Below are 52902 nucleotides of genomic sequence, written 5' to 3'. Positions count from 1 at the left end.
TAAAATGCCTGATTCTTGTTAAATTTGGGATCAAAGAGATTATAAATATAATTTTTTATCGTAAATATTTCACTATATAATGTTAACAACAATTTTACTAATGGTTTTATGAATGCGTTTAAAGATTAATAAACCTAAAAAATCTTATTACATGGATATTCTGAAATTAGACTACATTATTATTCTAAAACATTATTAAAAAAAAAAGTTTAGAAGAATACTATTTTATGTAATAAAAATACTTTATGCAGTTATCAAATGTTTAAAATAAATATAAATGATAATAAGGCTTAAAAATTATATAAATAGATTATCTACAACGTTTAAGGAATGTCCAGGATTGTGCAGACCTTAATATGGCTGAGATTCTACCTACTTGGCTATTATAAAAAACCGTCACGGCTCTAAAAAGGTTGGGATCCAGTGACCTATGCAACAGTGAGTAATAATATACGGATGTTATATTATTTTCCGTGCTTATTTCCAAGAATAACAAGTATTGCAATTGTAGCAATCACAATTAATTATTTAGTAAAATAGAATAACTAATGTAGTATCTATCTTAGAGAAAACGACAGTATTAAATAATTAACCATTGTAAGCGGATGTTTTATTTGTAGTTTTACATGTATTTCATGTTTGTTGTTTGTGTTTTATTTCATATTTTTGGATTATATTATAATATAAAACAGTGAGTAATTAAACATTGTGATTTTATTACAATATATTTTTACAACATTTTTATTAACTCATATTCTTGTTTGTCCGGTGGTTGTTTGTCCAGGTCAAATCTTGCAATCGATTCTTAACTAACTTCCCGACTAGCTAGACATTTGAAAATTTTAAAATTTATCAGAACACGATGCCAATGCATTATTTTAATACTTTTGGCCATCTTTAAGCAGAATTGAATTCATTATCAGTTAATTCTGTTTTGTATGGAAAGTTATTTCAGAAAAATCCGTAAAAAGTAAAAGACTATTATTGGTTGCTAAGGTGGTGGTCTTAGAATTATTAGGTCCTAAATTATTAATATATACGTGCGTTACTATGGAAATCAAAATGACATTTCAGTATTCTATATTTGTTTGTTTTTTATTTACTTCATATCAAGTACAAGTTTGAGCATATCGAGCATAATAATTCAACAGAAAATTTAAAAACGTTAAAAACGTTAAAAATATTGAACACTTTTTTAGTCATACTTATTTGTTGAATTAAGAATAATCATTACAGTTGGTGTTGGTTAGTCTTTTAAAATTTATTAAGCTATAAGTATAAAAATATGTTAAATATATATTATAACTACCACAAAATAGTATAAAGTGAGTAAAGTTATTTGTAACAGCTCTGGAAACTAGCGACATCTATAAATACTATGAAATTATTTATCTAGTACATTTACATTATTATAATTGTTTATTCATCCAACAGGCAGTCTGCCACTAGATTAAAGTAATCAACCATGCGTCTGTCAAGTCCACTTCTTGTCGTGTCTGATGCTGAGAGGAATGAGATGTACGACACTCTTGGCATCACCAAAGACCGTCTCGAGAAAGCCATTGAAGATTTAGAAGTATGGTACCGTCTTCAACCACATTTACCCAAAGAAATGCCAGGTAGGTAGTCGATTCTTTAAATTGTGTTTCTAATAATGTAATGCTCGTATGAATAGTCTTGAATCATCGACTATATTCGGTGATATGCTATGTTTGGAAATCTTTGAGTTTGGCGGGTGAACCGAAAGTATCGTCTAAGCTATCCTAAACGCCAATTTTTCGAAATACGTTTTTTAACATCAATCGATTCTAATGAAATTTCCAACATTTCTGTATAAACCTAAATGCATAGGATTATATTGAATTTAAGAAACAATTATTTTCATGCCACTTCTTAAGTATCCTAAGTGACATTATTTGCCAATGTATTGAATTTTTCATAAATTTGAAATTGGATTTTTTTTTTTATTACAGAACTAAATCGAATTAAGTATAGGTTCATAATTTCTAAATTTTGCTTTCCTGCACATTTTATGATTTGGCGTTAAGGTAGTTTAGAATTGAATACACGGTATGTGGAAAGTAAATATAATAAATAATTATGTTCACTTTTATTATTTAAAATAAAATAAAATTATTAAGAATATTATCCATTAAACATTAAATTTAGTATTACGATTTTTTTTTCGAACAAATAATTTAGAATATTGGCGAATATAACATTATTTATTAATTGACTATACATAATAATTCGAAAATACCTCATAATAAATAATTATTAAACCTACTAGAAAAATACGACACGAACCCACATCCACTAGACTTGCACTAATGTAGTTTATCATTTGAGCCACGTGCATCCTATCTAATTATGACGAAATTAACTAGTGTACATACATCTTGCAACGCTTAGTAAAATATTGCGTTAATTTTGACAATCGGGGTACCAATTATAGTTGCATCTTAATTGCTAGCTGATGTTAGAATGTCTCCAAATTTTAGTTATAACGTACTTGCACTTGATAATAATTTTATAAACTATTTTTTTTATTCAACGAAAATTTCACAAGATTTTAGAATGACACATTCTGTATTTAACAAATATAATTAATTGAAAATACCCTTAGGTTTCTTTGGTACGTATATATGTGAGGTGTTTTCAAATTATGTACCTATAGCAAATTAAACATTTAAAAAAATATATAATATTTTATGAATAATATTAAAAACAGCAGTGCGTTAAAATCATTGTGTTTATAATTGTGTAATAAAAAAATAACGATTAACGTCTAGTAGGGAATTATAAAATTATCAATTAGGCACGATAAAATTCATTAAATCCTTGTAAACTCAATAATGAGTTTAAGTTTTCCTCGTTTTGCCAACTGTAGATTTTATCAGATCCAATATTTCGTCAATTTACTTCATAGTAAGGGTGTATCCTTTTGCCAAACAGAAAACTTACTGACTAGGTAATTTCCTCGTGCCCCAGTTACCGACGCTGTTTATTTGTTCGTCAAGACTGAGGGTTGGCGAACATAACTAATTATTATTCAAGACTATTCGTAAGTGCTCTATCATAACGTTGTTTATAATTATAGAGTAGGAAATTATTAAATATTTTTATAATTGTGTACATTACCAGGTTTAAAGAACATATTATAAGCATAGTAAATAAATAAAAAATATTCACTATTTGCCAGGTAGCAGATAGTCATACAGCAGATAGTCATACTGTTGATTCAAACCTTGGAAATATCTGTATAATCTCTGTGACAAAGGTAGTTTTTTTTTAGAATTATTGATAACAATGTCCTTGCTTTTTCGTACAAGGTGGTTGTTAGTAATTTTAAACAATCACAAACACCCAGTTTTTGAGAAAAACACATAAATATTGTGTCCTGACCAGGAATCGAACCTATAAGTCTCGGGTGGAAGGCAAGCGCCTTACGCACTGCAACACGAGAGCTGCCCAGTAGTTGACTTCACCTAACAAGTTGACACAGTGTCTTTAAAAAAATCCTAGAGGTGAATTTATTAATAAAGTTATGCTAATGTTTATACCAGTCATATTTTAAAGTGGTTTTGATAACTACTTGCTCAAAGATAATTAAAAATATACGCATAAACTCACCTTTTTGGCATCACAATATTTCCTTCACATATTTTATACTCTTTTAATTAAATGTCATAGTAAAAAAGAAGTAGTTTTTATTAATTTATTTTTATCCGATGTTGTTGGAGTTGAAAATGAGTTGTTTCATTGGACAAGGTCACACAGTGTCTTTTATGTAATTAGTGCAGCTGAACATGAAAAAAATCAAAAAATGTTACTATGATCATCTGATGTTTTAGCAATTTTTATTTAAAAAAAAAACATATTTAATAACACTCGTCACGTGTCATTTTTCCAAGAAAATAAATATTTGTTTTTCTTCATTTGTTTTTTTTTTTATCATTTTCTATTATTTTCTCTCCCAGATCGAACACGCTACGAAATCTTGCTGATAGCGAACCGAATGTCAATTGAAAAAGTAAAAATGAAAATCGATTATCAATTCACAATAAGGAATTTTATGCCCGAGTTTTTCGACTTCAGAAAATTGTTTCAAAATAATCTGGAATATGTATTCAATGCTGTGTAAGTATATTCAATATATATATATAATATTCAGAATGTATTATTTCCTTTATCTTAGGAATACTATAGTTTTGAAAACGAGACATAACACAAAAATAGGAACACAATTAAAATCTTCATTTAAGTATTCTTTTCATGGGAAATGGATGTTGGCCATTTGCTCAACATATTGGATCCAAAGGTCTGAGAGATTGGCTGGATAAATCTCATCATACAGTGGTAGGTTCTCAAGAGGTGAAAAATTTCTGAAAGGTGTAGGAGTAGGACCAAGAGAATGCATGGAAGCAATATGCTTTCTTCCTGCAGTGAATTGATGGGAATGAGTGATTCCAGGATGACGATGAAACGGAACAACACGAATCGACTTCTCCAAACTAATCATTTCTAAGCTCTGCCATTCTTGGTAGTACTGACTTGTGTGTCCCTGATAATTATTTAAAAAATCAGGAGCATCCGTCGTTTGTTCTCCCACGGTGCAGCACTAACCTGCTATAGGTAATACGAAGTAGTAGCTTTAGATATTTAAATATTCCACTTATTTAAGATAAGTTTTTCTTAGTTCACTTGGTGTGCTTCCATGTGCTTTTTATTATTCATATTACCATGTATTATGTATTGTTAACATTTATTTTTTTATATTAGGTATGTCGTGAACGTTTCAAATTTGTAATTTTTCATGTTTATGTAATGTTAAATAAATGAATTTGAATTCAATTATTATTACTAGCTGACCGATACTGCTATCCATGAGAGAAAATCTAGTATGGCGTAGGACTTATTTTATGTAGTTAAAATAAAACATGTGTATAGTGGATATTTTAATTTTCAAAAAGGTTTTAGTATAGAGTCAAAATTATGAAAGTAAGTTGATACAATTTGACTTGCCCACTCCACATTGCGATTGACAACAGATAACATATGTATTGTAATTTAGGAATATAATTTTGGTGTGATAAAAAAATGTTACGTGTATATTATATATAACTCAAAACAACACTTATGATTTTACCGTGGTTATTGGTTGGTTATGTGTATTTTACATTTTGTACAATTTGAACTGCATAATGCATGCATAGACATTTAAAATGATATGTGGACATACAACGAGTTTCTAGTAATGATCAATTTTTACAAATAATTATTGTTTGCGATTACACAAATATGTTAAAAGAATACCTTTTCTACAGAAATGCAACGTAAACATAATATGAAAAGAAGGCAAAAAAGGACATCAGTAACCACTGATTTTCATATAAATTCTGTAATAATGAAGAACTTATTTTCTTTTTAGCATACAAAATAGCACTTACATTAAATTGTATTTTTCTTTAGTGAGCTTTATATGGAAACCACAGAAAACTCTACAATTAAAAATCTTCGATTTATCTTGTTTTCTTTCTGAATCAGAATCAGAATTTGAATAAAATATTATTATATTATTTAAGATTATTATTCTGTAATTTAATTTTCAGTGAATGGATTTCGCTTCCCAAACTTTCATCTGATCTGTCTAGGGTTTCGGTTATGAGAATTGTCGGTGAGCCTGAAAACTTTTCGCTAGAAAGTCTCTCAAATTTTCAATATCTGGTAAGGCAATGTTACATTACTGAGTTAATATTGATTAATGACTAAAACAGACACTATCTCTCATAATAACTTTGAAAATCAGGGTAACTTTACGTCATTATAATTTTCTGTTATTTTATGTCATGATTTTACGTAAGCATATATTGTATTTATTTAGCTTAAAATATTTATATATTATTATTATATTATTTTATGATATCAAGAATATACCTAGACTACCACTCTACTTGGATTTTATTAATTATGAAAAAGCATTTGATTCTATTGAAAAAAACCCTGAATTATAGACGAGCATCCCGACAAAAACGCCAGTACATTGCAGCCAAAACAAATCCGTCTTGACAAAACCGCCAGCAAAAAAAAAAACAAAAATATATAAAACAAGTGCGATTTTGGTTTTTCGAATTGCGTATCGATAGAAATTTACATAGGTACTTATGATAATCAGTGTAATTTGAGATTTAATCCGTTGCAGCTGTTAGTAAAATAATATCTTAAAATCACTAGCTCTTTTAACACTACAACTACCTAACAGTACTAAAAACAAAAAAAATGCCGATAATACTTGTTTAAACCCTGCATGTCTTACACATGAGTTCCCAAATGGAATACCTGGAATGTCTACTATTTTTTATCTTTATTTTTACATTTCTTTATTCGTATGTTTTTTTTTATTTGTGTATCTAAATTATAATATTGTGTAAAAATAAGAAAATGTTTTATTTCTAAATTGTTTTGGTGGCAATGTCTGGGCGGCAATGTCCGAGCCGTTTTTGTTCGGGCGGTTTTGTCAGGACCCCTCATAGACGTATTGTACAAATAAGGAACATCCTGAGTGTCATATACAGTTGATCAACTGTCAGCATAAAATTTATTAAGCCATCTTACATATTATTTACTATTAGCAAGGGTGTCTAGCAAGGCGACACCATCTCACCCAAATTATTCACCGCCACTCAGATCTATTCAAGTGACTTGACTGGGAGAACAGAGGGATCACTATTAACGGCGGATCCCTCATTCACCTACGCTTTGCAGACGATATTCTTGGTTTCTTAGTTTTAAGGCCCTTTTGATCATTTTATAGATTATAAAATAGCAAATAATAATGATGAATCCTTATTGGAATTATTTATGTTGCCAACATATGCACTTTTCTTTTAACAATTATAATATTGTTAATCTTGTATGGTAACCCAAGGTAACATCACCGGAATGGGCGAAACTTATTAGCATCGTATAGTCAAGGTTAAATAAAGAAAACTAGTGAGAAATTTGACAATATTTTTGTAATAATAATATATAAGATGCCAATGAGTAACGAAAAATTTTATTGCAGTTGGTCCATATTATAATATTATATCATTAACAACAACGTTACATATCTACCTAAGTTTATCGTATCGTAACCATTTGCATAATAAATACAAAAAATAAAGTTTTTATTTTATGTTTGAATAAATACACAATTATTATATTGATTGCAATGGATTACAAAAATCTTTTTGCTTAATATTAAAATAAATAAATAAAAAAAAACAATCGTCTCATTCTTTGGCAGATTCGATATTTTTATATAATGTCAAAAAGCTCGCGAAATAATAAACTTATTAATCAATATTAATTGTACCTACTTATTTCTATACCACACACTGGCCGAGCGGTTTACGCGTTGCCTTATAATGTTGTGGATCTCAGATTCGAATACTGGGTCTAGCAAATAAATACTCGTCATATTGTTTTTCAATTTGTGTTTGGAGTCAAAGTGTGGACCTGATAGGCAGAAAAATGTGGTTAACGTCCTTTTATCGTACAAACAAATTTCTGTTAATACAAATATTCACTATATGGCGGCCCATATGATCATTTATTAGGATCGGATATGGTGAAAAGAAATTCATAATAACTGAGTCACGTTCGAAGACGCGGCGTGCTGTGCCGAAAGTAGTAATTACAAGAAATCTTTATTCAATACAATTTTACGCACTGTCAAAGTCAAATATGTGACATGACTTTATAATGCACACCACATCACAGATCGACAACTATATAAAAAGCAAAAAAGTTGTCAAATGTAACTAATTCTAAAGAGTTTTTTTTAAATACTGCTCAAAATTAAGGTTAGCAATGCTGTGCTTATAACCAGGCGCTTGGGTCCGAATCCCCCCCCCCCCCAAAAACGGAAAAAATACAAATTAATTACGTAAATTGCATATTATTCGTTGTTATACTTTGGGCAGCTTCGTATTAGATTTTGTTGAATACAACAATTTTGACTCTACGTGCTCCTCTTTTCCACGGGTACCCTTAACTTAAATTCATGTAAATTCACTCAATGCACATTTGAGTGCATGGCGTCCTCAGTCTTGGGAAACTGCTCCTGAATCATTCTCAGTCATAAAAAAGATGCTTCACACCAAATTTCGGACGATCACCTGATTAAGACCGGATGTGATTTGGTGAGGCAAATAACTACAATCTTCTTATTCTTCGTCAGGACACTATGGCTGTGAATTGTAACCCGGATGATTTAACTGTCTAATAGGCTATCACAACTCCTCTAGGCATTCTACGACATGCAACGTCTGTGTCCATTTAAAGAACCTTGGCACTCATGAATCGGTGCAATTATCTGGGGCATCCAATGTTTTCTTTAATATTCCGATACGGAGTGTCTAAAATACTATACAGCGCGGTCAACACAACCGGACACTAACAAATTGTAATAATTATTAACATTTGAGCGTGGCTTGCGCAATTATTGATGATTCCCGTGGATGCAACAGCTCACAATAAGTCGTAGGTGAATACTATTAAATATAATTGCATGTACCTACGCTGTTTATAACTAGACTTAAACTGCGGAGTGTCTGGGTAGGGGAAAGTACCCTTGTTTTTTTTCAAAATTGACCCCCACTAAAAATTTGTGTAATGGATGTTTTAGATAGAACTTACAAAAAAGGTTACTTTTTGACATTTTTTTAGTCTGGAAAATCCACTTGAATAGAGTAACACTTGAACAGGGGTACAAAATTTTCCAAATTTATTTTGAAAATAAGTCGTCGAATTCTTGCAATTTATTGACGTTGTTTAGCGATGAGGCCAATTTTTGACTTAATATGTTTGTTAATATGCAAAATTCCCAATTAATTATTCAAAGTAAAACGCCAGACAATGACGTCATGTAAATAAAGCTCATCAAAGAATTTTATTTTTCTATAATAAATAACTTGTAACAAATTAATACAATATAAATGCGAAGACTAGTTGTAATTATAAAACATATTACAGAGTATCCTTAAATATTATCAAATGTTTCGTTTACGTGATAAACTTAAATGAATGTTATAACACTGACGTAAGTAACTAAATTGTGAATAACATGTCCCTAGTTAATTACTAGTTTAACCATTTAAATCGATCTAGAATTAAATAATTATTATTGTTGTAGTATAAAATACTCATAATTATTTATATGCAGGTAAAGTCCAAAACTTTTATATGCAAAAAACTTTTCAAAAATGTATTTTTTTGTTTACATATTCTAAAATATGTAAACATCTTTTTTTACCCTATTAATTTATCATAAAAATGTCCGTTTGCATTAACATGTTTTCTTTTCTATGTCGTTGTGTAGATAGGGGAATTCCGGATAAATTGTGACTGCGCATTGAAAGACCGATTTATTTTGGATCTTAAACATTTCAAATTGTCCCATGTTGTTAAGTTCAACCCTTTGATCCTTAAGAAGAGTGACATGGGAAATAAGGTAAACTATAAGACTTTTATGCGTAAATGAGTCAATCATCAAAATATGTTTTTTTTAAATAATCTTATTAGACCAAGACCTGAACAAAAACGTACCAAAAGTGCGAGTGAGAAAGCATTGGGCACGCTTATATATCTGCAGTATGCGTTAGAGTATGATAGAACATCTACGGCTGAATTAAATATTTTTTGTATACGTCGCCGGAAAATATTGATTTGAGTGACGGTCATTTAAAAACTGCAAGCACGCGTTGCTTAAGTTTATTGTTTTTGTGATAAATATAAAGAAACTGGTAATTATTTAGTTATTTTGTAGTATATAGTATAATAGTATATATTACATAATCTTAGTTTAATTTTGGTTCAAAATTGATTACAAACACGCAAGTGAGTAAGACAAGCCAAAGTAGTATTCCTAAAACATTGGAGCTATTATCCCAACAAGTAATGTACTCAACTGCATATTTGCGTTATTTTAACATTTTTAAAAATATCCACCAAACATTTTATTTCTAGAAAGCCTACGGAATGCACATAGCTGGTATTCACATCCTTAACGCACCCCCTTACGTCGACAAACTGATGGCAATCTTCAAGCAGACCCTCAAACCTAAGCTGGCTGCAAGGATTATCATTCACAATTCTTATGAAGAGTTGCACGATCACATCAACCAGAACGTTCTCCCTAAGGACTATGGTGGGAACGAAAGAGATATGTCTACACTTGTTGGTAATTAAATATTTATATTATTTCAGTTAACTCTGGATATCCTTTCTATGCCGCAATTATTAGTTATTTGTGTAATTAACGTAAGAATTGGTGTAATTACGGCGCATGAACGCGCTTTCAACAGTTCAACGGTTAATTAAGAGCATACATAAGTGAAACGGCAAATAATTTTCAACAATAAGTGGGACGAAATTTTGCATTCGTGTCGCATGGCGTCATAAGAATAATATAGTCTTATATCGTGAAAAGATGACTAGAAAACGTTATGCATGTACTCGAAAAAGAAAACCTGTCAATGAATATATTATTATTATTATTACTGTCGGGACTAGCATGGAAACTCATCATTACATATAAATTATCATAATATATTTAAGTATATAATAATATTTGTTACTATGTAAACTAGTTGATAAGAAAAGCGTGTTGGCATGATTCATAATCTGACTGACGGCACACGCTGTCAGGTCAGTCAACTTTTGTAGCAATTTGCAAGACATCAAATTTCATCATAAACACATTTGCTTTCTTGATAAAATATAATTATTCATAAGAATTATTGAGCAACATTGTAACGAGTATGCGTTAGCAAGCATTTTCATGGCCGTATAAAGCAATCCGGAAATGTGCCATCTTATCAGATTTGCTCGTACTTAGTAAACTCACAGTAAACAAGTGACATGTGGTCATCGGGTCAACGTCCTGACCTCAGATAACCTTTCTTTGTTATAATTTCTATAAAAGCTCAAAGCGGGGCGAATCTGATAAGACACGTCGTCAAATCTTTAAAACATATAGTCGAATCTCTGCTCGTCGCATTCAGTTCAACTTTTCTCATAGCAACACGCCTTTATAATTTAACTTTATCAATTTAACCTTAATTCTAAATATATTGTCTGTAAGAATTGTTTCAAGTATTGTTGAGGAGAATAAACCTTTATTTACTCAAACACGCATCTACCTTCGATCCATCCATCCAAGTCCATCTACCTACCTCATCATCCTCACACCTCCTCGCAATATTACTAATATAACAATAAACATAACACTAAATAGACGCATGTTGAATTTTTATGACAAGTTATGTTTCGGTCGGCACGCGTCATTTGCACAATCCACGCGTCACATAGTTACGATCTTTTTAGACAAACTAATTAAATTAAAAAAAAAAAAACATCACAGTAAAGAATTATTTTTTAACCAAGAAGAGAACTGGGTGGAACTCGGAAGTCTTTCATTTAGCAGTGAATTGACCTCAAATGTTAGTGTAGATTTTTACTTACTGAATATCTATTTTCTGGGACTACTTCGATGAAAAAAGTTCTCCGCAAGGCTTCACCCATATTCGATTATAAGCAGATACTGCCAAAAATATTGTCGTATTTTTGCGTAAATCATTTTTTTAAATCATTCATTCATCGTCGGCACTATAACCCACTCTGGGATTTAGGTCCCTTTATGAAAAATAGTTTCACTCCCATCTATCTTCCGAAATCTTGTCTATTGCCCAAAACAGGATTTTAACCCTTTTTTGATGGCGGAATTCTTAGAACATGTTATAAAATCTAGGAAAACCTCTACCTGGATATAAATATTATTATTATACCAAGATACAGGTGAGTAATTTTAAAAAAAGCATTAAATGAGTGAGTAGTGTATACATGAGGCGTCTAATTCTAAAAAACGATAAGTTCACATTTGGTCAAAATTGAGAAAAAAATACGGACGTATTCTTTGTATAATTTTACACAATGTATGTTGATTTATAAATTCCAAAACGCGACATAACCCTACGAAAAAAATATTTTAAATCTCGATTTATTACAAAAAGCGCCAAGTTCATGTTTCATATTATTTAAAGCTTGTTTGTTTTCGTGCGTGTTTAAGTCAACCAATAAGGGAACGTTCAATATTGAAAAGGGCGTATCCCATGCTGTAGCATTTGGTAAACTCATGACAGTGCCATGGAAATATGTGCCTTATGCGGCATAAATTAAAAAGTGAGGTACAAGTAGCGCTATGTCCAATTTTATTTTGCCTATATTTATTACATTTAAGAGTTTATTGGCTGAAATAAATTGCAATTTGGTTTTAATTTCGACATAGAAAACAACGAAAAAAATAATTTCACGTTAAAACAAATAATTGAAGCTTGAAACATAAAAACGTTATTTTCCGAAAATATTGAATTGTGGACTTGTCGCTATTTGTAATTAGACGCCTCACATAAGCAGATTTAATTGGGACAGTACCAGTGCACCAACAATTTATATACATAATTCCATTCCCTTCTACTTCGTATTTTTTTTGCAATTCACATGTAAAAAAACAAATAATACAAATCCACAAATATTCATAGAATACATACGCTAGTTATATTTTGAACACTTATAAAATAATATCATATAATTTATGACCTGCGTTTTACATACGACATTGTTGTCTTTGCAAATAACCCAGAAGACCTTCAGAACAGGATGCAAGAGCTTGCAAATCCCCAAAGCAGGTTTAAAGATAATAATGTCTCAAAGACAAGAGTAATGATAAACTGCTTTGCTGTACCAAAATCAATCCTCATCAATGGCATTTGAATCGATGGAGTTAACAACTACGTTTATCTCGGACAACAAAAGTCAATTGACGGTGGTCGGTATGATGAGATTGCGCTCAGAACGAGTGTATTTGGGCGCCTGAATAATATCATCAAAAGTGACATCTCAAACGGCCCACGTGCTCGTCGTAGGTCCAAATTGAGTTTTTATTGTATTTTCAAACCATGATACTGGACACTCTTTAAACGTTGTAGATAATCTATTTATATAATTTTGAAGCTTTATTATCTTTTATAGTTATTTTAAACATTTTCTGACTGCATAAAGTATTTTTGTTACATAAAATAGTATTCTTTTAAACGTCTCGCTCTAATGTTTTAGAATATAGTCATATTTCGGTACATAACTGTACAGTGGTGTTAAGATTTTTTACGTTTATTAATTTTTAAACGCATTTATTATATCATTAGTATTTCAAAAAATTCAAACTTGACAATTCTATGTATTAATATATATAGAATACTGAAATGTCATTTTGACATTTTATATTGATTTCTATAGTAACGCACGTATATAATAATAATTTAATTGCTAGGACCCACTTAACAACCAATAATAGTGGGTAGTAAATATTACTTTTAACGAATTTTTTCCGAAACATACAAAACAGAATTAACTGAAAATGAATTCAATTCTGCCTAAAGATGGCCTAAAGATGGAAAAAATGCATTAGCAAAGTGTTCTGATATATTCTAAAAGTTTCAAATGTCTAGTTAGTCGGAAAGTTAGCTAAAAATCGATTGCAAGATTTGTACTGGACAAACAACCACCGGACAAATAAGAATACGAGCTAAGAAAAACGTTGTAAAAATACGAGTAACGTAACGTAGCATAGAGAGGTTATATTTATGAACAATATTTTAAACACCAATATAATCGATGAATCTGCCAACACTGGTTGTAAAATACGAGGTTTTAATTCCATGATTGAAACCACGAGACCTACGAGTTTATAAAATTTTCGACAGATGGATAGGTTTTTGATATGGATTTAAAATGATTTTTTGTTTAAATTTTGTCGAACAAACTACATTTTTTCATAATATCGGATTTACGAGGTCGGTGTCCATATTATATAACCTTATAACTATGCCAGTTTAAATATAAAAAGTATTTATATGAAGTTGATCTCACCATTTCATAACAAAGAAGCAATGCCTGATCTTAGATATAATTATTTTAACCTTTACTATTTTCAGATGACTGGAAAAAAGAGCTTCTGAGCGACTTCTGGAGAGAAAAGATTTTAAAGATATCGAGCATGATGAGTGACGAAAGTAAACGAATAGACAAGTCAATACACGATGAACTATTTGGAGTATCTGGGTCATTTAGAAAACTGGATTTAGACTAAATTAAAAATAAAATTGAGATGATCTTACCAAGTTTTTATAAGTAGGCTTTTAGGCTTTTTTTAATATTGATTACAACAGTTAGCTATGTATGTATTTAATTTTAGTTTTGGATTTTTTTTAAGATTTCGGGATACCTAGATTATAAAATATGAGGAACTTTATTACGTTAGAAGCCTGCATTAGCCCGGTTGTAAAATCGTTTCCACTGGTAAAGGGTCATAAATCAAAACCAGGCACTATGTTTCAATCCTCTTCCGTGCGAATAAGCAAGGCCATACCATGACAATGACGTTACGCGGTTAGACGAACCGAATGAAAAAAACAGCTTCTGCACTTGAGCCAATGGGATTATTTTGTTAGTTTACTTGCGTCTGATATCGAATAAAATTTGTTATAAGCTAGAATATGTTATAAGCTAACAGAGTTATTACCCTCCCAATTGGTACAACCAATAGCAGGTTTGTTATGTGCCTTGAGATAATAAACCAATGATGTTCCCGATTTATAAGATAGTTTTCAAAGTCTCCGGAAAATTGTAGGTATGCAGTTCGCCGTATCACACTTCACCGTGAAATATTGTATCGGAAATATATTATGGCCGTATATTAAAGGTCGTCTAACCTCTTTGGGTCGTATATGTAGTACTGAGATAATATTCATGTCTAAATAAAACACGGTTATTAATTGTTGGTTTACACTTTACAGGAAGCCAGCAGCAAAACATTGAAAATAGCCGATATACTTGATTATTAATTGTTAGGTTAAGTTAGGTTTTCATTCTTTAATTCATGAGTTTTGCCAAAATCAGCTAAGAAAATTAAATTAATGTTTATATTAAATCTAATAAAATTGGAGACCTATACTATACGATCGTCTCTTTCCGATAAGAAAGCTCACGGCGAACTGTGCCATGCTGAAATGTTTTACGTACAATTTACACCCCCTTAAAGTAAAAAAAATATGTAGCCAAATATTAATATAATCTAGCGTTTATAACACAATTTGTAAGTAGGTATAACTAATAAAAGTCAGTTGGATAAAACCAACGGATAGTCTTCATACAGCCTCAAGTTAACCAGTCTCAAAAACTTATTTTTGAACTCATTCTACCATAAGGTCGTACTTCAAAAAACGATGCGGGGTCCAAAAAAATGACCCAATGTCAATCGGGCTTTGAAATCTAAGGGCTAATCCAAAAAGATCCGGGATCTTTTTTATTTTTACCGATATCTGTGAGCAATAATAGTTTCAATTGCCCTTAATTTTTTACATACTATTATAATATAACTACCATTTCACATAATATTGTATAAATAGAATCAAAATTTTAATATTAATTAAAAAAATAAATAAAAACAGTTTTTTTTCTTCTTTGTTTCTTTTATTTTACTAATATACATCTTACTTTCCTTATAATATATTATTTTGATTCTCGAGTAGTAAATTAATTGAGTTTTTATTTATAAAAAAACAAAAACAACAAAAGTCTTTCACATTTTTGTATATATATTAATAAAATAGTGAGAAAGTAATGTATATTTAGCTCATAATTTATCATCAGTGGCTTAATATAATATAATAATACTAGCTGACCCGGCAAACGTTGTTCTGCCATATAAATTATTTCTAGTGAATATTTTGGTTGTTAAATAAAAAATAACGAATGTATTGTAAGTGTGTGGGGATGGAATCTATGACAGAAAGAGGAATGGAGCGCTGTAGACGATGACCGCCGATAAAAACAAAAAAAACACCAACCATTCATTTTCTCAATTCAAAATGAGTAATGATGTTCATAATGAATGAATTACCTGTGATAAGATCTCGTTATTTAATGTTTATGCAATAACCGTCTTGTCCCCTCCAGAAAATTAGCGGATATTGGAGAGCGTCGTATGAGCGGTGTGTGTCAGCGATAAACTCCAGATTATTGTTTCTTCTTCGAATCACGATTTCTCGCGTCGATGTGCGGTCGCCAACCATGATTCCAGTAATGTCGTCAATAACAGGCGCATTGAATCGACGCACGTGCTCTCCAGCTGGTGTTTTATCAGGGTTGATGACAATATCGTGATTGTCACTTTGCAATTCGTGCATGTGTGCTTTGAAGAATTTCAATAATTCATTGTGCTCATTCAATATGGCATCCAGTTCGCCGACGATGCGCCTGGCATTAGGCAAATTGGGGTTATTGTAGCCGCAACGTGCATCCACACGATTGTTGTCCTCACCGCCCATTAAGTAGATTTGTAAAAAATTATGTGGTTCGTTTGGCATTGGCAGCAATGTGACTACTTTGTAGTATACTTGGCCTTTGATTTTGAACGTAGAATGGAATTGTTGACCATTTGCCGCAGTATTGTGAACTATTTATGTTGATCTGAACGAAGTCATTTGGAAGCATGAATTGAATGTGCGAATGGACTTCAGGAACAGGTTTGAATCTGGAACCGTGCCGATGAGCAAGCCGTTCAATGGTTCTGGTGGTGTCTAAATTTCCGGTAGTTGCACTTTTCCTGATGCGCAACACATCCCGGCTGACTCATGTTTGAATTTGAGCGCATGACAATGGAGACATTATTTGTTCATAGCACCAATAAGCACTTTTGGATGAGCGGAATATTCAATATCTGGCTCGTACTCAAATGCGAGACGAAGGAACAAAGCGGATGTAAATGCTCGATGTACTTGTTGGCGTTGTCAGTCATTTGCTCTGCGTTTGTTAACTACGAACCGGCGCGCTTGGCTCCGTTCCAATTGTCGTTGTTGATTTCGTTCAGCTCGTGCCTCTTGTGATTGTGATGCACGCAATTGCGACATGCTCACACGCACGTTTTTGTTATCTTGTTGGATTTGTCCGTCTGTTCTTTCTAATCTACTATTTCGCATGTTTGTTGCTTTATTTGTTCGACGGCCCAAATGGCCCCCCTTGCGTCTTGCTGGCATTGTGCACTATAATACATGCACACAAAAATAGATAAATTAAAATAAATCGTACAAAATTTTGCACGCACTGCGTTGTGATATGCCGAATGAAATGTCAAAATGACGCGATGCCTCTCTTGAATTCTTCTCGGACGTAGCGCCATCTGTCATTCAACAACATAAATAATTTCGTTCTGTTTGAAATACGAACGACGGTTAAATTTGTTCATACAAAAATAATAAAATCGCGAATAAAAAATGGGAGGGTGGGGGTAGGAGAGTGAAAATTTGGAGTTATAGGTATTTTTTGATGCCAAATAATAAAAAAAATACAAAAAAAAATTGTCAAAAAATAAAAGAAATTTTTTTCTGGATAGAGATACCCTAATCACCTAGCGGTATGAAATATACTTGTTGACCTATTCTCATACCTAAAAAATATACATAAAAAATTTCATAAAAATCGGTCGAGCCATTTCGGAGGAGTGCGACCACAAACATCGTGACACGAGATTTTTATATATATAGAGATATGACTTTCAGGAATCACATAATCACACAAGATGGTCACACAATAATAATGGAATTCTACCTAACACTTCAGACTTATTCTTGTAAGTAAGTTTCGGCATCATCAGTGAGCCAACGACCCAAGGCTAATTATTCTGGCTTACTCTAAAAACTTCCTCTATCTTTAAATATCCTGGGCCAGTGTCAATTTGTACCAGCTGCTTTAGCATCCCTGTTGAGATTGTCAAACCACTGAAGATTAGGTCTGCCAGTTGACCTCTGACCATCTGGACTACAATCCAGTTTGCGCATCGATGCTAGACGCTTTCCATGCGTACGCAGGCATGACAATCAACACGCTGAAGACATCCTCTAGGACTGCCCGCTGATAGAATCTGATCAAGTGGAGCTGTTTGCCAAGGTTCGTCCACACACGGGTAAAGTTAGCTAAGCCGACTTGATATCAACGAAAGCCAACTTTGAGGCCTTCGAAAAAGAAGGACGGAATAATTCCAATCCCTCCTTAGATTCATGACTCTCGACTCCTAGAGTTTCAGTAAACGGGTACACAGATGATACAAAAGATAAATGATGGAAAAGCTAGTCAAGATTCTTTTTTATTTTCTAAACTCTTTCTATTAGCACCAAGGTTCATGGATGCTATATCAGTCATGTGCAGCTTAGTTTCGGGACAACGCTCTGTGGCACTAAAATCTTTTCAGTGTGCAACGTTGATAGCGTCATGAAAGGCGGCCGTGCATTTTATACGTAATGGGTGGAAATGGTATGACCCAAACCATGGTCCTTTGAATACATCGAGTATGCTCTCATCGGCTTTGGTGAGAGTCAAAGACTCCAACCCTTAAGTCAATATTTATCTACCTTCATATTATTTTATTACCTTCTGTGTTATTTTTGTCTTTAAATTAATTCATAACTTCATGAATTCAACGATTCTGATAGGCATTTTTGATTGTATGCATTTGCCGATAGTTTATATCGCAGCAGGTATGACATTATTTTGATCAGACATTACTTTCCTCGACAGTGGATTGCATTAGAATTCTTCTTCTTCTTCTTTGATGGCGCTACAGCTCAAGTTGAGCCCTGGCCTCCTCCACCGCTGTCCTCCAGCCGGAACGGTCCTCCGCACGTCTTTTCCAGTTCCTGATTTTTAGCAGCTGGTTGGCATCTTTTGTAACATTATCACCCCATCGTGTGCGTGGCGGATTGCATTAGAATACTTAGATCATTCAAAAATCGTTTTTTTCATCTATCAATCTGTTGAAAAAACTTGTCGTTAATAATAATGCCATTCAAAGTTTTTTGTGATAACAATTTCCAGTTTTTTATACTCCTTTATTTTTTTTTTTGCTGTTGGTGCTTAAAAAACACGTTTTCTATATGTACATTTTTTTACGTATTAGACTCAATCTATACGATATCCACTTATTGGTGCTACAGATCACATGCAATTTATACATCGCATAGATCAGTGGTCGGAAAACTGCGGCATGCGAGCCACATGTGGTTGTTTGGCCCCTTGAGTGTGGCTCTACCACAAATGACCACGTACGGACTAAAACAGTGAAAAATAGAACAGTCAAAATGTCTTCAAATATAACCAACTAGCAAGTCAAAGATCTTAAATTGGTTTCAGCTTTATCAATAGCAGTTGACGAGTCTTGTTACATAAATGATACGGCACAAATTTGTACGATTTATTTCATCTACTGGTCTTAAAGAAGAACTTTTAGGATTATTGGCACTCTAAGGTCAAGCACGTGGAGAGGATAATGCTGTAATTGAGTGCATGGAAAAACATCATATCGTCACTGTTCTGGCAGAAGACATTAATTCGAAAAAATGACATATTGAGTTAGTTATACCAAAATGTTCCTTATTTCAAACTTTACCGTCTGGAAACCTTCCTAATAAATAAACAGTCTTTATTTTAAAGTCATTATTTTTAAGATTACTTGATAAACTCACATAATAGACCATTTAAAAATTTTTAAAAGCTTTAAAGTCAAATTACTCAACACTAGTATTCTCCAGTTAGTGTGTTCTGCCAGAATAGAGACGATATTCCACTCGATAAAATTGTGTCAATTTCAACAGACATGGCGAAAAGTATGACTGGCGTAAGAAAAGGGTGTGGTACTATTTTGAAAGAAAAAGATAATCACGAGATACTTGCTTACCATTGCATCATTCGCCTAGAAGCGCTTTATGCGCAGACATTTCCAGAAGAAATTAGCAAAGTTATGGAATTTGTGATTAAAAATTTTTTTAGTAGAAATAGAGAGTGAGTACGCAGATCTTCTGCTGCACAATAAGGTACGTTGGTTATCAAGAGGAAACGTTTTAAAATGTTTCGCTTCCTTATTAATAGAAATCAATGCATTTCTCCTTGAGAAAGGTGTTCACTATCCAAAAATAACGGACAATCAGTTGATCCAAAAATTTTATTTCATGGTGGACGTTACGTCTCATCTAAATCAGCTTAATCGAAAACTGCGGGGGGAAGGAAACATGTTTTTTTCGATGTTAGAAGAAGTTATTTCATTCGAAAACAAATTATTCGTTTTTCCTCAAGATTTCGAAAGAGAATCTTTGCTAACAAGCCTGCTGAAACATCGCCAAGAAAATTATTATTGACATTTGCTATTTCAAAACAAAAATTTTAAATAAGAGGAAAGATTTTCTTAACAGATTTCAGGAATTCAAAAACAGCAAAGCGACTCAGTCTTTGTAAAAAAAACTCTTAATGCTGAGGTAACAGAATTTATTTTTTCCCCCTTAATTTTGACATTGGCATTTGAAATGCAATTGCTGGATTTAAAAATAAAGAATTATGAAGCTCCAAATTTGAACGTCTCTGTGCTGATTCGATATAATGGAGAAAAACAAATATGGACATGGTTCACAGCACAAGTAGTCTGCTTTAAAAGACCTGGAGAAGGAAGACATGATGCTTTTTAACACCTCGAATAGTATTCCTGACTGATATGATCAGTTGAAAAAACTAGCGTTTGTCGTACTTTCAATATCCGGTTCAACATATTCATGCGAACAATCTTTTTCAAGCTTGAACCTTAACAAGAGTAAATTGAGAAGTTGTCTTATTGACGAGAACCTGGAATCGTGCCTAAAATTAAAAACAACAACATACAAACCTGACTTCCCCAAAATTTTCAAGGGGATATTAAGTGTTTGTCATGATTTAATTGTATGGATACCTTACTTATAATTTAATTTTTATCAATAAATACGATCATTATTAAGTATGATATTATAGAGTTTTATTCAGTGTACCTATAGTTTAATTAAGATTTAAAACTTTAATTAAAGTTTATTAAGTTACCAGTATAGTATTTTTTTTCCATTGTTAATATAAAATTTTCATATTTACACAAAACATTGATAAAATCAGTCAAAAATAAATCTAGTATAATTTATACTATTTAAGACATTTATTGTTAATATTGGATAATTGGATATCTACGTTTAATCTTGGAAACACATAAGTTTAATGGAGTAAATAATATTAAATATATATATAAATATTAATGTGAATTTAATATGAGATTGCTATTTCTTATAGTAAAGACTTAATGAATGGATTAGCGAGATTGAAAATAGCAAAGCAATTAATCATGGCGTACTTATGGCCCTTCCGCTTCATAAATCTAATTAGTCAACCAAATATGAGATCATGGTAGAATTACTTTGTTAAAAGTGCGAAACATTGTTTTTTTCAATCTTTCTCATTTTAAATAATTTATGTGAAAAAATAAAATGAATCGGCAACTTACACATGGGTATAAATCTAACTTCATTCAAACTCAGTTTATTTCTTATGTAGCTATTTTTTATTAAAAGTATTTTTTCTGTTATATTTTCGCTTTAATTTTATGTTCCATAAAAATTGATAAAAAAAATCAATCCCGAAATCCCGGGATTATGTTTATCAATCCCGGGATTCATAGGTATCGAAAATAGCTCGGGATCCCGGGATTGGAATCCCTACTCATAAGTATTATAATAATGTGTACATTGATTAACACGTACTATCGATATATTATTACATGACATTGAAACCAATTATAATTTATTGTGCTATGAATAAACAATAGAGGAAGCTTTGTTATTGTTGGATTTTTATAGATTTAATGTAAGTATTGATAAATGTGTTCATGAATTTTTTGTCACAACACTTACAAAAAAAAAGTTTTTAAAAGTTATCATTAGGATATCTTATTATAATATGAGGCATCTAATTACAAAAATGAATAGGTTTACAATTCAATATTAGTAAAAAATTATGTTTCTGTGAGTAACTGGTATTAATGTTATTTAATTACTTATACTGCCCTTCTCAGGAAGAAGACAGTAATAGACTCTCACACACTTTCGAGATAAATGACATAATGTGTTTTTTCTCAAACTTTAGTACTGTGAATTTAAAAAAACGGTGGTAATTTTTATTAGTAGGATGTTAAAATACAAGCAAACTAATAATAAACAAGCTGTAACTGTAATGAATAGGTGCAATATATGCCTTTTTGCTAAAAAAAATATTTTAGAAGATGTCTATTTTTTCACTAAGAATTTTAACGGTATTTTAGTGATAATACTGATTTTAAAGTGAACAGAATATATAACTTTCAAAATAATTACCTAACGGATGGAATTCATAACTTAATTTTACAAATTGTGCGAGTTACTGCCTTGCACTTCCTTAGAAGGGGAGTATATTTTATATTATTTTTAAATAAGAAAAATCATATGACCATTTAAATCGGCTGATAAACTCTTTTTTTTATTTTTTATTTACTCATATTTGGATATATGATCAATATTTACTAATCTCCTAATCGGTTTCTACATAAATGGGTAACATAAGCGCTCGAAATGGAAAATTTTACGAACCGGAGCGCTTGATAATTTTACGAAAATATTAACACTGTTACTTATCTAATTCTATACATAATATATGTATTTAAAAAAATGATTGTGTTAATTTTTTTTATAATATGACATTATTATCTCGCTCAGACGGTCAAATTAATATTTACAGCGAGACGGAGCGATATTTTTGGGGATTGTATTAACCGAAACGGCGCTCCGGTGCGTTCCGGTCCATTACGAGCCCTGGTTAATATGCTAAGTATTTATTTTTTAGTAGTGAAATCTTCTGTTTGTGTATGAATATATATCGTATTTAACTGAACTTTCACCGGTAATACGTATTTTTAAGTAGTCAAGACTTATTCTGATATTTGAAAAAACATTGCATTGAATTGATTTTATGTGTCATACTCACATAAGGTGGCGCCCGTGGCTCAGTGTATAAGGCACTAATCTTTCATCCTGACGAATCATTTTATACACATAAATTGATCCTTTCGTACAGACTACAGATGAACGTAAGGGAAAATTAACTCTACTTCCATTAAAATAAGGATCATTATTCTTGTAAATAAAACTGTAACCACTTAACACTGAAGTTCATTGCAATAAACGTGATTTTTATATTATTTTTCCGAAATATATTATAAAGTTTTCAGTAAAAAGTACCAAATTTTCTTTTCATATTGTAGGTACTGTGAATATAAAATATATTATATTTTACCCATGAATTTACAATAACTAATATATACTACTAATAGGTAAATAACAGCGCTCGAAATGGAAAATTTTATGAATCGGAGCGTTCAATAATTTTCCGAAAATATTAACATAGCAATTTTATGTAGGTATGTTTTATAAAAATAAGTATAATAATAATGATATTTTTCCACGAGACCGATAATTTTATAGATTTCATGAAGCAAAACGGCGTCCGGTACACACCGGTCCATTTTGAGCCATGGTAGGTACATAACATATTATAACGCTGTTTGAAACTTTTAAATGTTTTTAAAATTATTAGTTGGCACGCTATTCGTCAATAGATTTTGTTCTTTTGGCCATCGCTGGTGGATACTATTTATTATTATTATAGCTCTGATATAAAAAAAATCACTTACATACCTACATGTGTACAGTTAAAAATTATAAATAGTAACTTAGTAAATATTTTTGATTGCAATAAGCTAATAAGATTTATCAACTCCATACGAACGCCGAATCAATATAATTGGAAGGTTATTTATAACAGTGCTCCGCAACTGGTGTGCCGTGAGACGATGCTAGGTGTGCCGCGGTGCATTGCTCCCAAAAAAAACACAAATAATTTTAAGACAAGGATCTCTACAAATGTACCAGATCACCATCGAAATAAAACAATTAATTTTGGATCCGTTTCAAAAACATTTAACTTTGCTGCAAAAGAAATGTCATCATTACTCTTATACAATCAATACGACTAGATTCGAAACCCTTTTGCAAACAATGACAAAAATTCTATAGAAGCGCTTTCCCTATAAATTCGAGAGGAATTGGTTGAATTGAGAAACGACGGGACGCTAAAACTGAACTTCGCCGATGTTCCATTAGCTATTTTCAGGATTTCGGTTAATAGAGAATATCCTCGGATTTCCGAGAAGGCTGTCTCAGTTCAGCTCCCATTTTATACGACATATCTAGGTGAGCAAAGTTTTTCAACTCAAGTTATAATTAAAAATAATAAGCAGTATTGCTTGAAGGGTCTTCACCGAGAGCTTCGGATTGCTCTTTCAAATATCAAGTCAAAATATATGAAACTTTTACGTTCATTGAAAAAAGTTCAGTTATCACAGTAATTAGCTCGTATTATATTGATAATACAAATACATGAAAATTTGTACATTTAGTTCTTCGTCGTTTGTTATGTTGTTTCGTTTTGTTTGGTTTTTATATTTAATTATTTATCAAATAAAAAAACACAAACTAATGTAATTATGGTGCATGTCCCCTACAAGGGGGTAGCTGACAGGGCTCTAGCCTGGGGGCCCAGGCTCAGGGGAGGCCGGCGTGGCAGGTCAACCAGATAAGTGAGATAAACTTAAATTACAATTTTGCTTGAAAAGCAAAAAAAAGTCGCCTGCGGCGCTACTACGCTGACATTAATATTTAAAACATGCGATTGTAGGATTTAATTAATTATTATGTCAATACTCGACAAATAATAAAATAGTTCTCAACGGACAACTAACCATAATTCAAGAGTGAGTGTATTAATAAATGCAAAAAATCGTAAAAATCGTAAAAATACAATAAATACCAATATTTTTCCTCGAACACCATTTGAAAAAATGGTATTTTAGGGTATCACACTGTCTTTAACCTTAGCGATAGGTAGGAGGGCCTTCCAAAGATCCCGGCCTAGGGTTCCCCTTCAGGATGTAGGGTCCATGTTTTGGTGTATACATTGTTTTACGTGTGGTGTGCCGTGGAATTCTCGGAAGACCTTTGGTGTGCCGTGGGTGAGAAAAGGTTGCGGAGCACTGATTTATATTATAATATTTTACACTTATCTGACTTCCTATGCGAAAGAGATAAAATATTCTTGTATTAAAACAGAACCGGTACATATTTAATGACCAAGTTTATTTGCTTCGACTTTTTCCTCGTATGCTCATTGGCAATTTTGAGCTTAGTATAAAAAAATCATTTGGCATAGAAGGATACCAAAATATATCGTGCATACAGTGAAACTATCATATTATTATTATAGTGTTGTACTATTGTGGACTCGGATATATCATAAAGAGGTGAGATACTTACTGATGCTTAGTTTTTTTTTGTAAAACTTTTCGTAAAGGGTGTTGAAAATGGCTCAGAACCAGTGATGGTTTTAGAGACACGTAGACTTGAGGTCAGGTTCGTTGTGGGTGCAAAAAACTGATATGTTCAAGAACGATTTTCAATGGGACTGATTGTGACAAAAATGTTATTTAAGTGTTTTTTTTTTAATTTTATCTACCTTATTGAAAACTAATTTTAGTGTGCACAGTGTTTATTTATTTGAGAATACTAAACATTGTGGACATAACAAATCTAAATTCAAGACGTACACAACATGAGATTTACATTATAGCAAATATTACCCTTATAAGAGAGAAGAAGAGAATATAGAATATAATAATAATAATAACAGAAAAACAAATTAAATCAAAACATACTTAAGTACAATTTAATACAAAAATAATTACAAGATAAAAAGAACTTTTTTATACAACGTTTTAAATTTTATGTTGAATCATATAAACTTGACTTGAGTAGCTTAAAACTAACATTATGAAAACGTGTTTTTAATTTTTATGGATACAGAATTTTTAATTTAAGCTGATGATACACGATGGTTATCGTTGTAAAGTGCGTAAGCATAAAGCATTGGTTTCTCATACCAATTGTTACGAGTTCGATTACCGTTGAGGTCACAAGTACCTTATGATTTTTTCAAGCTAAATTAGTTATATGATTGCTTCACTACTGCAATAAAATTGATAATGTCTGTTGTGATGTTCGTTGAAAATTGATAAGATAGTATTTTTTCCTAATTATTCAAATGTCATTATAGAAATACGTAACTACAATTAATAATGAAGTAAATTATTATGAATGATTTCATTTATAAACACGGCAAAGCCCGTTGACAGCATTCAAGATATACAGTTTAAAAAAAAGATAGCTGCTTATTATAACATCCGTAGCTAAGAGCCAGTATATCGTATGTCAAAAAATATCACATTAAAACAAACTCAATTTAAGATTGTTTACATGTAGATTTATAGATGATGAGTGGTGGAGTGATAAGTGAAACGGTAAATACTTTTCAACTGTATGTGGAACGAAATTACGGCCACGTTGTCATTTGGAGAGCGATAGCCGAGGTGTCTGCACGTTGATTCGATTTGTCATGGGGTCGGATGAAAATATTCATAAATCGTGTAAAGTTGACTAAAAAACTTTACGTATGTGTTTAAAAAAGAAAACATGTCAATGAATATACTATTATTATTACGAATATAATATTAAACATAAAATAAAAAGGACACATGTTGAATTTTTATGACAAATTATATTTCGTTCGCCTCGCGTCATTTGCACCCGCGACCCGCAATCCGCGCATCGCCTAGTCACGATATTTTTAGACCATGCCTCAGCTGAGGTGTAGCCTTTATCTGCCAATGAATAAGACACAGAGCAACTATACTGAGCCTTCTTATTAATTAAAATAAAAAAAGGTAATGGTTAAAAATTAGAATAATTTCCTACTCACAAGAAATACATTTCGAGATCTAGAATTAGTAAACAAGTTTGTTTATCTAGAATCAAACATTATTAAGAAAGAAATAAGATAGCGTCTAAAGATTGCAAAAATGCAATCACACGACTTACTTATATGGAGGGATCGCGGAATCTTAATTGGTATGAAAATATGTTTCCCTTTTTGAGAACGGATGTCTTGGAAATAGTATATTAGTGTCCAATGCTTTATACATCTTGGACAGAGCACATTGCAAATCAATAAATCAGCTAGAAACTTGAGGTGCGATAATTATTAATGATAAGCCGTCAGCAATATGTCTGATAGGAAATTTGGAGTTTTTTGAACATATTATTTGGCGTGGACCAGATAACCTGAAGAGACTGGCGGTTTTGTGTAGCCTTCGGGAAATGCTAAGCAGAGGAAGAGAATTGGTGTGGTTTTTTGAGGATAGCTTTCAACATATTCTGAGAGAATTAGAAGACAGTGGCGACTGGGGAGTCTTGGCCATAATGACGCTATCTGGATGGTCATGATTGAACGAATGTGAACCGACCGGTTTCTAAAATTTATGAGTTTCAGGTGTCTATTATAAATATACTCAAAAAGTGAATTGGTTTTAAAAATACAATATTTTTAATTTATATCTACTCGTTTTCTGCAAAATTGTACATACAGCATGTTGGTTTTGAGATATAGATATTAAACCAAGGCATTTTTTTTACAAAATATAATAATGATTGTGACCACTTATTTTATCCATGTCTGATTTAGAATTACCTACTTTAATCATTTTATCGGGTCTGCCATGAATATTAAATTTATTTAAAAAAAAAAAACAAATACTATTTAATTTTTTGGCAATGAATGTTTTAAAATTATTTCAATGGCAATATAATGATCGATCGAAGTTTATGTAGGTATGTAACTTAATTATCAACGAATTAAAAAAAATAATTATATCATATACCTACGTTAGTTTTTTATATTAATTTCCGGTATATACGAGTATCATTATATTCTCTATAGACACAATAATAAATATTTTCAAAAAAAGAAAACCAAAAAAGGTATATAATTTTTCTGAATGTCTAATAAATTAGTATTCCGCGATTTCTAAAACCTGTTTATTAATTAAGCATGACTAATACATAGATAACTGATCGTTATTCAATTATTTTATTATAGTTTTTTTTAAATTAATATTAGGTAGCTATATTTGTATAACTATGGAGTTCAAATGAGTGTTTCCACTTTAATGTTTCGCCAAGAAATAATTAAGTAATTTAATTCGATCATTATTTTTACTTCTTCTTTTGGTACCGTCTTTTATCGATGATTGGCGCAACTTGCAATACACCTACATATCCTGGTCTAAGCATATCAGATCTCAAGCGTCTGTGACATTGACCCACTTTCGGAGGTTGCATAGCCTAGAGTATCATACTTATATGGCCAAAGTATACCAATTTTCTACGTTTGCCAATAGCATTTTATCCTATTGACTCGTCTTAATCTGTGCAGGACATAATATTAAATACAAATACATCTAAAAAGCTTCTAGCTTTCATATCATCCGTTAATTTAATGCCCATGCTTTGAAGCTGTAAACCAGTATAGGTGCGATGTAGCATCTGATCGCTCTCCATAAAGTGTCCATTGCTAATGTCTTGATTGCAAAAGAGATGTTTAATTTCTTCAAAAGTGCTTTTTACCATCTATATAGTGATCTTAATCTATTGTAAATAGTTCCATTATATAGTTAAGCGCGTATAATTTTCATATTAAAATTTTAACAATTATTTAAAGTTTATTTTTGACTTAAAATAAAAAATATTTTTAACGTTTTCAGATACATATTTATTAATTAACACAGTTGAAATTGTAAATTATCAAAAAAAGGTCTCAAATTTCAAGCTTCGCATTTTTCCGCTAGATGTTTCTGGTAGGTAAAGACATCGCCTTAAGGGGAAGAGGCACGCCAGCAGAGAACCTAGCGGAAAAATACGAAGCTTGCAATTTGAGATTTTTTTTGATAATTTACAATTTCAACTGTACTAATTAATATATATATATATATATCTGAAAACATTAAAAAGATTTTTATTTATTTTTTAATTTAAATATAAACTGGCAATTTAAAAAAATGTAATAAAATGTGAATTCGTTGCATGGTCAAATCTTATTATTACATTTTATTTTATGGCCATATTTATTATTAAAATTTAGTTTATTAAGTGTTAGATTTTCTGTCGTTTAGAGTTTTGACTAATTCATCGTTTTAATATTTTTTATATATATTTTAAAAAACATCGATTTTTATAAAAATATAAATGTGTATAACTTGAAATCCTTATTATTTATATCAAATCGAGCTTCAATATTGGGACCATGCCTAAAATAATATTTGATATAAATAAAAAGGATTTTAGGAAGTTATACACATTTATATTTTTATAAAAATCGATGTTTTTTTTAAATATATATAAAAAATATTAAAACGATGAATTAGTCAAAAATCTAAACGACAGAAAATCTAACACTTAATAAACTAAATTTGAATAATAAATATGACCATAAAATATAATGTAATAATAAGATTTGACCCTGCAACGAATACACATTTTATTAAATTTTTTTACAATTACTTACCAGTTTATCTTTAAATTAAAAAATAAATAAAAAATATTTTTAGTGTTTTCAGATACATATTTATAAATTACTACAGTTTAAATTGTAAATTATCAAAAAAAAATCTCAAATTGCAAGCTTCGTATTTTTCCGTTAGGTGCCTCTTTTCGCCTCTGATAGTATAAGCATCCCCCTTAAGCGCTTGCCTATAATATCGTGGGTCCCAAGTTCGAATCCTGTGCCTGGCAAGTACACATATTGAATTCAATTTGTGTATGAGTTAGATTATGTACCTAATAGGCTGAGCAAGTGGCTGACATACATTTCTCGTAAAAATCAAATCTGTTAATGCAAACCTCTACTCTGTGGAGGCCTATAAATAATATGATCTTATTAGGATTGGACATTGTCGAATAATAATATATAAAAATAATTATCATTTAATACCTTTTGTAATTGTCAGGACCTCAATTAAAAATATGTACTTTAAAATAAACAATACAATATAATGCTCAATATAATAAAAATCAAAATACTAGTTTACATTGAGTTACTCTGTAATCAAAAATATATACGCCTAAATTTATTCGCTTTAGGCCAGTGGTTTCTAAATTTCATGCCTCTCTTTCAAAAAATCAACATTTGGCGCCTCCCCCCTATTTATTTCAATCAATAATATAGATACCCTTTTAAATAGTCGACAATGTACTAATACAAAAATTAAAAAAAAAAAACAAAAATAAACAAGGATTTACTACTTATATTATATTCATTTTTAATTTAATTTGTTTTTCATGCGACGAATGTGCTTGTTTATTGACACACTCAATTTCAATAGTACTTAAGGGGGGACATGCTCGTCGAAGGTCAAAATTGAGTTTTTATTGTATATTCAAACCATGATCCTGGACACTCCTTAAACGTTGTAGATGATCTATTTATATAATTTTGAAGCCTTATTATCCTTTATAGTTATTTTAAACATTTGATGACTGCATGAAGTATTTTTGTTACATAAAATAGTATTCTTTTAAACCTCTCGCTCTAATGTTTTAGAATATAGTCATATTTCGGTACATAACTGTGCAGTGGTGTTAAGATTTTTTACATTTATTAATTTTTAAACGCATTTATAAAACCATTAGCATAATTTATTACGAGATAATTTTTGTAAAATATTCACGATAAAAAATTATATTGATAATCTCTGTGATCCCAAATTTGACAAGAATTAGGCATTTTATTATTCAAAAAATTGGCAAGATAAACACATTTGAAGATGATTCTAAAGATATTTATTATAAGCTATGTCTTTGACCATTCAAGTGTGATAAACATTTTATGAACAATGATTGCTTTATAATAATTATTTACCTAAGAATAAGGTAGTGTTTTTTTGAAATACGCCATTTCTTTTGTCATTCCCTAGTGGTTAAGCTACAACATACGGCCGTAGTCATAAATTGAAAAACTATAATTAAAGTAGGGAGTAAAATGATATTAACGCGCGTGTTTGAACATGTACCGTTTAAAAAAAAATAAAAAAAAATTCGGTTAAGTACATGTTCAAACACGCGCGTTAACATAATTTTACTCCCTACTTTAATTATAGTTTGTCATTTTATGGCTACGGCCGTATGTTGTAGCTTAACCACTAGGGAATGACAAAAGAAATGGCGTATTTCAAAAAAACACTACCTTATTCTTAGGTCAATAATTATTATAAAGCAATCATTATTCATAAAATGTTTATCACACTTGTATGGTCAAAAACATAGCTTATAAAAAGTATCTTTAGATTTATCTTCAAATGTGTTAATCTTGCCGATTTTTTGAATATTAAAATGCCTAATTCTTGTCAAATTTGGGATCACAGAGATTATCAAAATAATTTTTTATCGTGAATATTTTACAAAAATTATCTCGTAATAAATTATACTAATGGTTTTATGAATGCGTTTAAAAATTAATAAATGTAAAAAATCTTAACACCACTGCACAGTTCTGTACCGAAATATTACTATATTCTAAAACATTAGAGCGAGAGGTTTAAAAGAATACTATTTTATGTAACAAAAATACTTTATGCAGTCATTAAATGTTTAAAATAACTATAAAAGATAATAAGGCTTCAAAATTATATAAATAGATTATCTACAACGTTTAAGGAGTGTCCAGGATCATGGTTTGAAAATACAATAAAAACTCAATTTTGACCTTCGACGAGCATGTCCCCCCTTAATCTAAATTCATCATCGTTCATTAACAAATGGATTCTATCATGGGCCCCACATCCTGAAGCGGGTCTCCAGGTCAGGATCTTTCATCCAAATATTTAATTTTTATTATTTTTACTATTAATAAAATAATATAAAAAGTGTATTAGCAAACTAACCAAGAACTCGGCAAATAGATTTTTGTTTGCTTCCATATATCTGTCGTAGAAATCATTTAAAAGTAGACATTTGAACATGAACATTTGATGACTGCATCAAGTATTTTTATTACATAAAATAGTATTCTTTTAAACCTCTCGCTATAATTTTTTAAATATAGTCATATTTCAGTACATGCATGTGTAGAGGTGTTAAGTTTTTTTACGTTTATTAATTTTTAAACACATTTATAAAACCATTAGTATAATTTATGTCGAAATTATTATTGCGAAATATTTAAGATAAAAAATTATATTGATAATCTCTGTGATCCCAAATTTGACAAGAATTAGGCATTTTATTATTCAAAAAATTGGCAAGATTAAATCATTTGAAGATAATTATAAAGATACTAATTATAAGCTATGTCTTTGACCATTCAACTATGATAAACATCCTACGAATAATGATTACTTTATAATAATTATTGACCTAAGAATAAGGTTGTGTTTTTTTGAAATACGCCATTTCTTTTGGCATTCCCCAGTGGTTAAGCTACAACATACGGCCGTAAAAATTATGTTAAAAATCGAAGAAAATACGCATGGCTATGTCGCCATTATTTTTTAAATTTATTTGTAAAACTCTTTTGTATTTTTTTAATAGGATTTTTTTTTCTCTTCAAAATAAAGCATTGGCGTGCCATGCAAAATCATTTCGCGTGCCATAGGTTCACCATCCCTGGTCTACGGTCTAGATTATTTAGCAGACATCTAATTATTTTGAGAAATAAATTTTCAAGTTTTGTCTTATTTTTTACGATTGGTTCCACTTGTTGAAAAATATGCATAATTGAGTCACGCGTTTAACATTTAGATTCTTGGATTATTTTTTGTTCAAATTGTTATTATACTACATACGTTAACAAAGAGAACTGGTGTTTAGGATTATAAAATACGTTTTTTTGTTTTTATTTGACAAACAAAATATTGTTTCAATATTTTTGTTTTCGTTTTATAACAATCACGCCATCCGACAAACTACTAACATACCTACATAATATTTCATACCATTTACATAATTAAGATATCTAAAACTATAATGTTTGAAACTTTGTCGGTTGTTTTTATCGTAGCAGATTTGTGGGTTTCCACCATGTGTCCATCTTTCTTCTTTACTCGACGTTTCGTGCTCGTTGCCTCTGGCCTCTGCAACGAGCCCGAAACGCCGAGTAAAGAAGGAAGAAGGAAACACGGTGGAAATCCAAAAATCTACTACGAGATCATTTGGAATTTATTACCAAAACACCTAAATTAGTGTCAATTAATCGTTATAATTTTTAAAAACCACCAATTTAATATTATTTATGAAAAATGATAATTATATATTAGCTAATTATATAAACATATGCTATAAACTAATAAATACAGGGAACACATAATTAAAGGAAACTGAAATACCTAAAATGTGTGGAGTAACAGGTAACCAATCTCGAGTGTGGACAAAATAATATGGGATAAACTTATACACGTTTCAAGAATACGTCATTCTAAGCTTGTCCTTCGTTCTGACAACTGTTCTAAGTTTATGTACTAACGATAATTTAATATTGGTGTATTTGAAGGTTGCAATACATACCATTGCACGGCTATAATATGTATTTCATTTTCGTAAGACACTCACATATTCAAAATCCTGCTTCAAAAGGAAGTGTACTGAATTCTGTTTATTTATCAGTTCTGTGGATAAGCCCCTTTTTGAAGTAACTAGGTATCTATATCATTTTGAATAATCTATTTCATTGTAAATTATGTTTTTAAACATTTTTTTTCTATGATTTTAGTGCGTTAAAAATATTATAGATTGTTTGCAATTATATACGGAATATTATGTACCTACGTATTTTTGTCAGATTATAATCATAATACTAATGTGTGTCATTAAATTTATCGTTTATTTAAAATAAATGCCTACTGTTATGAATGCATATATAATTAAATAAATATTTGTTATATTATGTAATAAAACACATTTAATGACACACGTGCGAGTTCAAGGTTTCAGTTAAAATTAACATAACATTATTTTTCTTTTGAGTGTGTATAAACATTAGTTAATCTATCATTAGGCACTAATTCATAGTACGCTGGCCTAAATCTAAGCTAACTGACATTGAATAACCAGCCGATATTCAATGCCATCTCGTTTAGGTTAGGAACATCTTTAAAAGATATTATTACACGTCACTTGTCTTAAAATATTGTCGACGAAAGTAGAAGTACTAGTCGTAGTATATCGAATCTTTTGGATATGTCTAGTAAGTGATATAATATAATATTTGCTATCGTGTATTGTGGACATAAAAATGTATTATAGGAAGTTTGTTGCGCACTTCAAACAATTATGTTGAATACGAATAGTTGAGTTGGAGATGAATACACTGATATTGATGTAGTGAAACAATTTCATAAAAATATACTCCACAGGCTTTGAAAAAAATCACAGTAACCTCACCGGGAATCAAACCTGGAGCGGGGATAAAGTACAAGTACCATGTACACTAGACTACGTGGTTGCCATTATTGATGTAGTTACGAAATAAAAAAATATGCGTGCATCTATAATAATTATTTTTTAGCAACGTGGTTTTTGTAAAATAATCAAAAAACGATCACCTGCCTAAAGCTTTAATTTTTTACTACTGTCTTGCGTATTATGTGGAAGTGTTATTTTACAATTATTATTAATATATAAGTCTTCTAAAACTATCCAATAAATATTTTACATGCTTTGAAAAATGTTATCTATTATTTTAAGGAACTACTACAGCATTATTGTTTATTATATAACATAATGCACGTACAATTTAATTAATGATACGAATGTAAACAACGCTATGTTTTGTTAATCTGTCATTGACTTAATATAGATAATGTAATTTCAAAGATAAGCCTAAAATGGCTTAATTCTATGAAAAATGTGAAATAATTATATACAAAAAGATATGTACATAGTTGTGAAAAGTTAAGATTCACCTTAATTCAATATAATAGATAATTGTAATATTAATAAAATGAAGTGTTTATTTGGTACGGGTTTTACATTCCGCGCATTGAAATCTCTAATACCTATCTGTTTAGTTTTTGCATCAAGGCTTCCACTACTTAGAGAAGCGTTTCAAGATTACTTATGTATATATTATATATTGTTGTTTAAATGACAAAAAATACTAAGTATTTACATGTTCTGTCACATTTTGTTACTTAGTTTTTTTAAGCTATGTTGACGGAAATGATAGCGTTCTAATTATTTTTCTTGAAACATAAATAATTACAAGGTAAAAAAAACTTTTTATATACAACGTTTTTAAATTTTCTATTTAATTGTTATGCTCAAACTTGTAATTGATATGAAGTAAATAAAAAAATAACAAACAAACAAATATAGAATACTGAAATGTCATTTTGATTTCCATAGTAAGGCACGTATATATTAATAATTAAGTTGCTAGGACCTGTAGTTGCTGAAATAACTTTCCATACAAAACAGAATTAACTGAAAATGAAAGATGGCTAACAGTATTAAAAAATACATTGGCATCGTGATCTGATAAATTCTGAAAGTTTCAAATGTCTGGCTAGTCGGGAAGTTAGTTAAAAATCGATTGCAAGATTAGTACTGGACAAACAAGAATACGAGCTAATAAAAACGATGTAAAATAACGAAAAAAACTCCGATTAGTTTCGATTGAGTAGAGAAAACAATATTATTTAACACCCAATACGATATCACGCAGTCTAGATACGCACATGCGTCTTTCCAAGAATCGTGGACAGATTTAAGTTTTACAAAACTATGCAAATAACATAACTTACTGATCATTCAAGATTATGAGTCAATCAAACAAAAAAAAATGATTGACCTAGATTACGAATTGCAATTCGTCATTAATAGTATGTTGTAATTCGATACATGTTATGTAAAGCCTAATCTAGATCAAAACGTAAGCATGAGCAGTAACGGCTCGTGGATAAGATATTTGGGGGTGCTGGAGTCGATTAAAAATAAAAATAAATGTTTATATGGATTATATTTTACCATAACATCAAAATTTAATATAAATCATTAATTATATTAATATTTAAAATAAAGAACTTTGCATAAATTGCTTGCAGAAATAAATTTTAACAATGTTAATAAATCATTATAGCTATATTTGCGTCACGACACAGAAATGGAGAAATATTGAAATCGGACTGTCTGGTCCGCAGTACCGATTAGGCTTCTATTTGCGAGCGCCGCTGCCCGCGCCCTCCTTTGCCGACTCTAAAATATTCTATTGAAATCGGTACTGAGCAAAATCAAGTAGGTACCTACCGCGGTGTATGCTAATACTATTGGACATTGAATGTATCGATGCGCTTGCGAGCTGATTACACGGTTAATAATATTGATATTTTCATATAATATACATAAATTTATGTACATTGTATGATTAATTACATTTGTCTCAATTTGTTTGGGGGTGCTACAGTACACGGTACAGTGCATATGGACGAGCCGCCACTGAGCATAGGTAAATACAAATACATAGGCACTTCTGTCATGAAAATATATTAAATTTTAATGATCGAAAACGTATGCTAATGTTTAGAAAGAAATGTGTAGTTTTGATACTACAGGTTGTATTGAATGTTCAAAATTCATTGAACTAATGTTTCTTGGTATGGACTACAATTTATAAAATGAATTATTATTCATTTTTATCTCACTTTATGTCAAGTTTTTTGATGGTAAATTATCATACAAATCATTAAAGGCACGTGGTTTAAATAAACGATTTTAGAAACCAGTTGTATGACCAATTTTGTATGACATACACGCAAGGACGAAGTGTGCGAAAAATAAAATGACTTCATACGAAATAAATTTTAGTCTGCTCTTTATAGATTAGTTTGCCAAAATCATTATATATTTTTTTATTCTTTCACAATAAACAAATAAATACAGATGACAGTGATCAATAATTATTCTTCTATCGGTCAATTTTGCAATATTTTGCGATATTTTTAAAGAAAATTATTAAAATATAACCTATTAAAACAAGAGCAATTTATTCATACTCTTTTTGTCTGCAGGGTTATTCAAAATAAATAAAAAATAACACGGATATCACATAAACAAGGCGATTATCTACAATAATTCTAATGTGATGCATTTTGAATCATGTAAGAAGTGTTAATTATGTTACTCAACAACATTTGACAGACTGTCATGGTAGGCCGTGTTAAAAAAATGTCATGCCTGACAGTTAACTTCCTGGGATAATTAAATCCCTAAATACAATATACCTAATATCATATTGATCACATTTTTTTATTGATTTGAGAGTTAAGTAATATGTTAGAATAGCCCTGTAATAATGTCTATAACCTTTGCTGCTAAAAGAACCAATTTTATATTTAGATACTGTACGACTTATAATGACGGTATGTTATTATAATAAGTACTATTTTGTTTGGGACATAAAAAAAATAAGAATATGGATTATTGGCTCCAATTTATTTTATGTTATCAATATTATCAGTTTGTGTCTGTTTTAGGAGACACACACACGATTGGTAAAAAGCGGTCGTTTCTTTTTTTTATTGAAAACCGATTAGCAAAAAGATGACCACAGGTAGTAGTCTGCCATTTCCATGTTATAATATTATGATTTCTTACAAACATCATACACTGAATATTCCATAGAAAAACTATTATAATATTTTTATACACGCGATATTAGTAAAAATGAATTTGCAGTCAAGATGCAGAAGAAAAAATAATTATAAGCCTACATAGTATCTTACTGTCCTTCAAATTTGGTTGCCTTAGATTGTTTGAATATGTATTTAGGATAGAAAGTCACGTATGATAATATTATACCACCGACATTAATGGGAAGCCGCAGACAAAAAAAACGTCGTCGTTGACGTAGTACAGATGGAAGACAAAGGTAGTGTTGGATTGGATTTAAATAACTTGGGAGTCCAAAACTTGAATTGTCATTCTAGAGTCTAAGATCTATGTTTTGTTTTAGCGCCAGAAGCAATCGAATGTTATAAAATAATAATTGCGTATTAACCACTTTAGTTACCGGTAAAATATGGCGCGTAATAATAAATTTTATTTACGGGCGTCTGTATTTTTTTTTGTAATAATCCTTGAATAAAGGTAATTGAATCAGTACAGTTTATATAGTCGTTCATAAATGTATCACGATTAAAAAAAATGTACCTCCTCCAACTCCGATCGTCATAAATGTCTATATCCCCTGTCTAAATTAGGATACATTTTAACCCCCCCCCCCTTACTACAGCATTATGTAATTTTACAGAATAATTTATCATATTATATCAAACCTTATGTCATATCAAACCTGACGTTATATATTGAAGACTACCTCTGTAATGATCACCATATAACAGGAAAATGTACATTTATTAATTAGTAATATTTACAAAAAAATATATCGTCACCTCAGTACTATAACTAGATAACTTGATTTTTATTGTTTTTGAGTTAACTATTGAATATGATTATGCATTTTTTTCTCTACAAAATAATACAACTAGATAAGTTAGAAATTAATGGGAACTGTATTAATATTGTGTTTTAAAATATTAGATAAATTTTAAAACATAAATACATTCTGGTTGGGCCATTTACGTTCCCATTCCACTCCGTATCTCCTCACCCACCTCCTAATCCCCAGTGTCATTGTCACCAGACAATCAATAAGCAATTACGGGTGATGAGAGACGGTGTTACAAAGAACATTCAGTTGCATCTCGATAGCGGGTGTGAGCGGGCTTCTAATCGCTTTCCGTCGCTTAAATGATTGACCTATTCGGAATATATCATCATCATTCATATACCCTCACATATAATCCATAAAAATGTGCCACAAAGTACGTGAGTGTACAAACCGGGTGTCCCAAAACAACAATACCGCGCGAGCGAAAGTTGAAACCAGACCACGGAGCCATCATACATCATCACAAAGGTCAATTTCTGGCATTCTGTTCCATCGCCCCCACCCCAAGATCCGACCTCCTCATCTTCCCACAAAATAATTAAAGTTCACTTAAAGAGCTCAACCACATTCAATAAATAAAATATTATATTATCAACAATATTTCCGCATACAATTAAACATTATTTAATTGTTTCCAATCAAACAAGTTCAGTTTTCCATTTTTATTTTAATAATAATTTTAGCCTAGATTTATTTTAATCAAGTAAAGTTTAAAATTTATTTTCCCAACACGGACAATGAAAAATCCTGGGATTAAAATTTAGAATTGTTTATTTATGTCTATGGTCAATGTTCTGTAAGGTTTTTTATTGTTGATATCGATCGACCTTGTTTTGCGGTTTGTATACTTACCCCAGTAATAAGTTAAATTTAAAAAAAGGTAAAAATCGTTGGTGTATCATAATTTGGTTTATATCTATTTACAATGATCGCAGACAATATTTACGTATAATTATTTTTTGTTATACTTAATTCATTTTGTAGTATAGTTGTAATGTATTGACACCTTTTTTATCTAGACCCAACATTTAAAAATAATTCCTCTTCTTTACTGGCTTGAAGGTTGCAACTTAGTGGACCGTGAAGGCATTTCTGTATTTTTAAATGTACTTGCTTATAATTTATCTCAGGTCAAGGATTTTCAATGAATTGGAAGCCAGACTGGAATTTAAAACAGAATAAATTTAGATGGAAAAAAAATGCTTTGTCAAAATTCTATATTTGCCTATGTATTTTCCGAAACATAATTAATAGGCACGCGGTGTAAATAACAACACTATCATTTTGTATTAAGTGTCCTTGATAACTATTTTAGAAATCGGGAACTTCAGCTATTTCTTCTTCCAAAGTGCAGAACCAACCTCCGATTGATAATATGAATTATTGAGCAGTGACTATGTTCGCTTAGAATATTGATTTATTCCACTTGCGTGAGAATTAATTATGGTAGACGTTGTTTTATAAATCATTAAAGTATGGTTAAAGATTACCCAATAAGACAAGGTAACTTAGCTACTATGAAACGCTGAAAAGCTGCATAATTCGGCCATATTTTACGCAAATATGATTTACTCCGATAATACATAATACACATAAAGATATATGGCAACATAAACGTAGGTAGAAAAAGATTCTTTTGGCTATATAACCTCCGTAAGTGGTTCTGTGACCAAGATGTTGGGGATTCCATTCCACTGTCGCAGGATAGGGAGGTGTATTGAAAGTTTTTTTTCCAAATTTCGATAGAAGACCTGCTCCCATGTGTACTGTCCACTATGAATGTTATACGCATTTTATCTAATTGGGACAAATTTAATTAATAGTTTATGTTTAATAAAATAATGTTACATTCCCTAATCATGTGAATTTTTCATTGAACAAAAAAAGGGTCTACTTAGTTCATTCGATAAACATCCATGTATTTTTTATTATGTTTCTGTTAACTATCTTATTGTCCTGTTTTTTAGATAAATAATATTCTTAATTCTTTCGACCATGTCCGATCCTAATATGATCATATGGGCCTCCACAGAGTAGAGGTTTGTATTGACAGATTTTGTTTTTTACGAGAAATGGTTTTCAGCCACTTGGTCAACCTATTAGGTCCATACCCTGACACCCACAAATTGGAAAACAATATGTGTAGTTGCCAGACCCAGGATTCGAACCAGGGAACCACGGCGTTATAGTCCAATGCTTAAGCCGCGCGGCCACCGTGGGTATATTGTTAATACTGTTACTTTATCCACCGTTTTTTGTCATGCCTATGTTGTGAATGATTTCAATTTATAATAAGTAAAATGTAAAATAAATAAATTTTAATTTATATATATTGGAGAGTTTTTTTTTCCAAAAACGTGTTTAGCAATCATACAACTCAGCATTAAATGAGTGACACACTTTGATATGTACGTTTTGTTGTCAAAACACAACAATAGAGCGATAATCACCATTTCCTCAATCATAACTAAATCAGTAGGGTCTGTTATGAATTTCATTATTGCGATAATATCTCTTGTAATATAATGTGCACTGTATTTATATAAATTCGAAGGACAATGCATGCATCCTCACTCAATCTTCGAGTCCGTCACGAGTATTTCACTCAACATAGACAACCGACGTTCCACTCGATTAAAGAATTAATTTCATTAATTTAATCACTCTCTTAATCACGCCGATCTCACCAGTACACCATTACTCGCTATTATTATAATCTCACGCTGTCATATTTATCATCTGTATTCTTGTATTCACAACTTTATCACACATATTAACACACCTCATCGTCCCTAAATATGTTAAGGGGTTGTTTATTTCACAGTGCTAATGGTTTTAAAATCGTAAATGAGCCCATATTAATAATATACGAGTATTTTAATAATTATGTAGATATCGGTGGTCATTTAAATTCATCTTTCTTAACCAACCATTTCAAAAATCATGTGATATGCTAATCATTATCGATGAATCATTATATAAAATAAATCACTACAACATTCTTTGACGAGTTTTGGAACAGTTAAGAGGTTTATATTGTAGACTGGGTCATCATTTTTTCTGGTTTTTTTTAGTTACACAATGAATTGACCTTCTTAACAGATGTTGCTCTCTCAGATCGATTCCTTTACACATTTATTGACGTATTCGGTGGTTAAGATCTTTATGAAATCTTTCCTCAGGCTTGATACTCTAATTAAATATTATTCATATATTTTCTTTTATTTTATTCTATGTAGTACAAGATAATATTCCCTTCAAAATGTTATTTGACATCCAGAAAAATCTTTTAAACACTAATGATGAAAGACTTCAAGCTCTGAGAGGTTATTACAAAATATCTCCAGAGATGGCGGAAGCATGTAAAGATCGTGTGAGGGATTGGTACAAAAATCAACCACATTTACCAAAAGTTCTGGGTGAGTTTTCTTTATACAACAGAAAAATATTATTAGATTGTTTGAAGAACCGAGAGATGAGATAAATATTGTTTCTACATGTACCTATTTTTTGTGTTAATATATTTATACACAACAATGCCGTAGAAGGTTACATACTGTAACCCTAAAATTTGGCAGAGAATTGCCGTTATTTTTCTGCGCACGTCGAATTGAAATTTAAGACCCTGGCATAAAAATGACAAATGTCCAATTTTTTTTATTTTCATTTTATTGAATTTCCCTATTCCCTGTGTATGATTACATACTATATACAAGTTGCTCAAATCATCTTTCAAAAATATGCTGCTTTTCTAAAAACCACAATAATCCGGGATTTTTTAAATGAAAATAGCAAAGTACCGGTAGTTGTACACTTCACCAGGCGGCGTTAGTATACATTCCATAATTATTATTATTAGTAAGTGTATGAACTGTCAAATCATCTTTGATTCGTTCAATCATTGCTTTTTTATAAAGTTCGTTTACGATTGTTTTTTTTATTATATCATGGATATGAGAGTATACAGACATCTGAAATGCATCGAATGAGAAAAAATAATAAAACTAAACCAACAGTAATAAAAATTGCCATCTACATACTATCTATCAGAGGGCACACATTTTTAAAAATGACAAAGGTCCAAAAATTATATAAAAACAGAAAATGTCGCATTAGCAATGTAACTGAAATAAATTTAATATTTCTTCACACCCATATTATTAGTGCATGATTCTTCATTGTCAAATTAATAAAAATGATTTTTACAACTAAGATATTATATTTTTATTCTCTCCTGAAAAATATGTGTTTTTTTTTGTAATATTCGTTGTTTTTATGCCAATGTCTTCAATAATAATTGTAACCAAAAAAAGTAAATACTTAGTTAATAATATCTTTCTTCAGTACAGATAATCATCTTGACATATCTGACCAAAATCAAAATATATAAATATTAGTTTAACAACGTTAAAACTAATTTAATTAAATAATTATACGATTTTGGTAATTGTGCCACAAATGCCTTTTTCTGTCGGCCCAGATGCTTTTCGATCCAATAATTAATTGTTAATTTAAAATTTGAAATTTTCATACATTTTGATGGATCATTTTCACAAACTAAGATAACATTAGGTGATATTAGGTTGGGGTAGATTAGGTTAGGTTTGGTTTGGTCTAAAAAGAAAGTTATAAAATCTCATGCGGGCATTAACGGTACATTTAATGCAATTTAAGTAATGCTTTGTACTTACATTTTAACAGTTTACTAATGAAGATTTTTTTTTTCAAGAGGAAAATTACATGAAACGGCATTTATCACTTTTAAAATATGACGTTGAAAAAACCAAAAAAAAGATGGACGCACTGTTCACGGCTAGAGCATTAATACCGGATTGTTTCGGCGACCGCGACCCTTGGAGTGATCGAATTTCAAAAGCACTGGAGTCTATCGACATGGTTACGATGCCCACCCTTACAGATGACCACTGCAGAGTTTGTGTTTTAAAGTTTGTACCTATTTACATTACTTCTAGTTAGTAGTGATATCAAATAATATAAAATACAATATGACGTACTAGATTGTATTTATATTTTTTTCCAAAAGAGTGTTGAGTTATATTAAATCAAAATGACATGCATAGACCAAAATTTAATGATAGCTGTCAGATACTTAATTAACGCAATCATTACTGTTGCCAGTGTAAAAAAAATATTTTCCCGGTACTTAATAGTTATAAAATATATTTATTTACTTTATTAACTAAACTAATAAATTAAAAAATTAACATTCAAAAGCTTTTATTAATTTAATCGATACTTTAGTAGTAATTAATTAATTCAATTGACGCATTATGAATACAGTATGACACTAGACCTGATTCGTATATTTTTTTATTCATTGCAAGATGTTTGTATATTATTAACACATGACCTGTTTTCACGGTAGTTCTTAAGTGTCACTATTGTTGCTAATATAATAATATTTACGTATTTGCGTATATAATTGATATTTAAAATATTGTTTCTGTCGTAAATAATTAAATGACATTCAAAAATAGTTACTACGAGTATTTAAATTCTGCTTAAAAAATGATAGATTTCAGATTTTAAAGTTTTCATCGGGCACATAACAAGTAGTGCAGTTTTTATAGACATGTTTACTAGGGTTACCGGACAAAACAGAACATAACAAAACAGAACAGCCAGGGGAAAAATGAAACATTAATTTTTGTGAAACCTATTTAGGTTAGGTTAGGTTAGATCATTATTTCGTTGTACCTAGTCACCCAATCATTTTGAACATATTATATTGATTAAGATGAGATATCCTAAGCTTGCCGGCAACACTATATTATAATATACTGTACAGCAACATTGTATATAATTTTATTAATTATAATGTATTGAAAATCTATGCTATTAAAAATCTATCACATAAAAGAGATATGACAATTTTATTTCTATATTAAATTTATATTTTTCCTGAAAGGTCATAGTTATATTTATCGTTGTTCTGTTTTGTCACTGTTCTATTTTGTCATGTTCAGTTTTGTCATTTTCTGTTTTGTCATGTTCTGTTTTATCATGTACTGTTTTGTAATTGTTTTGTTTTGTCATGGAAACGTATACTAGATGTGATAGCAATGAAAGCTGTGATGAATGGACTCATGGCGTCATTTGTAAACGTTTTAAAACAGGATTCAGAGTATTCCCCGTGAATGCATTTGATGAGAGAAATTTTGTTGTTCGTGAGTCGAATATTCTAATCAATCAGTTCGAGAACATGAAATGTAATTTACGCGTGCTGTATGTAAGTCACTCAATTCATATCACTAAATAATTGTCTATGCTATAGCGTTGAAGTTAACCAGATGATAAACGGGTAAATAGTGAATAATGAATAAGGTCATTCTATGCAACTCGGCCTTAGACTTAATCTCATCATAAATATGTTTTAATTGAACTTAGAATAAAAAATAATATAATATATTATATGAACGTTGTTAATATAACTTACATTATTATTATTAATCTCATGTTATTTTATTACAGGCTTAACATCAAGAATAATGAAGTATTCGACCTGACCATGTCATTTGTATGTACTTTCATGTTAGCAGATATTCGACTACATGTGGATAATACCCGTGCTGATATATACGTATGTGATATAGGAAATCTGACATTCAATCAAATAAAGCAAATACATTTACCAACGCTAAAGAGAATATTATTTATACTGCAGGTGAGAAAAATAGAATATGTAATGGTCATTCTACATGAGTAGGTGAAACACCGCGGACTAATGAATACTAGGGTTTTCAATCCCGGGATCTCGAACTATTTTCGATACCTATGAATCCCGGGATTGGTGAACATAATCCCAAAACTTCCGGGATTGATTTTTTTAATCAATTTTTATGGAAAATAAAAATATAGCCGAAAAATAATAAAAAAATAGAAGAATAACATATAACTACATTAGAAATAAACTGAGTTTGAATGAAGTTTGATTTATTACCATGGACCAATCCCGGGATCGTTAAATTGTAATCCCGAAATCCCGGAATCAAAAATTTGGTTCGGGATTGGATTCCCTACTGAATACCAACCGCCTTTGAATTGTGTAAACTATACGTGAGCATCAAAACGTTGGTAATTTGAGTGCGCACACTACAACTTATCATGTATGATGTAATGACAGTGCGCGACGCCTCTTGACGCGTTTCGACCGCTTTAAATGTTCGTGTAGACAGGATAATTTATTATTAATCAATGGTTATGTTTGTTAGAGCCTCCGGTAGCTAGTAACCCACGGCGATTCTCCTGCTCGGTCCAAATCAAGTTGTAATCGGTTGAATATCAATTATTAGTGATTGATGTTGATAGGCAACGAACTGAAAGATGATTATAAAAAAACAATATTTATTTATCTTATATATTAAACATGTCCAACTTCTACTATCTAATATTAAAACGCGGCAGTGTTTTAAGATCCTTTCATTGTCGCTCCTTAACTTAAATAAACGTATATTTAGCTAAAGACACTAATGCGTTAATATTATTCATTCATTATTAAGTACAAAGAAATACTATACTTTCTATTCGTGGCGAAAAAGATAGATTTTGGTCTTTTTCGGGCACTTATAATTAAACCATTATTTTACTATGCAAAGAACCTACTGCGCGACTGTTAATTAAACTAGTGCTTTTTAAACTTTTTCATACCACGGATTCCTTAATATGAAAAAAATAATCCTGTCAAGCTTACAAAAACATACACCTTCAAATCTTACTTGTATTGCATTTATTTCTTATGATCCACTCAATTTGAGATATAATTTAACGATTGTAAAGGCTTCAGACTTTTGGTTTGACTGTTTTATTGGTGTTTGTTTCCAGAGTTGCATTGGGACTCCTATACAAAGTATACACATCATCAACGCACCCACGGTGGCAGAGTTAGCACTGGGTGTAGTAAAAACTGCACTGAAGAAAAAAGTGGCTGACAGATTTACGATTCATTCGACGATGGAGAGCTTTTGTAAAGTTTTTCCAATGAAGTTTCTACCGCAAGATATGGGAGGAAACGTGCCTTACACTCTGAATGAAATTTCAGGTAAGAAAAATAAACCTTTTTTTAAGTAATAAACTGTCAAATTTTAATAAGTTTTTGGATGATAAATAAACAAGTGCCAAACTGTCAAAAGTTGGCAAGTTGATAATTTGGGTATTTAGAGCAAATAACGGATTGTGTGTCTATGTATCAAATATCTACGCTAGAAAATTCTTAGAAATTAAGGCCATTTGATAATATTATATAACATGCACAAAAAGCACAAATAAATGAGCAATATGTCTGGTTTATAGGGCATATCAAACCTTCAAATTGCAATTACTCCATAACATGATTTTGAGACTTACAAACATTTGGCAGTAACACCACAATATTACGAAAAAAGCAAATTATTTTATAGTATATGAAGAAGACTATTTATGTATACCATATGGCAGAACACACTAACTGGAAAATACTAGTTTTGAGTAATTTGACTTTGAAGCTGTTAAAATGTTTGAAATGGTCTATCATGTGAGTTTATTAAGTAATCGTAAAAAGAATGACTTTAAAATAAAGACTGTTTATTTATTAAGAAGATTTCCAGACGGTAATGTTTGAAATAAGGAACATTTTGATATAACTAACTCAATATGTCATTTTTTCGAATTAGTGTCTTCTGCCAGAACATTGACGATATATTTTATTTAATCAATAATTTATTTCATTGAAATGTGTGATTTTTTTTCATTACTGTACCTACTCGCAATACTGATTTCAAAAGTAATATTTTTAAAATGGCTATAATAACTAACTAATTAACAAAAGTAATATTTTTAAAACGATAATAATAGATTGAAAAGTCAGTTAGGTAACTCGACTTTTTAAAATATTTGTTACAAATATTCTTATTCTATTACTTTTTGTTAAATTTTACCAAAAATTATTTAACCTTATCACTGCCAGCCAATTTTTACTAGGCACTAATTGTAGGCCAGCTATTTTCGGAATAAAATAAATCCTATAAAAAATATAAAATAGGAACGGAACGATGAATATTTGTGAAAACTTACCAACACAAAATGTTTATCGAGTTTTTCGTGAATATTTTCACACTAAAATGATAAATATTGTTTGGCAAATATACACAGTATGTTTATTCAAAAGTGATGACGTTTACAAGAAACCGCGAGTTAATTCGTCCGTGGCACGATCAGGTACAGATTTTTACATGAATGATGATAATATTAAAATATAATATGACTTATGCCTAATTCTAACTTTGTCACCACTTTAGGGTAGTAATACCCGATATATAATAATATGATAACCTTTAAATAATGCAAGGTAGATGTTTGCAAACCAAGACTCGGCGGAAGAATGCATATCCAATGACTTGCGATCAACTTACTATTTATTGACATAATGTAACAATTGATTAATACGCTGATTGTAGGTAAAATTAATATCCTGGCGTTTGCTGACAAGGTTTGGGCTGTTGATGTAACTTCTATATTTTTTTTCGAAATAGAAATTATAATCATATAAACAGATGATGGTAGTGGAAATTGGATAATTAATAATGTGAATAATCGTGACGTGTGCACTAGAAGATCTACTGTATGGTATCATTATACTGTATTTATTTATCTCAAGTCGGCTTATATTTGACCATGTTTTTCTTAGCTCGTACTCTTGTTTGTCCGGTGGTTGTTTATCCAGCACAAATCTTGCTATCGATTTTTAACTAACTTCCCGACTAGCTAGACATTTGAAACTATTAGAATATATCAGAACACGATGCCAATGCAATATCTTAATACTTTTAGCCATCTTTAAGTAGAATTGAACTCATTTTCAGTTAATTCTGTTTTGTATGAAAAGTTATTTTGGAAAAAATCCGCAATCCAATCCACTATTATTGGTTGCTAGGGGTCTGGGGTCCTAGTAACTAAATTATTAATTATTATTAATCAATATTATTTCTATCAAGTACAATTTTTTTTGATCGTGTAAGCTAGTCAAGTTAAGAGGACGTTTTACAGAATTGGCCTTGAGAATTGAAAATATGATTTTTTAACATGTGGTCCATAATATCTGGTCTACTAGTTAATATAAAAAGGTCGCGTAAAAGTTGTTTGTGTCAATAAATTTGCTCTATGACTGATCAGACTCATATTTCACATTTATTTCATCAGGGCTGTCGAAGACATAAATCATAAATAATTATAATTTTAAATTTTTATTTATAATATGTATTATTTAAGTTTTGTGCATCTAATGCCGGGTCCACACTGGCAACAAGTTAAGTTGCTGGCAACCTCGTTAGATTTTACGATAATTATGATGATTATCGTAAAATTTCTTAAGCAATTATGGTAAGTATCGTAAAATTTAATGACGTTGCCAGCAACTTGTTGCCAGTGTGGAAATGGCTTAATATCCACTGTGGTTCACGTAGTGGCATGGACCTGGGGTTAACTAATTCAGGAAGTCAACACCCATGCTAGAATTTTTTCCAGTTTTGGTTGCATTATACCTATTCCAAAACTCTTCTTTAAAACTCGTTTCCGATTTTATAAATGGAAATTTCTCGGTGTACATAGTAAACAAACCTACGAATAAAAAAAGACAAGAAGGAACATACTGATTCATCGCAGTAAAATCTGGCAATCAAATTCGCCATTTTGAAAAGCGAGGATTTTGCGTAAACAAATATCACGTGGTCTGTACGTGTGCGGCAAACTTCGAATGTGTTTGTAATTTTGTGTATTTTATGTTTGTGTATCACGCATTGTCGGCCATATTTGCCGGCCTTTCTGATTGCCGTGATTTGTACACATCTTCCTTCCTGTCTTTTTTTATTCGTAGAAACAAACAGTATTTTTTATTAGTTATATGAAGTTGGCATTGAATTTGTTATAAAATAATACACAATTAAAAGATTTTGAAATAGAAAAAAACACATTTCCAAGCTTTCAGCCGTGCTCACTCATGCATGTCATTCGTCATTTAGATAAGTATATACACATTTTGATGTTATCTTTGCAAAGTGCGAATGTAATGTTTTCAAATAATTGATATGGATTAATTATACCATCGTATTATTTTCTCGAAATCATAAACATACTATAATAGTATTTGAGTATCAACCTATGTTCAATTTGAATTGGGTTATAATACTAATATACCCGTATATATATCAATAGTATGTTTGCTATAAAATCCACCCAAGTTATCAGTACGTACTTGCACAGGTTTGATTAAAAACTATGATGAAATTAACATTCAAAAAATATTAATGCTTAATATTATTTTGACAGCCCTGTTTTCTGATCAGCTTCATCTCGCAGGTGTTCATAAAATAATAATAATGCTCCGCGCGGCAGACAATATCAGTAATAATAATAATGTTTCTTGAAATAAAATCTCCGATGATTAGTGATTTTTGCGAAAAGATCGATTTAAATTAACGTAGTTACGACGCCGAGGTCCTTTTCATACTGAATTATATTTGAATGTTGAGCTCTTCAGCGGCCCCTTAAGTTTATATGATTCAACAGAAAATTGAAAAATGTTGTTTATAAAAAGTAATTATTTTAATGCAACACAGCCAAACTTGTTTATAAATCGTACACTAAATATTTAAAAAGGCACAATAAAAATACGTTTAATTAAAACACACCGCACTTTTTGACTGCTAACCGATCAGTCAGTCAAATATACTGATAAACTTGTTTCATTGTAGTGAATCTTAGGCTTGCGTTTCAGTTTATTCCATCTTACTTTAGTTTTAACTCACTAAGATTTGAAAAAACTTCTTTTATAACAATTACATATTATTATGAGTTTAATTAAAATTATGCGTTAATGGTTTTGTTTCAATTATCTTAATTATATATACTTAATTCAATCACACTCACAACTTTTATTCGTTGATTCTAGCACAATGGGAGAAGGCGATAAAGACTCCAGAAATGAGAAAGTGGTTCATGGAATTGGACACAAAGAAATCCGATGAATCCAAGAGACTTAAGAAGAGAGACTTCCTGCCTGATGACATGGTCGGCGTGAGGGGTACATTCCGAAAATTGGATCTTGATTGAAACAATATTTTTTCTTGTGAATTGTGATCTGTTAATTTGTTAGATATCATTTAAAAAATCGATAGCAATAACATAATATCAACACCAGGTAGGTCTTGGCTTCCTTTGAGAACTCTTTTCATCTGTTCCTATATAGTGACCGATTTATAGTTCAGTACTTAGGTACTAAGAGTACATGATAGTCATTGATTGCTTAAATCAGTCAACGAATTTTTTGGCTTACCTACCTTTTCTTCTTTATTTTATTGAAATCGGCATAGGTTTTTTTAATTATACTATAAAAAAATCCTTATACATTATTTTCTATTATGACAATTTGAAATCATTTGACCAATTCATGAAACATGGTTAGGTTGATAAATTCGCGCAATTGCCTCCAAGATTTTTAGGAACGCAATGGCTGCCATTTTTGTATTGTTCATTATGATTATTTACTCTTGAGTGCAATTACAAACGCGGTTACACAAAGTTTACCAAACTTTTCTAATAAATAATACCGTCAAAGTGTAGTATTATTAGCCGGTTCTCCTGTTCGTCTACTCATTGTGACGGATTGTTTTTAATATGCCCTGAAAATTAATAAATAAATATAAAAGCAGTGGCATGAAGTTATCTGCAAATGAAGCTGCAATGTAATGTTACTTGTAGCCAACCTAATCAGAGGTCGATTCAATGTTTTTTTATTCAATTTCATTTAATTAGGCTCCATCTCCTAAAAATAAGGGTGTTTTCAACATCTTTGATATGTGCCTATATTAATTAGTTAGACTATACATATTTACATTTTGATTAGTTGATACAAATTTTATACTATTACATAGAAAATTAGCAAGCTTTTATAAAAATCTATCTTTTACAAGAAGATATTCTTGGTAAATAACATATAATTATTTCTTTAAAAACATATTATGATATTTTATGATAAGCTCCTACAAATATGAATATAAAAGCATTATCGAAATGTTAAAAATCAACCAAGTAGTATTTAGATTTTAACTATGTACCTACCAATTTTATTAAAAATTGAATAGATTGGAAAAATAAAAATTATCTATTTTATGCAAATGTAATATATAGTGTGGCAAATGGTAGACACAAATATATATATTTCAGTATTCTTTGATAATTTCTTTGTTTTATTGGAAATACTATATGAAAATCATTTTTACATTTACCGACGACAAAAAACTGTATCTAATGATGTGTTTTTTTATACATTTAAATTTCATGCCATCATTATCATTCTTATTTGTTAGTAAATATAACGCGAGAACATTTTATACAATCAGAAATAAACATTATTTAAATTCATTAAAGTTAGTTTCTTTCAACTACAATTTATACTACTTAAACTATGTCGACAATGTTTTATTGAGGGGCTTAAAATATAATGTGTGTGCTTGATTGACCAATTTAGGTCACTTTAAAGTTAATGACAATTATTTAAAAAAAAGTCGAAATGATTATTTTCAATAATTTGTCGTAAAAAATGGTAGCGTTTTCGAAAGACACATTATTTTAGTACATTATATCATGATAAAAATATATTGATATTTCTTGGTGTTCATAATTAATATTTTATGATTTTTAGCTCTCTTCTTTTCAGCAAGCCAATATGGAATATTTTACCTTATCATTGTTTATTTTTTTACATAATTGATAGGTGTAGCTATTAATTTGGTAACATTTCTCATTGGCTAATTTCATTAATTCCCAACACGTTACTTAGTTCCATTGTCTACGAGTAATGGTATTTTAATATTTACTATGGCTTTTTAGAAACACCTCAATTATACAAAATATTAAAAAAAGGTTTTTATATCTGATTCTTCTCAGGTACTCCGTCTATTATTTTTAATTGGTTTATAAACAAGAATTAACTATATTTTTTGTCAGTGTGTATTTACCATCGGTGAGTGCGTAAGAAGGTAAACACGGGTCGCAAGAAATGACTCAAATGGAATAGTACAAAACTCAAATCAATTATTCGAATGTCTTCTTCTGTCATGTCCACGCGAGAGATGGAACTAGACTACGAGTATTTCCAAGCACGCCTTGGTCACCGTGATGGCAGCATCATTGGCGTCAGACATCTCATTGATGATGCAGCTGGTTGTGACGAGAGGACATACCATCACATGTTCCGCAGTTTCTTTGGCGCCAGACCACTAGATTTTAAATAATAATAATTTTATTACCAGCAGATGTTTTTTTTTACATATTAATACAAAAGAACCAGGTTTTTAATATTGGAAGCCTTGTTATGTACTAATGTACAGCTCGCAATTATATATTAGTCTCCACTTCAACCGTGTATCATAGATGGGGGCGAAAATACCACGCACTACGCTCCACTTAAATGAGTCAAACAATCATTACAGGTTTCTG

At 30.6% G+C, this 52902-nt stretch overlaps 2 protein-coding genes across 2 annotated transcripts; both read left to right on the top strand.

The window, feature by feature from the left end:
* The first annotated feature begins 566 nt into the window (after positions 1 to 566).
* LOC147069595 (uncharacterized) lies at positions 567 to 15513 on the top strand. Its single transcript, XM_085950432.1, has 7 exons — positions 567 to 691; positions 1435 to 1619; positions 3981 to 4140; positions 5613 to 5727; positions 9365 to 9496; positions 10012 to 10225; positions 14037 to 15513. Exons 2-7 carry the CDS (start codon positions 1466 to 1468, stop codon positions 14189 to 14191), a joined length of 930 nt encoding a protein of 309 aa, XP_085806558.1. The 5' UTR covers positions 567 to 691; positions 1435 to 1465; the 3' UTR covers positions 14192 to 15513.
* A 9698-nt stretch (positions 15514 to 25211) lies between these two features.
* Positions 25212 to 52352, top strand: LOC147069594 (alpha-tocopherol transfer protein-like). Its single transcript, XM_085950147.1, has 6 exons — positions 25212 to 25327; positions 41652 to 41831; positions 43142 to 43358; positions 44905 to 45097; positions 46255 to 46471; positions 50354 to 52352. Exons 2-6 carry the CDS (start codon positions 41675 to 41677, stop codon positions 50512 to 50514), a joined length of 945 nt encoding a protein of 314 aa, XP_085806273.1. The 5' UTR covers positions 25212 to 25327; positions 41652 to 41674; the 3' UTR covers positions 50515 to 52352.
* Positions 52353 to 52902: the final 550 nt, after the last annotated feature.

The sequence above is a fragment of the Rhyacophila brunnea genome, unplaced genomic scaffold (assembly GCF_057557595.1).
Source record: "Rhyacophila brunnea isolate RB1 unplaced genomic scaffold, BYU_Rbru_1.0 scaffold_23, whole genome shotgun sequence".
Lineage (NCBI taxonomy): Eukaryota > Metazoa > Arthropoda > Insecta > Trichoptera > Rhyacophilidae > Rhyacophila > Rhyacophila brunnea.
The sequence above is the reverse complement of the archived record's forward strand: the minus strand, read 5'-3'. Positions and strand labels throughout refer to the sequence as shown.

Coding starts and splice junctions, on each gene's coding strand:
- LOC147069594 (XM_085950147.1), top strand. CDS start 41,675: ATGTTATTTGACATCCAGAAAAATCTTTTAAACACTAATGATGAAAGA. Junction 45,098..46,254: donor GAATATTATTTATACTGCAG/GTGAGAAAAATA, acceptor GTTTGTTTCCAG/AGTTGCATTGGGACTCCTAT. Junction 46,472..50,353: donor CACTCTGAATGAAATTTCAG/GTAAGAAAAATA, acceptor CGTTGATTCTAG/CACAATGGGAGAAGGCGATA.
- LOC147069595 (XM_085950432.1), top strand. CDS start 1,466: ATGCGTCTGTCAAGTCCACTTCTTGTCGTGTCTGATGCTGAGAGGAAT. Junction 9,497..10,011: donor AGAGTGACATGGGAAATAAG/GTAAACTATAAG, acceptor TTTTATTTCTAG/AAAGCCTACGGAATGCACAT. Junction 10,226..14,036: donor AGATATGTCTACACTTGTTG/GTAATTAAATAT, acceptor TACTATTTTCAG/ATGACTGGAAAAAAGAGCTT.